A 72089-nucleotide genomic window follows, 5' to 3' on the forward strand; every position below is an offset into this window, starting at 1 on the left:
ATACATGTATGTTTCGCTCTTTCAAGTGTGGTAGTTAAAAATAAAGAATAAAATTATTATGTTATGCATACTACATACACTCAAAGTTACATTCGTTGATAAAGTGAGTTGGGTGATGCACACACGGCATCGACAGTCATCTTGTTAAGTCGCAGTTTTACAAGGTGCAGTTTTCAAGTGGCAGGTTGGAGTTTTCAAATTGCAGTCGCTGTCCTCACCGGTCTTCCATACATCACTGACCAGTTGTTAGCATTATTGTTTTGGTGAAATCTACGTAAATATTTCGAAATTCTCGCCTTTATTTGCCACAGAGCTTTGATAAGATTATAGATAACTTTTGAAAGCACATTCATAATCAGGCCGTATGTATTACGTATGTATTATGTACGTGTAATACTCATGAAGTTAGGGACCGGTCAGGTTCTTCATCCTAGGGAGGCGGTGGATTCTTAAATTAGGCCGACAAAATGTCACTGACCCCCCCCCCCATCTGTAAAACCAAAAACAGGCTGACCCCCTATCACTTAATTCTAAAACATGATGACCCCCCCATATATATATATATATATATATATATATATATATATATATATATATATATATATATATATATATATATATATATATATATATATATGTATAATATTCACATGACAGGTATTTTTATAAGATCCCGAGTTAGTACTATCATAATTATAATTATTGACTACACAGGGTAAATATATTCCAAAAGGAGTTTAATAGCATCTTGACAGTGAAAGGTATGGGAAAGCTTGAGCAGGGAATATGTATATCTCTTATGGAGGGTCCTAGGGGGGTCTCCCCCTAGAAGCCCTGGAGGTTTTTTACTCTGAAAAGTCAATTTTGAGACTATTCAGACCCTTTCAGACAATAATTTCCAAGCTTTATAAGACAGCACCAACATGTAAAAAGCAACTACACAGGGTTGAAATACTTTTGAAATATACTTTGATAGCATATTGACAGTAAGAGGGGAAGAGCTGAGACTGGGATATGTCCACCTCATGTGGGGGAGGGGTCCAAGGGGGTCTCCCTCTAGAAGCCCTGGAGGATTTTTACTCTTAAAACCAATTTTTAGGCTATTCAGACCCTTTAAAGCAATAACTCAATCCATGCTTTACAAGACAGCACCGTCAAGTATCAGAAACTATTCTTTATAACTTACATAGGGTTGAAATATGTTCTTAAACAGTTAGTTAAATGGCATCATTATATACATGTAGTAAAGATCAGCACATCTACTGGTAGTATCATTGGGTTTTCCCTTGGCAGATCTGCATTTTTTTGCTTCTATTAAGGCAATGTTTAGGTTATTCATAGCCTTTGAGGTAATATTTCCAAGCTTCGAATAGCTGACGTAAATGTAAGTTTTAAATGAATTTCCCGTGTCACATAAAAATGGCCCCGTAACAATGGTATAGTGGCATTAATAGTGCATGTATAGTAAAGTCACCGGTATGTTAGAGAACTTTAGGTGGTTATACCTAGTGTATAATAGAAACTGGAATCTGATGAGATGTGGTGATTTGTAGTGTCAATAACATGTAGTGTCCAAAATAGAAAGTGTATTAATCCCTTCTGACAAGTTCATAGTGACTAGTAGGGAACATTTTAGATTAACTTCTTTTATAAACTATCTATGAAGATTACCATTACGAAACTTTCAAGTTCACACCTCCCAATCCAGCCCCAGGCAAATAATCAAAAATTGAAAAAACTAAAACCAACAGATTTTTTAAGTACAAAACCCCTTTGATCTCTATTTACGATCGTTGCACTGTCGATTGTAACACTGTCGTTGTACTGTCAAAAATCTAAAATTGTATGTCTAGGATTTACTATGCCGAACTGACCCAGAGCGATTTTTTTCACTCACTCAGTGTTCATTAATATTCATAAACCTACAAAAACGTTGACACAAACACACAGGGTACCTCTTGGACAGCAGTGAGATGTATAATGGTACCATTGTCCAGTCAAGTAATTGGCAACTGGCCCAAATCATATCACTAGCTTTAGTGAAATAGAGCAGAGATTACATTATATCGTTTGCAACAAATGTTGAAGGACACGAACTGTACAAACAAGGACCGGTAGACAAACATAGCACCTCCAGGTACCCCTAAATCTTTATCACTTTAATATGTTGAAATACCCTCTACTCTGTGTAATAGAATGATAGCAGTCATAGACATATTACTGTATCCCTTGTTTACGGCGTACTTGTGATGCAACCATGACAAAGAAATACAACACAGTGTAAACAATACGCTGCCGTACATCCAATGAATACTAACAAACTCGCTATGATACAATTAACTGCATGTCACTGCACCTAATACAAATTTGCTACCTTTGACTCAACGTGATTACTATTTTTGTACTAGATTTGTATCAAGCCATGCGACAGAAATTAGCAATAATATTCAGATTTTTGCATGATGGCATTCTGCTTCTGCAGATTTGGATTTAATGGTAACAATAACCACACTTCAACAAGTTAGCAGTTTGAAGTACATTCCTCCAACTTTGCCCTCCTTTAGCTCCAATTCAATCTGATACGTATAGTGAGCACGTTTTTCCCGCGAACTGCTCTACAGCTTGTTTATATGCTGGTCTATGTTTGCCATCTCCTTAAAAACATACCATTCTTTGAATTTACGATCAGCAATTGATAAGGTTTGTTCCCTTTGCAACATCTAAGTTACGTCGAAAACAAAGTTGCTAGCATACATGTGATAATATAGGGTGTCTCGTGGGAATGACTAAACTTCAACAAGTTAGTAGTTTGAACTACATTCATTCAACTTTGCCCTCCTTTTGTCCAATTCAATCTGATAAGTATAGTGAGCACGTTTTTCCCGCGAACTGGTCTACAACTTGTTTATGCACTGGTCTATGTTTGCCATCTCCTTAAAAACATACCATTCTTTGAATTTACGATCAGCAATTGATAAGGTTTGTTCCCTTTGCAACATATAAGTTACGTCGAAAACAAAGTTGCTAGCATACATGTGATAATATAGGGGTGTCTCGTGTGGCGCGAGTTGTGACTTGTGTCTTTTAAAGCATCAACACCAGAATATGAAGTGTACTGGTAACATCATGGTTTTTAGGAATGTGACGGAGCCAGAATAAATCAATTTTGCCAGAACGTTGATGAACAGCGTTCCGGTAGTAAATGTTTCGTGACCGATCATAGTCAAGCTATTTTATTTGCAATTTTGCCTTTTAAAATTAATGATAATGGGGGGGGGGGGGGGGTGTGTTACTTGACAAAACTCCTTTTTAACAGCATTGTAACACATCAAGTATACTTTTACTTTTTATGATTGTATAGTATTGTGAGGGTTTGACTGGTGACCTGTTTTGACATATCAGAATGTGTACACTTGAACATGCATTACCGGAAATAAGAATTAGGTTTATTTCCTTTTGTTCAGTTTTCATAAACAAAAGAGGAAATAATTAGTTGTGAATGGTCAACGACCATATTGTGAGGGATTGACTGACGAAATATTTTGAAATGCATTATTGCAAGAATTTGCATTATCGAAAATATGAATTAGCAGGACTAGAGTTTCCGACACATGTATTCATTCCCAATAGAACCCCAGACATTATACACCCCTGTATCAGTATAATAACGACCTGCCAATGAATTTTAATGAATATAGTTTGTTTTTCAGATGTATTCAACCAAAAATATATTTATTTTTTATGTCTCGCCAACTACACTGGTAGTCACACTGACTCGCGTGAGTTGAGTGATTATAGTAAAGCATACAGTCCAAATTGCAACAAATTATACAAGTTGTACTATAAAAACTATTTACATTGTCTCCCCATAAAAGAAGTATCCATGGTAACATTACTATAAAATTTCAATGAGGGGTTCTACATGTATTTTTGTACCCAAAATCAATAAATACATTTAGTAGCATACATTGTAGCTTTTGGTTTCTCACAGTGCAGTGCCACATATGCTGAGCTAGAGGTACATATACTGGATGCCGAGTTCAGTGGATCAACAGCTAATGATAGTATCGTTTATAGTTCAATTGATGAGTTATTTCCTATTTTTCATAGTGACCACACTCTGTAATAAACACTAGCAATTTCCTTACATGAAATCAACATTTAACTGTTTCAACAATGGAGATATAAGGTGCGAGATCAATATATATTTCAATGTAGGATGGAAATCTAAATTCTTTTACTTTTGGGATGTTTTTGATAGCTGTCTAGCTAGCTCTCATCCTACAGAAACGATTTTACTTTTAATGGGTCTGTTTTTATCCCTAAACATGCAATTATTTCTTTAAAAAAATTCCCCAAATTGAAAATGAACACTGTAGAACAGCACTAAAATAAGGTGTCAACAAAAGAAGTTTTTCCTAACTACATACTGTCTTTGTATTCATAGCATTGCTACATACTGATTTGATTGGATGGACATTTTCAATTTTGGCCAATTAAGTTAGAGGGGGTGGGGTGGGGAGGGGGTTAACTAAAAGTTTTTAGCTGTTTATCCTACATTGAACTATTGACCTAGCCCCTAATGTGTTGATTCATCATACATAATTATGTACTGACAAACATCCCTTGGTGCCTATGTGTCCCAATATTATGCATTTTAATGTGAATTTTGTCCCAAAATGTTGAAATTTGGATGGTGGGGGGTGGGGGTTATAATTTTGAATGTTATGACCACTTTGGCTTTTGGAGAAATAAATAAACTCTGCACATGAATAGTTCAGTTGATTTATCATACATATGTACTGATAGAAATATACCTTGCTGCCTGTGTGTTACAATATTGTATAATTTCATGTGATTTTTGTCCAAAATTTTGAAATTTTGATGGGGTGGGGGTCACAATTGTGAATATTATGAGCACTTTGGCATTTAGAGAAAGAAATAAACTCCAGATATGATTAGTTCAGTTGATTTAGCATACATATGTACTGATAGATATATCCTGTGGTCCCTGTGTGTTCCAATTTTGTACAATTTCATGTGATTTTTAGCCAAAATGTTGAAATTTTGAAGGGGGGGGGGGGTTACAATTGTGAATATTATGAGCACTTTGGCGTTTGGAGAAAGAAATAAACTCCATATATGATTGGTTCAGTTCATTTAGCATACATATGAACTGATAGATATATCCCTTGGTACCCGTGTGTTGCAATATTGTACAATTTCATGTGATTTTTGTTCCAAAATGTTGAATTTTTGATGGGGTTTGGGGGTCAATATTTGTTACTGGCATTTTCAAGTTAGCATACACATAATGGTTTTTGTTGCCTATTTATGAAGGGGCATTGGTACATTATACATAGGTGCAAAGATAAACAAGCTCATTTTAATTTTTGTCAAAATTCAACAAAATTTCATGATATTTTTGTCGAAAATGTCAAAATTTAGATGGGGTGTGGGGTGACAATTTCAGTTCTAGAATTTAAATGGACGTGGTGACCCCATATGTTCTTGCCATTGATAAGTAGCAGGAATAATACAATGTACACATACAGCGTATAAAAAAATCTATCACAGACTTTTATCTTTTTTTGCTATTTTCTTATGTTTTTCTTTAAAAATAGTAAACAAGCTGGGGATAAAATAACATAATATTTTATGAAATAATGAATATAAATTCAAAAAAATATGTCTGGACCTACTATACATTGCACTTAAATACATAGGTTCGTTTGGTGTTCTGAAGATAATCTTTAACTGTCAAAAATCATGTTGTAGTTAATTGTTGTAAATCTACTTATTTTGACCCAAAAATATATATGTACATACAAGAAACGGTCATTATCCTGAAAACAAAGGTGGTGACATAGTATTTTCTCTGCATTTTTTACATATTCAGATATCAATGTTTAAGTATGCAAAGTATAAGAAAAACCTATTGACTTTTTTGAATTTGACACCTCCCCTTAATCAGCTGTGTAACAATAAACACCAATTTAATAAGTGTCTTGTACATTCAGTAAGACCAAAAAAGGGCGTCACTGAGGATGCCTATTAAGCCTGGCACGAATCATTCTTGTCCCTTTGAAAAGACAAATTATTCTCAAAATATTAATACATTATAATAAGAAGAATACAGCACAATTAACTTTATATTTTCAGCCATTTTAAGTGTATGTGGTAAATTACTTACCAAAATCAAACTATATAGTCATGTATTAATCTTGTGGATATTAACCCTTGTGGATATTAACCCTGCTAGGAAGAAGATCATAGCTATCAAAGCCCTGTTACAGAGTATATGTTTTCCACAACCCTGGTACATGGTTGTCAACAATATGCCTGTTGCATGGATGTGGAATGCCACCTCTGTTCCACGATTGTTTCGCATATACAAATACCGTAGCTGTGTACTACATACCAAGCACACAGTTGTGCAATATATGTAACAGTTATGGTGGAATAATACCCTGTAGCAACCCTTAGGGACTGGATACTGGACAGATATTACAGGGGTGGTGGCGATGTTTTTCAAAAGACCGAGGCATGACACTTGCATGAAAAAAGTGCCCCCCCCCCCCGGTCATACGTCCCGGGTCGATACTTCGTTTACCCTTGTTTTAATACGTTTCAGACAGGCTGTTGGGTCCTTCATCAGTCGCAGTTTTGCCTACAAAGACAGTGTTCCCACATATGTTTGGCTTAAATTTCAATTTTGTTCATCAAACAGAGATGCTATCGACCATAATATGATCCGAAAGGCTTTTCTCAGCCTTGCTTTTAGTGGCAGAGGACAACCAACGTACATTAAAGACTCGACAGATTTCATAAGAAAACCTGAATCGGTTGAGATCAATGAAAACGTAACACTTGTTACTATGGATGTGGTATCAATGTACACCAATACATTGAACAGTGACACAATGCAGTCAATAGCAGAAACATTGAACTCTGTAGAATGTCAACAAGCCAATTTTACGACCCCTAATTCGCCAACAGCATATCTCCTTAAACTATTAAATGTGATCCTAACACACAACACGTTTGAATTTGATGGAGATTTCTACAAACAAACCTGCGGTTGTAGCATGGGCTCGCCAGCATCATATCCCCAGAGATAGCTGACATTGTCATATTATTGAAACATACATGTATAAAATATCACTTTGGACACGTTTCAGAGCTGATATATTCATGCTATTGCAGTCCCTTGATTACTTTAAATTATTTTTTGTAAGTGTCCTATCGTTCAAATGCTTCCAGTTTGTTGTTCATTTTAGTTTTGTAAAGGAAAATGTCTCCAACATTTTTTCCTGTTTTTCCCAATTGGTGCGCTCACTCGGTCGCGTACCATTTCACATAATAAAGAAACACAATTGTGTTTTAAAAAATAAGTTATTCAGTGACTCTTTAAAAAAAAACCGAAGCCCTGAACAAATGTACCGTGATATGCTAACCAATGTACAGCCGCCTTATCTATGTACGTATTTATAATTATCATCTACTTTAATCATTAGCATTTTCTGAAGTGTAGATAAACAAAGAGCAAACCATGTTCTCGTTGATGCAATCCAATGGGCAATGTGTTGAATGCAAGTCGCGAATGTATATGTATGTAAGTGAGGTATCGAGACTTAAATGGGACTATAAATAGGGTGTCCTTCGTTGTCAATGACACCATTGACAGCATTTAGACTTGACAAGAGATACATCAAAACAAATCCTGACCAATTCAGAGACGATGGAACTTAACGTGAAACTTTGTCATGTTTGGTATAAAACAGTTTGCCATTTTAAGTGGTTGTTGTTCTATAGAACACCGTAAGGTCCACTCACGAGCGTCTGCAGAATCACGACTATCGCCATTTACAACAGCCATGGATTTGGCAATATTTGTGTTTCACGTTCATCTACACGCAAAGGTTAGTTATTTCAATGGATGTAGGACACTGTTCCTGTAATAATCACTAGAGACAATTTAATTTAATTTCCCTTTCAACACCGTTAAACTTGGCTATTAATGTGTGCAAATTAGATATCCATAAACATATTTTACAAAGCAAGACGCCCTTGATGTTGATATGCTAATAAACAAAACAAAGTTCTGACGAATGGTACAAATGAAATTTCCCTGTTGTGTGGAAAACAATATTTACTTCTTGACAGTGTGACACGTCAGTGTGATTACGAATACATTGGCTTCGCTTCCCCATTGACCTAAACCATTTGTACTTGTTAAAAACAATAAAACAAATAAACTGTAGATAAATTCGTAATCTATGTTTTTTTATCAACCATTTGAACAGTCGCATTCTTCAAACCAGAAGTATTATTTTCAACAAAAAATACATGCGGTGTATAATAATACAGGACGGATACTTCACTGCAATACAAACATAGTCATGGAAAATCATAATCAGGTGTTGTTTTCAGTAAATAAAATTGTGTAGATGTGTTTTTTACCAGGTGATTAAAACCATTAAAAATAAAGGAGATACATTATATCAAATGTATCTTACGAATATCATTTCATAAGTAATGTCTAGAAGAGTAATATACACGATGTAGTGCTAATCCCAATTTTTCAAATGTTAAAGAGGGGAAATTGCTTACATGCCAAGGTCCAGGATCAGTCTTGTTTACCAAAATATGGTTAATATCCTCAATGACAAATGAGTAATTACTACTCGAAATATCTCATATTTATACATCAACATAACTTCAACACAAGAGGACCAAATGTGCTTTATCTTTTATCGTTATCTCAGTTGTGCTTTACGGTAAACTGGACAAAGCCGATATTGTCTCAGTTTGCCATGTCTTAACTTTACCCTCACAAACTGATTTACGAAGGCCACCACTGAGCAAATTTGCCCGCTCACATCCAGTTGGACGTTTTGCAAAAAATCTCATGATGGCTTTTGACCACTCCTTTGCAGCCTCTTTCAACTTTTCACCAGGGGGCGTGTCAACGGTAATACATGTGTCAAACACATCAAAGTACGACGGGTGTTCTTCTCGTGTATAATCAGCTACCCCCGAATAGTAATGAAACAGTACAGGGACACGTGCAGCAAGTGCATGGAGAACTGTTAGAGAGATTGATGGCCCTGGATCAGCGTCAATAACCAGGGCACATTTGACGAAAAATCTCTTAATTATTTCAACTTCGTGACAATTATACACTTTGAACTGTAGGTAAGTTAGGCCATGTTGATGGCAGAATGATATTAACTTCTGGGTTATCTCCTCCTTGTTTCCGCTAGTGATGATATTTAATGTTAGAGGCCGACAATGGTGGCCATGGATAACTTCGGTCACTTCATTTATAGCCACTGCAACAGTTTTGATGTGTTCAGTCAATGAGCCATCGCGTTTTAAGAAAGTGCCCACGGTCAGAACGATATTGGCAGAATCAGCAATCGGTTGGTTCACCTCCAGAGTAAAGAAGGGTTTACCTGGTATAGGTAGATAGCAATGTGCATGTGTCACTTGACAATGGGATCGAATTGCTGGTCCAACGGCGATTATGAAGTTTACATCATCGTCATTGACATACTCATCGAATTCCGCCTCCCCGATATCTGTATTGTAAAGCCCGCATCTACTATCAGGAATAAAATGAACAAACATAACCAAATAGGCATGCGCATCACTTAAAAGATCTTTTTTCATGAACATGGCACCATCGAATGTATGTAAGTCTTTCTGGTTTACATGACCAACTATATACATAACAGTATTAGGTTTTTCTTGTAACTGCAGAATGTCAGCTTCGTAGAAATCCATAAAGTGAAGAGGCAAATCAGTTTCTTCATACAATCCTTTACCTTTGCCAATTTTGTCAAGTTTTTTGGTGGGATAGATTAGAGTAACATCATGTATTTTAGCATCTTCCTTATCTCTATCACAAACCTTCGTAACCACTACATATACTGTGTGCCCTTTTTTCCGTAGCTGAATGGCAAACTGTCTATTAACGAACGCCGTCGATTCATCCCACTCTCTCGGCAGCCATGTTGTTGCAATTAGGATGAAAATTTCCGACACTGAATAGAATAAAACATAACACAAAACATAATCACCTTTAGGATTATATGTGAACAGACTGGTATAAATACAAATTATGCGTTGTGTAAACTAAACACAAGGCTTCGAGCAGAGTGATGTAAAATTATTCTTACTTTTACTGCCTACAAGGTAGAGTGAACGCGAATTCGACGATCTAAAGGATGACGCTCAGTTTTACAGTACATTGGAACACTTGTCTCTGAAGTCCTTTGAAGGTATTATATTGGATGATTGGAGTCACATTAGTAGACGTTCCTATTGGCGCAACGATCATTTTCGACTGGCCTGTTGAGGGTGTTACCAGAATTGACTTGGGTGAGTCATTTGTATAGGCTTGTAAAACACCGACAATCCAGCTTGGATAAAACATTACCATTTGCTGATTCCAACTTAGATAACTCTCCTAGTTGGTTATTTATGATTTCAAAGGTCGGAGGATATCAGGTGACCATCAAACACGCGTGCAAAAATGAAGGCACTCCATTCGACATCCCAAGGAACGGTCACTACACGACTAATGTATATTCATCACGGTAACGATGCAAAAAGATTGTATACATGTTTAATAATATTAAACACACTATGGCCACTTTTTTGACATGAACATTTCAGCACGATGCCATGATATGAAATAATCAAGCAGCCACACCTAAGGAAGTCATAATATAAGCTAAGCAGATACTGTTATAGTATGCGGTAATGACCGAATTTAACTGATTTGTCCCAGTTACATTAATTTGGTGCCTACGTGTTTATAAGATATAATCTAAGTCATTGGCTCCACAGTAAAATGTACACAAAAGAATGTATAAATGACCCCAACAACATGCATGATGTGTCTCTTATATGAAATGGAATGCAATAGTATAATAAGGTGTACGTTATAACTTCTGTGGTGTCAAAACATCCAGGTGTAAGTCTAAAAACTTGATTACACAGTGGAAGACCAGTAATTGCCACTGCCTCACTAGATATCATGCTGTGATTAACAACTGCATAAAATGTATCCAGCTATAAAATATATTTACAGCACTGATAGTGAACAAACATAATCTGTGTTAGATGTATTCACCATGAGTATAGTTCGAAACAATTGTAATTTTATCACTTTATTCGGAACAAACAACATAAACCTGCGCCTGCAAGTAAAAAATTGCAAAGTCATGTGAAAGCCCATTCTCATCATTTAATTATATAAATGTCCTCAAAGCCAGTTACAACCCTGACTATGTTATCTGTCGAACTACTACTCCATTGCGGATGATGCATGTAAATTGGCGACTTAAGGCTGAATATCAATGATGCTATGAAAGTATATAAAACGTATTTGCCTCAGATGAAAAACTGCCAGTAGTTTATATAAACTCCACATTTTTAAGTTTATCACGTTTTGGATTGTCATTGACTGATAAACAAAACGGGAATAAGTAGAGATCTAGTCAGTGATATTTCTTTTGACTTCCTTTCCGAAATTTTCCAGGATACTCGATACAGCTAGCAATAATCATTAAGGGAGTTGCACAGGCTAGGACGTCAGTAAAAATATGTAAATTCCATTCAATAGATGTATTTATAAACATTTGAATAAGAATTAGCAAGGGGCAAACAGGAAATGTACAGGTAAATCGACCCCAAACTGTGACTGGAATTGACATGTTTGTATTTTGCTGGGGAGTCTGACGCGCCCTCAACGATGACTCCTGTATCCAAGGCCCACGTCACGCAATGGCGGCATTTTGTAGAAGGCTCAGATGCCGTCAGCATGAACCTACGAAAGCCTATTAGGATTTCCCACTTCCCACTTCCCACTTCACAGTTCACACTTCCCACTTCACAGTTCACACTTCCCACTTCATACTCCCCACTTCCCACTTCCCACTTCCCACTTCACAGTTCACACTTCCCACTTCCCACTTCATACTTCCCACTTCCCACTTCCCACTTCCCACTTCAAAGTTCACACTTCCCACTTCACAGTTCACACTTCCTACTTCCCACTTCATACTTCACACTTCCCACTTCCCACTTCACAGTTCACACTTCCCACTTCCCACTTCATACTTCACACTTCACACTTCATACTTCACACTTCCCACTTCACACTTCCCACTTCACATTAGCATTTAAAGGCAATGATGACCTGATTACATATTTACTTGTTAGGTAAAAAAGTGTTGATCATTCAATTGCAATTCAAAATTTGTCTCTTGCATACTTGTGGCTCAAAATAATTTTGTTGAACATTTATCTGACTGCTATTCTTTGTATGTGTTGTAGATTCGATTTTTCTAACAATTTAGTTTCCAATACCGTCCTTGTCATTGTTTGAGCCTGGGCCCTTTCAACTGACTTATATCCCATAAACAGACTGGGCCTTTGCCTGAGCACCCGCTGTGACTTCAGAACCGTTGGAATCGTTCAGTGGACCATTCCATACGGCTTTAGGGGGGCACTGAGTTTGTGCCTAATAAATTCTATTAACATCACCCTCTTCAAACAAAAGGGTGGGCCCTTAGCTGAGCATGGGCTCTAACGCACACAAGTATGGTATGTACAATATTTACTTAATTGTACCAACCATTTTTATAATGATTTCTTTCTCAATAATCATTGATGATGGAACTTGTACAAAAATATGTATTTAGTGACTAAATAAGAGAGTTGGAATAAAAATTAAACCAAGTGACTAAGATATATTTCATTATTTGTGTAATGAAGGATCCGAAAATTGAATTTTTGAATGACAAAAAAACTAACATCCAAGTTGGGAAGTTGTCAATGGCAATGCACATATACCACATGTTCATCACATACTAAGAAATAGCACACAGTCTTTGAATTTCAAAAGTTTATTTAAAAACTAAAAAATTGCAGTGTATTTCACAATACAGTGTAAAAATTAGCTTTTTGAATGACAATACAACAGAGTGTGAAAATTGATAAACAAGCTGGCCCTTCGCTATAACAGTGTGTGCGCATGCATGCATGTGTGTGTGCGTGTGTGTGTGTGTGTGTGTGTGTGTGTGTGTGTGTGTGTATGTGTGTGTGTTTTGGGCATGTATTTCATCATATTTTTGCTCCTTGAGGATTTGGGTACAGTCAAGATATTGAAGTGGCTGTCACGTTTATCTTGTATACATCAATGCTAAAATATCTACGATAAAACCTGTCATTACAAGTGTCAGCTTCTATCAAAATGCATTCTCTTGTTGATATACTAAGTATATAACAGTAAATGTTTACTACATTGATGAACTTTCATGGATACAATCTGCACATTATGACTTTACACTATGGTTTGGTCAAAGATTAGCTGACTACCTTCGCATCTTGTCATTTGAACAGCCCTCTCTCAATATGGTTACAAATTCCTTCCACCTAGAATTCATGATCTCAATGCCTTCATAATGCTTTTAAACTAACAATTACTGATTAAGTAAAATGCATCACTCTAAGATAACTCAAAGATATATCTATGCAGGCATAACATTATTAACTTACTTCTGGTTCAGCATGACAAGTTTTTGACAACTGTCCATATTCTTTATTCTGTTACACACTACATGCATCAGTTATCATGTATGTGCCTTCAAGGATTGTAGGTTTTCGGTAATTTGGAACAAATTACAATTATTCAAACTATTCAAATATAACTATTCAACATACAAAATATAATGAATATCAATGGGTTGGATCTCATTATCTGTAATTTACCAGGTACCGGTTAACAACCTTTCAAAACTTATTCATGATTATGACAGCTAGAGCCAGCACTTCAAAACTATTGGTTCCTTGTACAAATTGCTTCCCATTGCACTGATTACAGCAAAGATCAAAAATAAATAAAAAAGTGTTTTAATACCTATCAAGAAGTCACACTGAAAGTTGGAGAGTGGAACTTGATATAATACAAGGTTTATGAACAAAGACTAAATTAAACATTTTTAACTCTGTCTGCATGATTCAAGACTTCTGAGTTCTGTTAACTGTCAGTCTGAGTGTTACTAGGCTCTGGTGATTTTTTTGTCATGGCTACCACTGCAAAATGGTTGACTCTCACCATGTGTTGCCATTTCACTATCCATCACTTCACTAACATTCACTGAATGGTTACTATTGTCATCCTTTGGTGCCATTTCACTATCCATCACTTCACTAACATTCACTGAATGGTTACTTTTGTCATCCTTTGGTGCCATTTCACTATCCATCACTTCACTAATTTTCACTGAATGGTTACTATTGTCATCCTTTGGAACAGTTTCATCCATTTCATCCTCATTTTTCTGATAATTGGTCATTAGGTATAGTTTACACTTACTCGGAAACAAACCGTGACATCTTAAATACTCTTGATAATCACATGCTTCACCTTTTAAGTTTGTAAACTGTTCTATTACTTCTCTTGCAAAGTTGCCAATTTGCATTTTCATTTCTTCTATTTTCCCATACTTCTCAATCCCTCTACAAAATAGTTTCAGTGACTCTGCTTTAATTTGTTCCACGGTTATAGACTCCATTGGATTTAACTGAATACATCTCGTGCCACCTCCATCTTTCATGCGCACTTGTTTATATCCTTGGCCACTTTCAGCAAGCAACCATCCTTCTTGGATTTTGGTACATGGAACTTTCTTTCATGCACCAGTTGATTGAGTCAAGGACTGTTGAATAAGCACACCAACAAAAAACAGATGAGAATTCAATATGCATAATTCTTGTGGTATTATTTATAGTATGAAGATGACTAAGGTTGAACTGAGTTTGACTACAAGTGTGAACAGGAGAATTAAATTGCATAAATCTATTGAGTAAGACAGGCAATAAATAGGGGACAAGTTAGTATATCTGAACATGTGATGGATACAACCTATGTGAAATCTGAAGTATGAAGTGTGAAGTGGGAAGTGGGAAGTATGAAGTGGGAAGTGGGAAGTGGGAAGTGTGAAGTATGAAGTGGGAAGTGTGAAGTGTGGAGTGGGAAGTGGGAAGTATGAAGTGGGAAGTTTGAAGTATGAAGTGGGAAGTGGGAAGTATGAAGTGTGAAGTGGGAAGTGTGAAGTATGAAGAATGAACTGTGAATTGTAAAGTTCAAATTTTGAAGTATCAGGTGTAAATCCATCCTGATTTAATGCAAACTTTTCAAAACTACTCTGTTATCATTACATAGCATACATTAGATAGTATATATCCTAAGCAGAGTCAAACTATCTCACACATCATAATTACCAAACAAACTGTGCCGTTCCCGAGTCAAACATTAAATACTCTGCTTTGACGAGTGGCAAAATATTCTGATACACAAATCACATCACCAGCAATACTATAAAAAAGTGTTATATCGCGTAAATGTGACGCAACGAATGCTACAACTCATGTACGTCATACGTCAAGGCAGACACAAGATGAGATAATCAATTGCAATGGTCTTAAAATCTGTGCATCCTCCATTTCAAGATGATAATGTTTTCTCTTTGCAAAATGATATCAAAGTAGGACAACCACGAAGTAGAATACTGTTCAAAGTTCAGCACAGAACAGTACAGTACACCTAGTATTACTCTGATAACTATCAAATCACTTCCATTCGTCTGACTCTTGATCACTGGTCACACCAAAAATGTCCGCGTGGTGTGGAACTATGATTAAAGTTACTCGATTTCTCATCTGGGGACATGCAAACAGCTAGACACGCTATTCTGGTTTAAGTATCTGTAAATCGTTTACATATTACGATAACATGGTTTTCTAATGAAGTAAGAACTGAACTTACCTGTTGAAGCTCGAGCTCTGGCTCTGTGGCCATGGATGATGACGCCATTTTGACACTAATGCAATGCCCATGATGCATTGCGTGCAAATAAAGTTAGAAGTAAGAAGTGTGAAGTGTGAAGTGTGAAGTTCTAATAGGCTTTCGTATGAACCAGTATTCAGACGCCTGCTGCCAATTTCACCTCAAAATCTCAGACGGAGGGTGAGTAAATATATATAACGTTCAACCTTTGATTTAGATGTGTTTCTAACTTTCCTATGATATCCATGCGTACATGTGTATCACTGTCATTGGCGTCACGTATTGTCGCCAAGTACTTGTACTAGTAGCTACGTAGTCAGTGCATTTTTCCGGGATAGTGCACTTCACGGTTCACATATGTTGAGTAACTTGTTGATTTCATCATATATGGACGAGAAAGTGACCTAAACATTCTTTTCTTTCTTTTGACAGGATCAATCCGAAATGAAATAGACAGGCTAAGACAAGAAGAGGTACAGAAGTGGTCGACGGGGGCGGACAGTGCATTGAGTAGCTAGATACTGACGCCGTCCGGTACACGAGTAAACGATTCCCAACTTATCTGAATTACTATGTTTTCACAGGGACTTCATAAATATAAATAAAAAATAAAATATTGTTTTGTGTATTTATAAGATAGTTTTGACTTTTGTTAATGAATAATCGATCATGTATAATACAACCAGACAATTGAGTTGATAAAATATTTGGATCCCATCCCATGTTGCATTCAGTTATGTGCTTTCTACTCTGTTGTAGTAGAAATGTCATGTTTGTTATTTCATTTTGAATTCCATACATTATTGGTGCAGCATACTTTTTCAACACTACAGTAAACTTACTCATGATCTCATTCGCTTGCTTGCCCGATGACTGGGAGAAGACCAAGAGTGTTATCAAATTTACTGAAATTTATTATTGTACATAATTATTCTGCATATGGCTTCTTCTAGTGATGGTTTTACAAAAAAAAATATAAATGGACATCTAATAATAACTGATACATGACAAGAGTCTGTACGGAAAATCTACTGTAGACATAAATATTTCAATACATTGAAACATTCACAGAAGTACAATTTCTGACTTGTCATACACGCTCATTTTTTGGACATTCGACGAGAAAATTCGACACTACTGCCGCAACTGTTGACACATTGCAGGACGATTGAATATTAGAATGACAGGTCAAGTCAAATGAAAGTTGAGTTTTCTCTGTAGTCCGTAGGGGTATCTTCGTTGAATGGTTGTGTACCCGCTGTTGCTTCTATTTCTTGTATAAACCGTCTGTAGGCGTCGCAGTATCCACACTTGGAGACCGGAGACCGGAGACCGTAGACGCGTAGTCGACTGGCTGCGCCGTGTTAGTTACTGGGCAATGTCTAACCTCGATCGCTCGAGGCCTCGCTCTAACCTAGTCGCCGTAACTCTGTCTTGCGACTCCATGTACTCTTCCCTGGCCTTTATACCAGCGTCTGACATGGCCTTGTAACGAAGCTTGGCCTTTCTTTTTCCTATTTTTGGTTTCGGCATCTTCAAATTAGCCGTATTTCAGGCGATATGCGGCGATGACTGCATGGCTGATCAGCTGAGCAACCGAGGCGCCACACAGCTAGAGCGTTGCACAACACATGGTTTGTTGTTGTCTCCCTAGCTTTGTAATAATAAGTTAGCTTTACGGTACGACGGCGACACGTATTACTTGTATAGAGCGTCTCTACAGTAGTCTAAAGGAAGATATGAACCATATGACGGTTACCATATATACTAGAGGGTCCAAAGAAAATAATTCACAGCTATGCTTCGAACTAGCGTTGATACATAAGGCGCGAAGGGTTTGTGAAATGCTGACAAAACAGCATTTCTTCTGTTTTTCACTGTTTTGAGCTCATTTTCTTAATCATTGTATTTGCTTATTATGCAAGCTAGAGAATTCTGGTTTCTTTTATCGGATAAATTAGGTCAAGGACAAGAAACTAGTGGTATGGAATTTTCCAACAGTTGAACGGCCAGTGAACGGCGCTTCATTGTAAATGGGATACAAGTTTACAAAAATTGCAATTTTGACAGATGATAGCAACCAAATGGAATTAAATTTCAGCAAAGTAGGACCATACGAATTTGACATTTTTATTTCTGATGACTGGTGAAAAAACCCGAAACAAACAACAATTGCCTTGTAAAAATTGAAAAATATGAAAAATATGATATATTAATATACACATGTATCAAATTTCATCATAACATAAACAAACAATATTTTAATGTTTTTGCTGATATCTTGAATATATAAAGAACAAACTGTGAAAATATGGAGTCAATACCTTCATTTTTAACAAAGTTATGACATTTTTACTAAGTAAAGAATGGGGATGAAAAATAGCCTGTGCAACAACCTTAACTGCACCACACCAGAAATCAAATGACTTATTGATTGAAATGAAATGAATATGAAACATTTCGCACTTTGAAAAGTAAGATTTATAGTGTAACATAATAGACATATAGTGCTTATTATAGTAATGTTGTGAATGTATTTAGGTAAGGAGAGCAGGCGAAAGAGGGGAACAGAAGTACTCGAAGTTAGGCAAGAGGAAGCCATACTGATAGACAGACAATAAATACAGACAGACAGACAGACAGACAGACAGACAGACAGACAGACAGACGGGGGATGATGAGAGACAAGTGGACGGACCGAACTATATGTTTTAGCCTTCTGTTGGCCTTGATAACAAGGTTAATATACTAATGCATATTTCTAATCATGTATGTCAAAAAATAATGTTCATAATAAAACAACATTGCCAGACAGAACTAGTTCGCCTGTTAGAGCAGCATTGGCAAAATGTCAATGATATAACCTCTGGCATGCCCTGACTAGACCTAGAACAGAGGTTATCATATATTGACTCCTGGAAACAAGATGTCAACATGCAGTGGGATAACACAGATTGATCCAACAAAAGATAAGTAAATAAATACATAACAATACATCAATAGTTTATTTGTTGCATATAGTAATTCTCGCTTGTATACGTACAATAGGGAACTTGCAAACCCGCCATGTTGAATGTTGCATCATGGGAAATGTGATAATAAATACTAATCAATTAGCATTGTAAACAATATTGTTACATTGTTTATAACCAGGAATGATCAATTCATAGTCACCCTGATCTTTGTGGGAGGTTAATTTTATCAGTAGCTCATGTTGAAACATGATTACATGCGGCAGCATTTTAATTTCAAATCTTCGAAAATTTTACATGACAGGAGAATATTTGTTCCGTAGAGCTCGCTGCCTACTGATTTATTAGACACTTGTGACAAGCGTATACACAAACAAGCGACCTATCGGTCAGAATAGCTCCGCTGTTTTTTTTTAAATTTTATTTTTTATTTTGGTGACATGTAGAAGTGGTTCAGTTCTTCAGCTCTTCACTATGCAGTTTTGTTTTAGCGATGCAATAAAGTGGTTAGTGGTTTCATATGATGTCTCACTATAAAACACATTTTACACAGAAGTTGGTAATGTATTGTACTTTTATACCATAGTCACCATTTTATAACAAAAATCTACTGTTATGAAAAATTGCACAAAATCTCAGAAAAAAAATGACTGGGAAATGCACACAAGAAAAAGAAAAAAAAGAGAAGATTTTGAGGTTGGCTATAAATAATTCCAGTGTCTTACAGCTTTAACCCTGGAAAATTTTAATGATGAATGAAATAAACTAGGGATCTAAAATAATTTTGAGGCAATTTGAATTTCAATTTTCTAACAAATTTACCAAGTCAACAACATTCAACTTGTACTAGTTGTAGTAGATATATATATATAGGGAAGAAATGTATTAATCGCCATCTTAGTTTCCGTACGGCGACAATCCCCAAGTACCCGAAAGAGAGTCATTCTCAGCCAACAGGGTTCGACACTGGAGTAAAAAAGTCACTATCCCACAGGACTAGTAAAATTGATAACGTAGTAGTCCTGCAAAAAATTTGGTGGTCCTATCTTTAAGTGCTTTCGCTTGTTTACTTAGGCTCTTCATCTCTCTTAATTTTTGCTCTACTTCTAATTCACTTTTCCAAACCCCATATTTATTTCAAACCGTGTGTTGTAATTGAACTGTCTATTTCTTTGTAGTTGTTTGTGCATCATCAACTCCTTACTGTAATTTTATTCTTTTTTTTTATGTTTTGGAGCTTCTTCTCTTTTTTTGTTGCTTTCTGTGAGTAGTTTGTCTTAATTGGGGGGGGGGGAGTAATAAGATGTTATGTGGTCTTATTTCTAGCTTAAATACTACATAACATTTCTGGTACACATTGATCTAACTATTGCATTTTTAAAAGACAAAAAATTACCTTCCCATGGAGCAAGTCTTTATAGTGTTGTCCTTAGTGCATATTAGAATGTATTTACAACATAAAAATAAATAAATTTGAAGGTTACCAGCAGTTACAGCAAAATTTTGTTACTAATTACATGTACAAGTCACTTCGTCTATTTTCGTGTCTATGTACTTCCGGGTTGACATAAACGTTAAACGTGATACAGTCGGCCCTATAATTACTAAGAAATGACACATTCAATAACTGGTTTCGCGTATTTAGAAATGTGCCCCAAAACATGAACACGGAACACGGAATCATGTCAGTGTTAGTACACTGTTACTAAGTTAGCAGTTTCATTGTAGGCTGTAAGTTGTACCGGTAAAAAAAACGATCATCACATCATGTAGGAAGTACAAAAACATAGAACACGTTGTTTTCTTGCTGAATAAACTCACTGAAATAACAACACGGTCAAATTGCGTCTTCGATTTTGACAGCCACCATTGTTATGATTGAGCTTCACTTACATCCAATTTGTACAGCGTTTTTACAAAGGGAGCTCGTCAATAACCTACCGAATAATTAACTCAGAAACGTAGTTTAAATACTAATGTTACGAGTCACAAATCTAAAATATATCCATTTAGGACATTTTGGTAAATTTTCATTATGTACTCTAAATTGAAGTCAAAAAGCATTTAAACTTTGTACATACAGTGACATTCCGTTACGTAACAACATAGGTCTTTGACATCTCTACATGGGGTGTTTCTGAATTGTTTGTACCAGGTACGATTGAACTGTCAATAAGTTTTATTATGACATGACTATTTTATGGTCTTTGAGATATGAACTTGTATTACTAATCTAGGGAAGGTGATTGGATATTAGATCTCAGATGATGTCTTTCATAAGACTTAAGAATACGTCATACTCTAAGAATAGAGAATTTGAGTAAACTTGGAAATGTATTTAAGTTGGGTTTTTAGCCCATCTCGAGGGGAGAGGCGGAGACGGAGATTGGTCATGTAATAAAATCAACCAAGTGGTTAGCTTGGTGTTCGTTGAACCAGATACGTACATGTATGTTTCGTTGTGAGTTCTACTCAACACAATCCAAGTCGGTACGGTACCTCGTAGAAGAGATGGTTTGAGAAGAAACTAGTTGGTCGGCTAATTCAACGTTATAGTCTTAAATGGAACAGACTGACGATTGGAACAGCAGTGCGAGTGAGTACTTCCCCGTTTGAACATTAAATATCGATAAACTGCACAGTAAGCCGATCAACAGCGTTTCAATGGTGGAGAATCCGGGGCATTGGCCATGTATCTGGTTCTAGAACTGACATTGTATTCTCCGACACTAATGAACTCCGTAATGGACGATTGACACTTAAGTAATACACTGTAACAGTTGTATGATTGAACTTGATGGACGGCACCCAGTATGTTCATTTGCCGTAACTATATGAACACTGATGTATTAATGATTAACGCTTTTTCAACTTACAACACATAATGGGACTTGACCTATTGCCGCCCAAATTTACAGGCGATGAAATAGTGAAGAAATGGCTTTGTAAATTCGATGCTTTTATTAGTTTGAAAGGATACAACGATGACCAAAGTTTGCATACCTTCACTCTATTGCTAACTGGAGAGGCCGAACGATGGTTTGTATCATTAACCAGAAAACGTTGCAGTCAACTGGGCTTACGTGCGACAGGCTTTCATAGGGCGTTTTCAAGATGGGGGTCCAAGATGGAAGGTGGACCAAGACTTGCAGAGAATCAAACAAAGTGACGATGAGAATATTGAAGAATATGCATCTCGTGTAAGGGACATATTGTGTCGTTATGGTAGAGATATTAATGGCGAGGAAATCTTGAGTATTTTTTTGCAGGGGATGAGACGTTCGTTATTTGGACCTGTTGTTCTGAAAGAGCCAACGAGCTTCAGAGAAGCAGTGCATTTTGCACGTTTAGCAGAAATGGTACAGGATTTGGATGGTCAAGGGAAAATGGGAGTGGAAAAGTCAACATCGGATCCAGGGGCCAGCGACCGTGACATCCTTCAGCAAACATGTGACTCTCTTACTGACGCACTCAACTTGAATACCCGTCTACATGAACAGCTTATTTCGAAGATGACATCACAAGACAAGCCAAACAGGGACGATCACCATTTCACAACTCATGCGGTAAGACAGAACACTTTCAAATCTGATCCATACTCTCGAGAACTTAAGACTAATAGAAATGGACCAACTTATGGAGGTCAACAGATCAGATCAGGTGAACCAGTATGTCGATTATGTAACAAGCCAGGACACACTAGCCCTTCATGTGTAATGCACAGTGATCGTCGATTAAATAGTAATACATGTAATGCTAACTTGTCTATTAATTCACCTACGCTTAGCAGTATTAGTACAGATAAGATGCATAATAGCAATCTGATTAATGTTAGGATTTATGGTAAGAATGTTAATGCTTTGGTCGATACAGGTTCTTCAGTTACAGTAGTTACGAGTAAATTATTGAAGGAAATACCAGAACTTAGACGTGTACAAATAGTAAAGTCTTCTCATGATTATATAACAGTAGCTTCAGGTGGTAGGTTACCAGTTCGAGGTTTAATTAATATTCCAGCTATTATAAATAATCGTAGTGTCCTTATGCCAGCTCACCTTGTAGACAATCTTAATAAGCCGCTTATCATAGGTGTCGATTTCATGAAAATGCATAGAGCGATAATAGATATGGCCAAGAATAAATTGCGTCTTCGTTCGAAGTTATTCATGCGATCAGCTGACAAATATTTAATTCCCGCGAAATCAGAATGTATTATATCTGCGCGGCTTCCATCTCACGTTGGTGATGGAATACTTGGCACCACGCCTAATATTAAATCTTTGTGTCACCTCGGCTTAGTAACAGCGCGTGTACTGGCTAAAACTGAGAATGATTTAGTTCCAATTAGAATTGCAAATGCAAGCGACAATGATGTTACTTTGAGGAGGAATACAAGGCTAGGTGTTTTTAAACCACTATCTGATGGTGATCAACTGTATAATATTGACTTGGGCGCTAGTCAGACGTATCCCCCTATTGCTAATCCTTTGACACGAGAACAGAGAGAATTCTTTTCTGACTTTGACTGGACTGACCATGACTTATCTGACCAACAACTTGAACAATTACAGTCAGTTCTATGGCAGAATAGGGATGCTTTCGTTGATAAATCAGGGACGTTGGGTTATTGTGATGTAATTAAGCATAGGATTGAATTAAATGAGAATGCAAAACCTGTCTCTCGGCCACCATATCGTGTCTCCCCAGACAAACGCAAAGAAATAAGGTCTCAGTTAGATAATTTACTTGACCAGGGTGTTATTACACCTTCAACTTCACAGTATAGTAGTCCACTGTTATTGGTCAAGAAACCGTCAGGTGCGTATAGACTAGTTATTGATTATAGGGAATTAAATAAACAAACAGTGCCAATCGTATTTCCCTTGCCTGGTTTGCAGGATTGTCTAGACATGATAGGAGATAAGTCTCCTAAATATTTCACTACCCTTGATATGACGTCTGGGTTTTGGCAATTGGCAATAGATGAGAGGGATTCTCACAAAACGGCATTTGTTAGTTTAGATGGGAAATATGAATGGAATACTTTACCTCAGGGTTTACGTAATTCTAGTGCTTTGTTTCAACAGACAATGCAGCATTTATTTCGAGAATTAATTTGGAGCCACCTCGTCGTCTATCTCGATGATCTTGTTGTGTACAGTAATACTTTTGATAATCATCTGCTTCATATAAATAATGTTTTGACACGATTGCGAGAAGCAGGTTTGAAACTAGGTCCAAAGAAGTGTCACTTTGGTAGGAAGAAAATTAAGTTCTTGGGTCATATTCTGACTAAGGATGGTATCTCTGCGGATCCAGCTAAGATTTCAGCTGTTGAGAGTTTTCCAGTCCCTACAAATGTTTCTAAGGTCAAGAGCTTTCTAGGTCTGGCAGGTTTCTATCGCCGTTTTATCAGAGATTTTTCTAAGATTGCCCATCCACTTCATAATTTATTGCATAAGAACAAAGTGTTCAAATGGACAGATGATTGTCAACAGGCATTCGATACCTTGAAACAAAAACTAGTGACAGCTCCATTGTTAGGATTTCCTCAATACAATGATCCGTTCATACTGTATACAGACGCATCTGCATTTAGTGTAGGGTACGTTTTAGCACAAAAACAGGATAAACTAGAACGACCGATTGCTTATGGTGGTCGTTCTCTAAGTTCGCGCGAACGGAAATATTCGACGACAGAACGAGAAGCTATTGCTTTACTACATGGGTTATCGCAGTGCGACCCTTATCTAAGAGGTAATCGTTTTACGGTGATTACTGATCATGCTAATTTACCATATTTGTTCAAAATGAAATCACCTAGTGGTAGAATAGCACGATGGATTATGCGAGTTCAAGAGTATGATTTCGATATTCAACACAGACCGGGCAAAAAGATTCCCCATGCTGACGGGTTATCGCGTAGAGAATATGAACAGGTAGGGAGCCAAAATTCTGACTTCAGTAACCCAGATACACCTGCATTTCAGCCTACAATGAGCAATGACATAAAGGTCGACGACGATAACACTAGAGGGTCAAGTACACATATAGCAAATGTTAATATGGTGAATTTGGATAAGTCAAACAAATCAGATGACTCTGATATTGACATCAGTGAATTATATAACACCTTAGCAACGGTTGCCAGTACAAATAGTGTTGAGACTAGTACTAATTGTCAATCCCAGGGGTCAGTCACAATAAATGATGATTGCGTACTCAATGATGACTTACATTCTAATACGACAGCTGATAGAATTTCGCGCTTACAGAATAGTGACAGTCATTTAGTTCCGATGATTAAGTTCTTAACAAGTGGGGATTTACCAAATGATAAAAAGTTGGCTAAACGTATCGCAAACACGCAGGCAAATTATTTGTTGCTCAATGGAATTTTGTATCATTTATGGTCACCGTCGGGAAAGTCTGCTCTAGCTAAGGATTGTATTAGACAATTAGTTATTCCACGGTCACTTCAATTGTATGTCATAAAGCGGATTCACGATGACGTAACAGGAGGTCATCTCGGGACGTCGCGATGTTTATATGCAATTCGATCACGATATTATTGGGATGGGATGAATAAGGATATCACAGATTATGTAGCATCGTGTGCACGTTGTCATACTAGAAAGAGAGGTCGTCGGTTCAAAGGTCACTTAATTCCACTGAAAGTCACGGGAGTTATGCATAGACTTGGCATGGATTTTTTAGGACCACTGAAAAAGACAAAAGGTGGGAATGTGCATATTTTAGTTGTGACGGAATATTTGACTAAGTTTGCGTGGGCATTCGCAGTACCTAATACGAAAGCAGAAACTGTTGCTAAAGTATTATTTCGAGAGATATTTTGCACTTTTGGTTTTCCAAATTCTATTCTCTCAGATCAAGGTTCGTCATTTATGTCACATGTTATGAAAGAAGTTTGTCGCTATTTCGATATTACAAAGAAGCGTTCATCTCCGTATATGCCATCGGTAAATGGGCTGACAGAGCGTTTTAACAGAACTCTGATAGATATGATTTCTATTTACACGAATCGACTGGGTGATGATTGGGACATTTTTCTACCGTCAGTTTTATTCGCATACAGGTCTACGCCACATGACACGACAAAAATGTCACCATTCAGGGCATTGTTTGGGGTCGAGCCAAGACTACCGGTTGATACTGAATTAATACCACAACTTGGTGCGTCACACAACGCGAATTTATTCTTAGAGGAAATGGCACGGTGTCGCAATTTGGCTGTATCATTAGCGAAAGAGAATATCGAAAAGGCACAAGCAAAGATGAAAAAGAGATATGATAAATCCGCACATGTTGAGAATACATTTAAAGTAGGTGACATAGTGTATCTTCATCATCCGGCTGTGAAGCCCGGTTACGCCAAGAAGTTTCACAAATTCTTCCGCGGACCATATCGCATCAAGGAACAAATTTCACCGGTAAATTTCAAACTGCAACATGTTGAAGGCACAAGACCTTATGGGAAAGTTATTCATGCTAACCGACTCAAGCATGCAAAGTTGAGACCACGACGTCTATTAAGTAATGATGATCAGGAATCAATTGATGAATCAGACAGTGCAACTCAAATACAGAGCGATAATCACTTATCACACCCAGTGAATGATGATAACGGTCGTGACTATCATATGTATTCGGATACAGAAATTTATGATTTATCAGACACGTCCAGTGAAAGTGTGTCTGAATCAACTGATCACTCTATACAGCCAAGAAAAATAGATAAGAAAGTAGCTGTTAGAAAGAGAGCAGAAAGACGTATCGCTCGTAAAATAGCACATAGCACACGTGAAACTCGTAGTAGTTCAGGGAATCGCGACGAAGTCTCAACCCATGAAAGTGTTGATACTTCCGATTCAAACGATACAGTACGTTCAAATCGGTCCCCTGCGCCACATCCCATTGATTATGATAGTGACAGTTTGGCTGGAGAAAATGAATATGTCGGTGATGACACATATTATCGTATAGAAAAGATTTTACGCGGACGATACAAAAATGGCATTTTAGAATATCTGATAAAATGGGAGGGATACCCAAATTCAGACAATTCATGGATTCCAAGGGATTACTTGAATGAAGTTGCCCTTCAATCTTTACGCGACAATCCAGTTGTCATTACGGGTAAGTCACGCCCAGCTTAATAGCACACCAAAGGTTGTTGCTAGGAACCGCCGAGTTTAAAGATATGGCTCATAATGTCTTCTTTGTCTTAACATTGTACTGTTACGATATTTATTGTTTCAATATTGCAGCCCAAGTTGTATCTGTACTTTATGGCAATGCTTCAGGTGTGCACTGTTTACATAACGTTACATTTGTCTTCATATATTAAACTAAAGTGTGTTCACCGATTGTTATGCACAAAATTGTTGTCATAACTCATAATTGTAAACCTTGTATTCAACCACATCGTGTACTTACTTTTACCTTTCCTGTCATCCTTGGAGTTGCTTTGATGAATATTCTGTTTGATAGAAATTACTTAGTATATTTTGTTAGGGTTCTTTACTATAGTATGTTTGACTGCACAGTCTGATTGATTGAGTGAGTGTTTGTATAGTCAGGCCTGACGCTGTATAATTGTGATGTTATGATCGGGAAATATTCGTTTATTGGCAACTCATCAGACATAAAACTCTTTAAAGGTAATTTGTTTATTTTCATCTGCGTGTGTATTATTTCATAATATTTCAATACATTAGTTCCAACGTCTTAATGATCAGAGGCGCATGTGTTCCTTTTCATGATTCTAGCTTCCATTTCATTTATGTGTTTGTTCATTTCATGCTTTCATATATCTGCTGAACTTCAAGTGAAATAGAGTTGTTCATTTGTTGTTTTTTTTCATTTGTGGCAATACTGTTTATTTGTTGAGCTCAATATCTTGAGTATGTTTACCACCTCTATGTGAAGAAGGTTCCCTTTGTTTGATAGTTTGATTTGGATTATTTGGTTATATCTGTCGACAAAGTTTCAAGTTCAAATAATTATTATTCTTTGTTAGATAGCGGATGTGTTTCAATTAGGTGCTGACAGGTATATAATAGTTTAGAGTTACGTTAAAGTTGGCATTTTCGACTGTTTTAGAGTACTACCGACTTACATGAACAGTCAGAAGGTTCCTTGGCAAACCATTTCAGTCCTGGACGCAGGACAATGTTATATTGTTTACCTAGGGACAAGCATGCATTCTTTCTGTAGATTGGTTAGTTTACGTTTGTTTACTCTTCTCAAGAATAATACGTATATGTGACACACAGTGAAGTGGGTTAAATAATATTACGAAATACATATTGCGATAGGGCCCTCTGACACTCCATAGGTTATTTACAGAGTGTTTATGGGTTGACACAGTCCATTGACATTTGCACATTACTTAGTGTGATATAGATATGTATTTAATGACGTAGCTATTGACGTTGACTGTGACTATTTTAATGATAAGAATCCTCTATGGTTTATAATAGGGTGCGTTTGATGTCGTCCTTGAACATATATGCAATAAGACGGCATCATCTCCCCGCTACTTGCGACATTACGTAACCTTTATGGCTTGCGAATATTACAAATTTATACTATGCTTTGATGCGATAAAACTTAGTGATAATGCGTGAGATATATTGTCTTAGACTGGCATACTGACTTCCGATTATCATTTAGATACTCTTTATTATATGATAGCTTACTAGGTATGATATGTTTACATTTTATTATTTTAGTCAACTCCTTTTACATACTAGTATATTATTACACAGCAACAATTACTCATTTCGAATTTGATCTGAGATTTATTCAAATCATTAAATTTGGCTGTTTTTCATTAGTTCAACGTAGTTATTAGAATGTTTTGTCAAAGTTGGAGTTATTTTTGATTATGATACTTTTTTTACTTATCTGGTGATTTGCAGTAAGGCACTTTACAACTTTCTGATTTATTTGTATCACACGCAATTTATTTTAACTTTATTTAGTTAAGTCACATGATAACTGATTCACTTTAATTTACAACAATGTTGCATTAATAATTTCAACTATTGCGTATGAATTTTTAGTTTCATTTTTTTAACAATTCACTTTCTTTACTTTATATTTCTTAGTTAGGCAAGATGGTACGATAATTTTCGCGAGGAGAGATGTCAATCATTTATGTTGAAGCGAGGGCGCTTCACAGTGAAGGTGGGCGCTGTGTTACGAGTCACAAATCTAAAATATATCCATTTAGGACATTTTGGTAAATTTTCATTATGTACTCTAAATTGAAGTCAAAAAGCATTTAAACTTTGTACATACAGTGACATTCCGTTACGTAACAACATAGGTCTTTGACATCTCTACATGGGGTGTTTCTGAATTGTTTGTACCAGGTACGATTGAACTGTCAATAAGTTTTATTATGACATGACTATTTTATGGTCTTTGAGATATGAACTTGTATTACTAATCTAGGGAAGGTGATTGGATATTAGATCTCAGATGATGTCTTTCATAAGACTTAAGAATACGTCATACTCTAAGAATAGAGAATTTGAGTAAACTTGGAAATGTATTTAAGTTGGGTTTTTAGCCCATCTCGAGGGGAGAGGCGGAGACGGAGATTGGTCATGTAATAAAATCAACCAAGTGGTTAGCTTGGTGTTCGTTGAACCAGATACGTACATGTATGTTTCGTTGTGAGTTCTACTCAACACAATCCAAGTCGGTACGGTACCTCGTAGAAGAGATGGTTTGAGAAGAAACTAGTTGGTCGGCTAATTCAACGTTATAGTCTTAAATGGAACAGACTGACGATTGGAACAGCAGTGCGAGTGAGTACTTCCCCGTTTGAACATTAAATATCGATAAACTGCACAGTAAGCCGATCAACAGCGTTTCACTAACTGATCTAAAAATTACTGTTCAGAAAGACTACGCATCCGTAAATAAATACGAATTCATGCGACAAAGATTTCAACTTTACTATTTACTTGTTACAGTGTAGAGGCCAGCCTTACCCTTATTATACACATATCATCGTACAACTAAAGGTCTCACTTGATTGGCTCATCCTTCGCTATTCCCGTTTTCAAGAGACACCCCGCCAGAATAAAGTGCCACGTAGTACAGCAATGGCGCGAGATCGCCTGTTGGGCGACTTTCCCACCGGGTGTGCTTTTCGAAAACTACACAACACATGCTTTTATGACACGGAATCATAGAAAATCTACCCCGTTTCCAAACTAATCGTAATTTTATCGCGAATAGACAACCAGAGTTGGTCAAAATAGCAAATTAAAAATCAAATGAATTTTACTATGACCGTGAATTCATCATATAGCCGGTGGTTTGAATTCTGAGCTCCCTAATATACCTATCGAAAAGTCACTATCCCGTCGGATGCATTTTAGTAACCTTTACTGGTCCTTACAGAAAGCATGGAAGTATAACCCACTTATACTTCCATGGTCGAACCCTTGCCATACGTTACAGCATAGACCCTCCTGGTTACAGTGGTAACACTTGTTCATGTTCGATTACCTTTCATAAAGAAAACACAACGAAATGGTCTTTTCATCACAACAACAAAATCTGCGGATCAAAAGTGTTGTAAACTAAACCAGAAAGAATTATCGGGCTGGTTAAACTTCCCGATGAACTAGAGTAAGGTCCAAGTCCAAGTAAGCCCCGATAGTACGTGAGAAAATCGTCTCAAACTAGCGATACAACTTTCAAAATATAACTTGACATGTTAGAGTTATACAATTCAAGACGGGTTTTCACTCGAAAACAACAATTCTGTGAATAATGACACTGAACGCAGCGATTTCTCGGACGATGTTACCACTGCACTGTAACGTATGGCTGACAACGACTTGCTTCTGGGTTAGTCCCTCTTGCATCCGGGTACTTGGGATTGTCCTGCATTACCACATCGGCAATTTTGACGCTGTAATTTTGCCACCAATATTATCGTACAAAAACAAAACTCCATAAATGAACCACAAAGTACTTTCCCTTTCAAAATGTGGTAATTTTAGAAAGAGTATTATCGTTTTTATTGACGACTGACTCTGTCAAAAATCGTTCGATACACTTCAGTTCAGGCATGGAAGACTTCTCACAATGATAATGAGGTGCATATACTGGAATGAACCATTCTGTAGGAGGGGTGGGTGGAGAATTGGATTTGAAGTTTACAACCCTTTTTCGAACAAATATTTGTCATTTGGGCGCACAATGCGTAGAATTAAGACTATAGCACATATTACATTGCTTGTTTGATGTCAATAGTGTCTTTTGAAAAGTTACACTTTACCTAAAGTCTCGCGGACTGATTTCCAATATGGCGTCGGTCATAATACTCATTAACATATTCATTTTTTTTTCAAATTTCAAAAAAAAAATCATAAAAAATAGAAGAGAAGACGTGCTGACTTGAAATTAACAAATCTAAGTAAGCTACCCCCTGTGCATCAACACACCAGATATCAAAGCAATCTGATTTGAAGTTTATGAGGAGTTGATGAAAATGTCATTTTTGGAAAGAAAATCATAAAAAATTGAAAATGGCACAGATCAACTTGGCATGAACAAATCTGAATAGCCTCCCCCAGGGAACATGCACACCAAATATCGAAGAAGTCCGACTGTCACTTTCAGAGTAGATAGTGAAAATATAAAAGTTTGACGGACACATATGATTCACTCTACTCTCTATACCTCAATACCCACCTATACCTAAAGCTACGCTTTCAGCTTTCGCTGACAGCGCAGCTAATAAAAGATGATAGTTTGATTATTTACTGTCAGTGATTTGCTACTATGAGTCGTTAGACGAGTAGTGACAAGACCCCTTCGGTCAATCGTAATTTCCTTGACTGAAGAAAGGAAAATATACGGGAATAATATGTAGCTATAGATTTCAAATTTTTAAACTAGGCGACAATTGTCAGATATTAATTTCTCTTTTAATCTATCTGTCAATTTTTCTGCTGGTAAATATCTATAAAGTATGTAAGATAACGATATTTCGGAAATTCGATTTGATCTCACACTAGCTGTCCCACACTCTCAGCTTTTAGGAACGTGAGAAGTTGTATTCCAGTCGAACAACAGGTACTCAGATGTTACACTGTCATAGCGCCCTCTGGAGATATTATTGCGCAAGTATGGTACACAATGATGGTATGTACACATTCTTCTCGCAGCCAGAGCGCATTTGATTGCGACTACAATACGTTTGTAAACTCATCATATCGCATCGCTCCAGTACCACGTGGTTACGCAGACACAAAGTGTAGTTTGGAGTAGATTCTCGAAATACATCTGACAGAATATAAACACAACATAAATATATAGTGCAGTTGTTATTCTAGTAGGATGTGTATATTTAAAAATGTAAGCACAATTTTACTTATATAAAGTTCACACATCACTTCTCATTATGTAGCTTTATATCGTTATATTTTGAACAAAACATAAGACACCGACAGAAATCGTAGTTAACTACTTGGGACGATAACCTACCTTAAATCAGATAAACATTAAATTTGAAATTTGAAAATTACATTTAATTAATCATATCTTATCCGGCATCCATCACTTTTCCATCCACCTCCACTCTCACTTCAATGGTTACACTTAGGTTGTATCAAATGGACATTGTTAAACTGTTTGAAAATACAGTTAATTAAAAGAAAGGTTGTCCAATTTCTTTTCACAAGGCCGTGACAAGGGTGTACATTATCGCCGTCAAAAACATTAACTAAAGAGTATTTGGCACACTAATGTTATATCACCATTGATCCGTTGACTACACACACTAGAGTAACAGTATAAAACTTGACAATCCCACTAATGTTATATCACCATTGATCCGTTGACTATACACACTAGAGTGACAGTATAAAACTTGACAATCCCACTAATGTTATATCACCATTGATCCGTTGACTATACACACTAGAGTGACAGTATAAAACTTGACAATCCCACTAATGTTATATCACCATTGATCCGTTGACTATACACACTAGAGTGACAGTATAAAACTTGATAATCCCACTAATGTTATATCACCATTGATCCGTTGACTATACACACTAGAGTGACAGTATAAAACTTGACATTCCCACTATTGTTATATCACCATTGATCCGTTGACTATACACACTAGAGTGACAGTATAAAACTTGACAATCCCACTAATGTTATATCACCATTGATCCGTTGACTATACACACTAGAGTGACAGTATAAAACTTGACAATCCCACTAATGTTATATCACCATTGATCCGTTGACTATACACACTAGAGTGACAATATAAAACTTGACATTCCCACTATTGTTATATCACCATTGATCCGTTGACTATACACACTAGAGTGACAGTATAAAACTTGACAATCACACTAATGTTATATCACCATTGATCCGTTGACTATACACACTAGAGTGACAGTATAAAACTTGACAATCCCACTAATGTTATATCACCATTGATCCGTTGACTATACACACTATACTGACAGTATAAAACTTAACAATCCCACTAATGTTATATCACCATTGATCCGTTGACTATACACACTAGAGTGACAGTATAAAACTTTACAATCCCACTAATGACGCGGATCAATGGTGATATAACATTAGTGGGATTGTCAAGTTTTATATTGTCACTCTAGTGTGTATAGTCAACGGATCAATGGTGATATAACATTAGTGGGATTGTAAAGTTTTATACTGTCACTCACATATATGTATGTATGTACATACTACACACACGGGCACATACTTTTGCAACCAGTAAATCATGCAGAAGAAGAATTAAATGAAAACAAGAAGCAACTTTATTGCTTTTTTCCAAAATAACTAAAAGGCTTGAGACATGTCTGTAGTGAAATGACAGTACCAACATACCTGAGTTTAACAATAGTACCTGTATTCATCCATTGATTAGAAGACAAAAAATATATGTCCCTTAATGATGGGGTTCTTCAAATCAAATCTAAAGAATTACCTACATCATACATGTGAAAGAGCTCTGGCAATTTGAGTTTGGCTTTCAACAGTTGCTGGAGTTTCAGAGTCTGACATTATTTCACTTTCAGTCATTATATAAGCTAAAGCCATTGTGTTCATCATTAGCATCATCACTTCGGCAGTTTACATCATCACTTTGGCAGTTTACATCATCAGTTTGGCAGAATCAGGATCAGAATCAGATCAATCAATATCCATTGGTTCCTGAAAGTCACTGCAAAGAAAGAACCAAGAGCAATCAATTAACAAAAGAAATGTTTGTTATGAATGTGAAGGGAGAGGTACACAGTTCATTTTATCTTTTGTTTCTAATAAACAGTTACATGCTACAAACAAAGAATCTATTGTTTGTCCCTATAGAAATGCCAACTGTCTTGTGTCTTTTTACTATTTGCTCCTCTTGGGCAATTATATTGCTCTGTTTTGTTTTTATACACTAACAGATTAAAAAAGTTACTAGTACCTTTGAAAGTAGGCCCGTTCCTTCATCCTTTTTAAAGTTGCCATACAACTTTGCTAGGCGTTTGGCTTGCTTCTCTTCAGCAATTTCTCTATCTTTGTCAGTCTTTGCTTTATTGCTTTGCTGTGCTGCATGTGTTCCATTTTTTGTCCTGCTGGAGTTTGCTTTCTTTGTCCACTTTCTGTTTTTTGTATTTTTATGTTGACACTGCTTTTTCTAAAGTCATCTTGAGTTTCTACTCTAAGATGCAACAAATAAAAACATGCATGTAAGTAACACTAATTTTGGCAAAACAAAAATTATCAACTGGTAAATAGAATCTACAAAATGTATATTCTTGTAGTGTGTTAACAGTAGTACACCCTTGGTGAATACATTTTATCAGACTTCCCAAAAGTACATCAGAGCAGCCATAATTAAGGAACAGCTTTATAAAAACTTTATAAAAAAATAATGAACTCGCAGTCTTCCCACATTGTCTCACTTAACACTTAACATTTCTACTTAGAATAAGACAAGGATAATTAATATTGCTTGTCTGATGGCCACAATGCCTCAACAAGAGTTCCATATTCTTACTCTCTCCTTACAACTAAATAGGTGTTGTGTTCTATAATTTGCACTATAACGTAATGAATACACAAATACATCAATATGAAGCATTTTAAACATGACAATCTTTGATTAAAATGAAAGTCCATACCCTTATTAAATAAATACATACATACATGTACATATATACATACATACATACATACATACATACATACATACATACATACATACATACATACGGACAGACCTCAATGACATACATCAAGTTGGTGAAAAGTGTTCTGCATGTACATGACAGAGCACTGTGTAAATGTGGCCGTGACCATGGGGTGTACTAGTACTACTACTAAATGATTTGTGACACACTGGTTTCTACAAAACACTCCAACATTGTTCCATTCCATATCTTAATTGAATAAATTAATTTGCCACTGTTTTCTAACAAGACTCAGTGCGGTACATAGGAACTCTTTCGACGAGAAACTAATAATTTTTACACGATAAATCATGGGGGGGGGGGGGTGTAATCCAGTTTACACACGGCACCAGGCAAGCAGTGCATTCTTTCCTACTTTCAATCGACAAAGTGGACACTCCAACTTGAATATTACATGTATATCAGATGTACTTTAAAAACAACTTTCGGAAGTTTCAAACAGTTGTAGAAGTCTATGTATGCAACCGTGGACCGAGGTCTAGGTCTATGTCTGAAAAGGCTCCGATCGTACAGCCACAAGTACTATAATATAAATAAGATATAACGTCTACACATAGACGACCAGGATTCTATCGTTTAAAAAAAATACCAGAGCCTATAATGTGCTCTGAAAGCGTCAGTTAAATTAACATACCTTCATCACCAAAATGAGTAGGTCTTGATGTATACCTCTTCTCATGATCAGTTGTCGAAAACGATTTTCTTTGCCTTTGTGAATCATGGCCGCCATCTTCCGTTTCATACAACATTTGAAGTACTGGAGAGATTGCGTGCGTTGATTTGATTGGCTGATACGTCATAGCCTCGTTCACAATAATTTCAAAACTTCAATGCGTTGTAAACTTTACAGCAGTCGTTGATTCAATTTTGAAAAAATATATTTTTGTTTATTATTTTGTTTCTTTCATATTATCCATGTTTGCGCTGTTATTAGCCATAAACAAAATGTTTGTTCCTAGCAGTTTTTCCACGAGCTTTGAAAGAGCCTGTGACGCCATATTGTGGATATAACCTTAGCCAGCGATCGACGATCGAGGGGTTTGTTTACACCGTACGTTCACGTTACGTATCGACTCAAAACAGAGCAGTATACTTGTAATCTCCAAAAGTTGAAGCAAAATGGCAATCTATGAGAGATGGAAGCGAAAAGTGGCCATTCCAGTTCTAAGGACAACTTTGCGATCATTGGCCCACAAACGATGGACTCCCATCACTTCCGGGTGATGTCCCTCGACATCAACAACACACGAACACGTACACAGACAATACCGATACCGTTTCAAGCGAGTTTGGTAGACTAATGAGATGATCGACAGGAAGGAGATGGCGAGCATCATATTTATTCATGTTATAACATAACGGAGGAAATGAAGACAACTGTGAGTTATTTGACAATGAAGAGGGGAGTCAAAATCCCTTGTTGACATCCGACTGTCGAGATTTATCAGACGGCGCGGCGTTGATGATGGGTATGACAACCCTGAATATGACTGACTATAGTGAAACTGAAAACTCAGATATTGGCGAGGCCGATCATATGCGGCCCAAAATGAACCACTCTTTTCAATGCATATACGCTACACGACCGGCCCAAGTCAAGAAATATACTGCAGGGGACATTTCCTGTAGTACCCTTGAAAATGGGCCGTGTTTCTGCATATGTAACCAGTAATTGCTAGTCCCAAGTTGAAGCATAGTAAACAAATTCCACACTAATATACGTGCATGGCTATCACAAGCCCAGAATACTAAATCTGGCAAATGATTTTAAAATGGATGTTTGTTATGTAGGTGACATATTACAAATAATTTGAGAAAACAGTTACATTAAATCTCGGTCAGTTGTGAGGGTGAACGATGCAAATAATAAATGCATACAACAATACATGTACATTTTATATTAGAGGTATTCTGTAAGGATTGATTTTGTTGTTCATGCAGCTGGTTTACGTTTTAACAAGAACAGATTCCGGTGTTTATACTTAACAATGAAACTTAATAAATATATTTTAACATGTAAATGTACTGTAGTTATTGGTCATTTGATGGTGTTGCAGGCATTCTTATAAATATTACCTACATTCACCTGCATACATTTGATGTATGTTTTAGTGAATAAGTATTTAGGCAAGTTTAATTCCAAGCAATATTTATTATGACACAGAAGCATATTAACAGAGGACCCTTGGATTGGTATGCCCTTCCACATTGCCACTGTCCAGGTAACTTTAAAATATTCTGGAAACTACCACAAAAGCTGCTAAAAGTCTGCTGCTAGTCGTTTTGCCCATGACAGAGCAAAGTGTAAACACTCCTGACAGACATTATTTAGAAATTAACTCCTGTGGCTGAAGACAGCTGCCAGTAAACTGCAAGTAGCTGTTGGTGAACTGCAGACAGCTGTCAGTGAGATGCAGACAGCTGTCAGTAAGCTTAAGAATTTTTTTCCTAACAGACATAAACCCTAGAAGTCTGTTGCAGACATTCAGCAGCTCAACACATTTTTGAATGTGTGCAATAGAGCTGTTGGTAGTGTGCCACAGAGCTGAAAAGCTCTGAAAAAGCTCTTTGCCAGCTTGGGTCTGAGCTTTCAGTTTGGTAAGGGCGTTGACTATACACACTAGAGTAACAGTATAAAACTTAACAATCCCACTAATGTTATATCACCATTGATCAGTTGACTATACACACTAGAGTGACAGTATAAAACTTGACAATCCCACTAATGTTATAATCACCATTGATCCGTTGACTATACACACTAGAGTGACAGTATAAAACTTGACAATTCCACTAATGTTATATCACCATTAATCCGTTGACTATACACACTAGAGTGACAGTATAAAACTTGACAATTCCACTATTGTTATATCACCATTGATCCGTTGACTATACACACTATACTGATAGTATAAAACTTGACAATCCCACTAATGTTATATCACCATTGATCCGTTGACTATACACACTAGAGTGACAGTATAAAACTTGACAATCCCACTAATGTTATATCACCATTGATCCGTTGACTATACACACTAGAGTGACAGTATAAAACTTGACAATTCCACTAATGTTATATCACCATTGATCCGTTGACTATACACACTAGAGTGACAGTATAAAACTTGACAATTCCACTAATGTTATATCACCATTGATCCGTTGACTATACACACTATACTGACAGTATAAAACTTGACAATCCCACTAATGTTATATCACCATTGATCCGTTGACTATACACACTAGAGTGACAATATAAAACTTGACAATTCCACTAATGTTATATCACCATTGATCCGTTGACTATACACACTATACTGACAGTATAAAACTTGACAAGCCCACTAATGTTATATCACCATTGATCCGTTGACTATACACACTATAGTGACAGTATAAAACTTGACAATCCCACTAATGTTATATCACCATTGATCCGTTGACTATACACACTAGAGTGACAGTATAAAACTTGACAATTCCACTAATGTTATATCACCATTGATCCGTTGACTATACACACTAGAGTGACAGTATAAAACTTGACAATTCCACTAATGTTATATCACCATTGATCCGTTGACTATACACACTATACTGACAGTATAAAACTTGACAATCCCACTAATGTTATATCACCATTGATCCGTTGACTATACACACTAGAGTGACAATATAAAACTTGACAATTCCACTAATGTTATATCACCATTGATCCGTTGACTATACACACTATACTGACAGTATAAAACTTGACAAGCCCACTAATGTTATATCACCATTGATCCGTTGACTATACACACTATAGTGACAGTATAAAACTTGACAATCCCACTAATGTTATATCACCATTGATCCGTTGACTATACACACTATACTGACAGTATAAAACTTGACAGTCCCACTAATGTTATATCACCATTGATCCGTTGACTATACACACTAGAGTGACAGTATAAAACTTGACAATTCCACTAATGTTATATCACCATTGATCCGTTGACTATACACACTAGAGTGACAGTATAAAACTTGACAATCCCACTAATGTTATATCACCATTGATCCGTTGACTATACACACTATAGTGACAGTATAAAACTTGACAATCCCACTAATGTTATATCACCATTGATCCGTTGACTATACACACTAGAGTGACAGTATAAAACTTGACAATCCCACTAATGTTATATCACCATTGATCCGTTGACTATACACACTAGAGTGACAGTATGAAACTTGACAATTCCACTAATGTTATATCACCATTGATCCGTTGACTATACACACTAGAGTGACAGTATAAAACTTGACAATCCCACTAATGTTATATCACCATTGATCCGTTGACTATACACACTAGAGTGGCAGTATAAAACTTGACAATCCCACTAATGTTATATCACCATTGATCCGTTGACTATAACACTAGAGTGACAATATAAAACTTGACAATCCCACTAATGTTATATCACTATTGATCCGTTGACTATACACACTATAGTAACAGTATAAAACTTGACAATCCCACTAATGTTATATCACCATTGATCCGTTGACTATACACACTAGAGTAACAGTATAAAACTTGACAATCCCACTAATGTTATATCACCATTGATCCGTTGACTATACACACTATACTGACAGTATAAAACTTGATAATCCCACTAATGTTATATCACCATTGATCCGTTGACTATACACACTAGAGTGACAGTATAAAACTTGACAATCCCACTAATGTTATATCATCATTGATCCGATGACTATACACACTAGAGTGACAGTATAAAACTTGACAATCCCACTAATGTTATATCACCATTGATCCGTTGTGTATACACACTAGAGTGACAAAAAACTTGACAATCCCACTAATGTTATATCACCATTGATCCGTTGACTATACACACTAGAGTGACAGTATAAAACTTGACATTTCCACTAATGTTATATCACCATTGATCCGTTGACTATACACACTAGAGTGACAGTATAAAACTTGACAATCCCACTGATGTTATATCACCATTGATCCGTTGACTATACACACTATACTGACAGTATAAAACTTGACAATCCCACTAATGTTATATCACCATTGATCCGTTGACTATACACACTAGAGTGACAATATAAAACTTGACAATTCCACTAATGTTATATCACCATTGATCCGTTGACTATACACACTATACTGACAGTATAAAACTTGACAAGCCCACTAATGTTATATCACCATTGATCCGTTGACTATACACACTATAGTGACAGTTTAAAACTTGACAATCCCACTAATGTTATATCACCATTGATCCGTTGACTATACACACTAACTGACAGTATAAAACTTGACAGTCCCACTAATGTTATATCACCATTGATCCGTTGACTATACACACTAGAGTGACAGTATAAAACTTGACAATTCCACTAATGTTATATCACCATTGATCCGTTGACTATACACACTAGAGTGACAGTATAAAACTTGACAATCCCACTAATGTTATATCACCATTGATCCGTTGACTATACACACTATAGTGACAGTATAAAACTTGACAATCCCACTAATGTTATATCACCATTGATCCGTTGACTATACACACTAGAGTGACAGTATAAAACTTGACAATCCCACTAATGTTATATCACCATTGATCCGTTGACTATACACACTAGAGTGACAGTATAAAACTTGACAATTCCACAAATGTTATATCACCATTGATCCGTTGACTATACACACTAGAGTGACAGTATAAAACTTGACAATCCCACTAATGTTATATCACCATTGATCCGTTGACTATACACACTAGAGTGGCAGTATAAAACTTGACAATCCCACTAATGTTATATCACCATTGATCCGTTGACTATAACACTAGAGTGACAATATAAAACTTGACAATCCCACTAATGTTATATCACTATTGATCCGTTGACTATACACACTATAGTAACAGTATAAAACTTGACAATCCCACTAATGTTATATCACCATTGATCCGTTGACTATACACACTAGAGTAACAGTATAAAACTTGACAATCCCACTAATGTTATATCACCATTGATCCGTTGACTATACACACTATACTGACAGTATAAAACTTGATAATCCCACTAATGTTATATCACCATTGATCCGTTGACTATACACACTAGAGTGACAGTATAAAACTTGACATTTCCACTAATGTTATATCACCATTGATCCGATGACTATACACACTAGAGTGACAGTATAAAACTTGACAATCCCACTAATGTTATATCACCATTGATCCGTTGACTATACACACTAGAGTGACAAAAAACTTGACAATCCCACTAATGTTATATCACCATTGATCCGTTGACTATACACACTAGAGTGACAGTATAAAACTTGACAATCCCACTGATGTTATATCACCATTGATCCGTTGACTATACACACTATACTGACAGTATAAAACTTGACAATCCCACTAATGTTATATCATTATTGATCAGTTGACTATACACACTATACTGACAGTATAAAACTTGACAATTCCCCCAACTTCATAAAACTATAACCTTATATATTCATTTTTTGTACAAATAATACATGTAATATCCATACCTTGTGGAATTTGTTTGTTTTCATTCACAGTTACATTAAGTCCGATGATATTATTTGTATAATTATACAATATCTCCATGGTTTCATTAGCCAACATGAAAATAAAACGCCATATAGCTTAATACATCTGTTCACTATTTTCATCTTAATTCTAATTTGATATCAAATAAATGAAATTTAGACGATTTATACTCATGGATCATCCATTTGCAATATAGTTCTTAATCTATAATGCGCCAACCAACCGATATTAATAATTATTTGTGATAAAAATATATGTTTTATTTTCTTCTTCAGTAAAGTTTAAAATATGTAATTGCGTAACATTGTATTTGGAAATATAAACATATCTTTACTGCAACTCATACAATAAACCAATCAAGATGCTTGTTTCATACCTTCACTCCAGAAACAGGTAATGTAGAATTCCCAATAGATATCACTAACACGTCTAATTGTGACATTCAACTTAGATAGCACTAACACGTCTAATTGTGACATTCAACTTAGATAGCACTAACATGTCTAATTGTGGCATTCAACTTAGATAGAACTAACACGTCTAATTGTGGCATTCAACTTAGATAGCACTAACATGTCTAATTGTGACACTCAGCTTAGATAGCACTAACACATCTAATTGTGACACTCAACTTATATTTAGATATCACTAACACATCCAATTGTGACACTCAACTTAGATAGCACTAACACGTCTAATTGTGACATTCAACTTAGATAGCACTAACATGTCTAATTGTGACATTCAACTTAGATAGCACTAACATGTCTAATTGTGACACTCAACTTAGATAGCACTAACATGTCTAATTGTGGCATTCAACTTAGATAGAACTAACACGTCTAATTGTGGCATTCAACTTAGATAGCACTAACATGTCTAATTGTGACACTCAGCTTAGATAGCACTAACACATCTAATTGTGACACTCAACTTATATTTAGATATCACTAACACATCCAATTGTGACACTCAACTTAGATAGCACTAACACGTCTAATTGTGACATTCAACTTAGATAGCACTAACATGTCTAATTGTGGCATTCAACTTAGATAGAACTAACACGTCTAATTGTGGCATTCAACTTAGATAGCACTAACATGTCTAATTGTGACACTCAGCTTAGATAGCACTAACACATCTAATTGTGACACTCAACTTATATTTAGATATCACTAACACATCCAATTGTGACACTCAACTTAGATAGCACTAACACGTCTAATTGTGACATTCAACTTAGATAGCACTAACATGTCTAATTGTGACATTCAACTTAGATAGCACTAACATGTCTAATTGTGACACTCAACTTAGATAGCACTAACATGTCTAATTGTGCATTCAACTTAGATAGCACTAACATGTCTAATTGTGACACTCAACTTAGATAGCACTAACACGTCTAATTGTGACATTCAACTTAGATAGCACTAACACATCTAATTATTACATCCAACTTTGAAATGCTGTCGTTTAAGTAGAATGTATATAGTAGTTACTAGATATGTTTATTTGGAATAAATAGCTTTAAAAAGAGAGCCCTGGACGATTTGAATTACTGATTAAAATACCCAACTGCTTGCAACTAGTTGTTCTGATGGCATGGCTACTTTTTTACATTCATTTTGAACATTTCAACACCTTGAATATTCAGTTTAATTTTCTCATTATACATTGTATAGAAGTATACATTCATGTGGGCAATGGACACATTACTATAGAAGAGGGGGCTGTCAATAACAGAACAAAGTGTAATTGCAGAGGGAAAATAAACGAAAGCCCCTTAAGTCGGTGTAAATATTCGTATTCATATAAATGTTTCAATAGATGCAAGTTATGTGTGTGCACGCGCTGTACCATACAGGATATATCACTTAATTAGCAAGAGTGTCAAGGTCTGAAAAATGGCTAAAAACAAGAGTTACCTCACATGGTTTGAATACATCATATGTTCGGTTAGAGAAACATCTGGGTCATTATAAAACAGGTGTTGGCTCTTTTAATTCTCTTGTGCAATCTCACAGGAGGCAGTTTCCATGGTGACAGTGACATTAAATTGAAGGATGCTAAAGATTACAAAAACGTCATATCCCGGACTCCAGAAGTGATATAATCATAACCAAAGAATGTCTATAAATATTTGTTGGGACAGGCAACTCATTGATCACATGACCTTTCCGATCAAAGGTCAATATCAAGGTCGAAATTCAACGTCATCTTATTTTGTCTATATTTCTATTATAAGAATACGAGATGTACAGAAAAATGTCCCGAGGGATTGGTGCCAGACTTTAACCTATTGTCAACTTAGTTTAGAAATGTCATTTTTTGAAAAAGACATAAAGAAATGTGGGCATTTGGGGAGATCAGTAATCAGACGTGAAGAAAATTACAATTCTTAAATGGGAAGAATCACATAAAATGGCGTTAGTAGTATATAGTCAAAGTTGTAAATGTGAGTGTGAAGAACTGGTGAACAACGTACTTTTAAATACCAATAATCATTTATTGTCATGTTTCATATATACATTTCACACAAATTTTATTTTACACGTATCGTACGTACAAAACTCCAATGGCGATTGGTTATTGAATATTTGAGCATGTTTGGACATCTTTACATATCTTAACACGATTAAAGATGCCCACCAAAGACGCAAGAACTGGCGTCAACGAACTGTCATCTTACGAGTCTATACTGTAATCTGAGGGTGAATTTAAATCAAATTTCCCCGACGATATTCCATGTTCTACAATGTATTCTTTTGTTAAATTAATTTTATTAGATTAAGAATTAAACAATCTACCTATGATAGATACAGCAATTGTGAAGATTTTCCCTCTATTAATAATCAAACTCGATGTTACCGATTTCCAGAAAAAACTCTTTATTTTCCAAAACTGGCGAGTTTTCTCATGTCCGTCTAGCTAAATATTATGAATAACAATTCAAAATAAATGCGAAATGTTTTAAATTTCACGATTTTAGTTGACTTTGTATGCGAAATGCGAAGTCCTAAAACATGAGGTTTTTGTTACATATATGATGACGTCATCACTAAAATATATCATTAATAAAACTGATGAATAGTATATAATAAATGTCTCCTGTAATGTTCAGGGTGTTACAAGTACTATACTAACCACACGTCTTCGTGTGTGTGAGATAGATAGATGGAGAGAGAGAGAGAGAGAGAGAGAGAGAGAGAGAGAGAGAGAGAGAGAGAGAGAGAGAGTGTGTGTGTGTGTGTGTGTGAGAGAGAGAGAGGGGGAGGGAGAGAGAGTGGGAGAGAGAGGAAGAGAGGGAGGGAGGGAGGGAGAGAGGGGGAGGGAGAGAGAGGGAGGAGAGAGAGAGAGAGAGAGAGAGAGAGAGAGAGAGAGAGAGAGAGAGAGAGAGAGAGAGAGAGAGAGAGAGAGAGAGAGAGAGAGAGAGAGTTAAAAGTTAATCTACACTGCATGTAAAAAGACATGAATGTGCAGAGGGGCTTTTGTACGAGAATTCAAAATGTAACGTTTTACCAAGGTATTATTTGGATACTTATTTAGTGTAGATCCAATAGGCTTCGTGATGAATTAATTTCTATTCTCTTTCACAGGTGACTTGAAAGCAGTAGGAGTAATCAATACAAGTGTATTAAAGGCAGGAATAATAAGTCTGACTGGACTTTTGATTTACGTTGATAGCAGTAACCAGTGGTGCTATTAATACTTGAACCCAGTGACTTGGAAAAGAGCCAGTGTGCAAGATTGTATTGAATAATACAAGGAGCAATTGTTTGAACTTAAGATGGGTATGCTGAAGATTTTCAGGTGAAATATCACCAATACCAGGTGCCTCATTATCTTTAAAATGAAACAATGAATGTTCAAGTTCATCGAATCCATAGTAATATCTTGATCTAAACGAAAAGTCATATTTGACCATGTCTTTCCACCAGGGTAAATCTTGGGCAGAGGATGTGTAAGTGTGGTGCGTATGTGACAAAGTTCCACCTTTGACTTAATTTATCCCCCCCCCGGTTATCTCTCACCCGGGGGTTGTAGACAGTCAAAAGCGGTACTGCGTCTCGTATTACCATTGGATAGAGATGGTGGTTAGATGGGTAACAGGTAGGGTAAAGGTTGGGTAAATGTGGGTCACAGGTAGGGTAAAGGTTGGGTAAATGTGGGTCACATGTAGGGTAAAGGTTGGGTACATGTGGGTAAATTAGACTTCGTATAGTCACTCAAATCAACATCACATCAGAATGAGACGAGTCTAAATTATCCAAAAAGTTGTTTGCTTCATTGTAAAAATCTGTATATTTGTCATCAATATTAACTACAGGTGTGAAAACAAATTTGAAAAAAAGGTCTACTCATTCACGAGCTTGAATATCAGTCGAGGGGCCCGATTTCCCACCTTTGAAGAAAGCCCTTAAATCCTTACTATTTTCCTGTGTTGCAGCATACAAAAGTTTATCTTTTTTATGGTCTCTGACTCTATCATCGTTCTTTTTTCTGCTTGATCACTGAATGATAGGCCTTCCTACACATTTCATAATAAGTTAGTGAAATTTGAAATGAGTAGCGAAATTTATTTAAAGATTTAAAAAGTTTAATTTTTGCATTTTGAAAATCTGTGTCAAACCAGGTGTTTCGATTTTGATTGATATTTCTATTATTTAAATTACACTTCATAAAAGATGTAGCTTGCTGTAACAGTTCAAGTACAACATTAGCAGTGTCATTGATATGGTCTTAATAGATACATGTATAAAAAGAATCAGTAAGAGCACGAAACTGGTCCCCTTCCCAATACATATCAAAAGTTTCTTTTAAAATTTTCTTTCCGAACATTAAATAAAAAAAACAACAATTGGTAAATGATCAGATTCATGTCTATCACCAACATAGAAATCACTAATAAAGTATGTGAACAACAATTGCAATAAAAATTGCTGATGTTTGTAATAAAGTTCATAAACATATGTGTAATAAATAAACCTGCCGAAATTTATTTAAAATAAAGCAAATTGAGGTGGTTCGACCCAATATTTAGATAAACAGAGTTACCTATCCCAAACTTGAACATGAGATAAGATTTCATCATTACAGATTTCTTAAAATCAATTTATAGCAATTATTTTATTCTAAAGTCACTTGGATCTTCGAGTCCTCGATCGATTTTCAATAGATCTGCCTGCCTGCCTGCCTGCATGCCTGCCTGTCTGCCTGCTTGCTTGCTTGCTTGCTTAGATATCTCGTTGGCCCTCCATTTACCAATGTATCCGACCAAATCACCTGTTAACGAATCCATCACTCGATCCAAACCTCGTGAATGAATGGATGAAAGTATTTTATGATCTCACAATAAATATTACAATACTTCAAATACTGTAAACTTATTGTTTAGCAAAAAAATAGGGAAAGTGGTAGGTGGCATATGTCTCATAGTATCATATATTAAATTATTTTATAAGTACATCTCACCCCTTCCAGAAAACAACACTCTTTTAGCATTAAATTTTGACAAACAAGAATTAGAGCAAAATAGCAAGAACAAAATGCAGAGAAATCTACCACATACCCTCACTTTCGAGATATGTTTCGCTATATAAGCTTCTGCAGTATTTCTGACAACCTCTCCCTTAAGACTTAACTATCAAATCAGTGCTGTGATCATTGCCTGATTCATGAATCTGTAGAACTGTCACTTTATGAACCTGGTCCTCGCCTAAATCATGGTTGTTTTTAGTTTCTTCACAATGAATGTGACCTTCTTTCCTCAACATTTCATCATGTGACATTTCACTCTGTGGATTCATTTCTGACTTCCTCGGTTCCTCTTTGTATATCTTGCTAGCTTCATCTTTATTTACCATCTCCTTCTCGACAACACTTTTCTTCTTGGCCTCTATTTTTGTTTTCCCAACAGACTCTGACAAATCATTCAGTTTATCCACCGCCAAGATCGTTCCCCAACAGTCTTGCTAAAGTGAAAAAGAATGAATAAGAGATACGGTTTTTTGTTAAATGCACCATTTCAGGAAGTCTATTTAGCGGAAAGCAGCATGACTCAGTTCCCATTAATTGCATTCTATGAGATCTCACAACAATTGTATATGTCAATTTACTGCTAGAATTATTGTTTGTTGTGATTTTTCTTTTTTGTATGTTATTAATTGTGATGGTTCCTATGGTAACGTGTAATGTTCTGTGTATACACTTACCGGTATATTTGTTAGTCCTTAGGGATACAAGCTTGATTAGCTTTGCTATATGTCTTCACCCCTTTTTGCAATGTACATTCTGTATGTGTATCTATTTTAAGCTTGATTTTACTATTTTGATTTTACTATTTTGGTGAATAAATGTTATTATTAGTATTAATATCCCAATGCCCGTTCATGCTTCTGACAGCCATGTAATTACCTCAGATTCATTCACTGTGTTTATGAATTTACTTGATAGACATAATAATGGCATTTGCTATTGACATAGCTGTGCCATGCATAGTTAGAAATTATTTGGAAGTTGCTGTAATATGCAAGGATTGTCATATAAAACATATCCCAACCCAAATGTGTCTACTTTACTGAGAGATACAAATGTTAACTCTTTGTACAGTCTAATGTATAGAACACGTGTGTGACATATCGCTAACGTTAAACAAAACATAATATATACAATAATGATGTTAGGGGTTAAACATCAGAAGGTTTGATGAAAATAAGCAGTAATCATAATATAATTACACTAAGCTGGTACTTACATTATTTATAGCTGGTACTTACATTACTCAAAACGTGCATTTTTTAGGTTATTTATATCTGGTACTTACATTACTCATGTCAGTTAATACATGGTTAACATCTATATCGCCATGATAACATTTACATTTATGCAGAGCATTGATAGCTGTAGCCAAGTCATCAATCATTTGTTTTTTATCATTGGTGAATACGATGTCCCAATCTGTGAACTCATTTAATTTAACTAGATTATCTGGGTGGTTGCTAAAGATGGGTGACCAACACAATCTCCTTTTCCGTATCATCATCTCCTGTTCATCTTTGAAATAATGTAATTTCACTGGAAATTTGGAAAACAAAATGAAAATTATTTAACCTCACGCTAGGAGGTCAAACTATAGAAGAAGGTGAATATTAAAGTATTCTCACGTAGGCATATGTACTATAACTCATTAAACGTTAGTTACCTAGTTACTTACCTAGGGAGTACAATATCATTACTAACTAATTTGTTTATAATTTTGATAAATTAACTTACAAAGGTGGAATAATAGTATAAACAGTTATCATTGCCTATAAATAATCAATTAAATAACAATTTGACATACAATTGACCTTTTTCAATTCAGTCATCTTGTCCAGATTTAAACTGAATGCCCCCCGAAAGGGCAAACCATAGGCTTCTGCTCATACACACATTGTTGGAATGTATTCTTAGAAAGATATTGCCTAATTATCGAAAATAGTTGATTATGCACATTACTCATTAAAAAATAAAATCTACGCCAACAGGCTTTATAGGATGCGACTACTACATTGATTATGTATTTATCACATAATTAAGTTCTTCCACCTTTTCCTCCATTTTGAATCGACTTTTGCGAATACTGCATCTTTTCATCGCACATTATTCTTCATCGCGTATTAAAAATGGCGACGGTGGCTATGCAAATTACGTAATCGCGTGACCTGTTGCGAGGTCACCTTCCATGCAGGCTACACTGTGCCGTGGTTTCTAGACCAAATTATCGGTTATAACCTAGCGATGTAAATGTTATATCAAATTTATTTAATTATATCAAATTTAAAACGTAAGTAAACTTTGTCTGAATGCGAATTTTGTTCCGACATTTTGATTATATAAGCTCAAAATTACGTTCTGAGCTTTGAGCTCGACGGAAAATCGTACCGGGCGCGAGCCTACATACAAATTGTTATTGATAATCCACATGATTTTTAGATAGAATAAAATATGTTCAATAAAAATAAAAGTACCTCTACGTATCGGAGTCATGCCACCCAATGGTGTATGTAAAGTAATGTGTGCATTTACTGTTTGAAAGTACATATTAATTATTACGACAACTTGATCGTAGCGTAGCAGGAACACTTGAACAATTAAGAAAAAATGTTTGGTAGATAAGGGGTGATATGCGATTTTGATCTGCCCTGTTTGACGTAGCAGATATGCACATGCTTATGTGATAAATGTATGGATTGGATTTGAGGTGTGCATTCCTTAGATATGGCTTAAATACCAAAACTCAGTATTTATGCAAATTACTCAATAAAACTAAAAACTATGCCTACATACTTTTTAGGACATGTATGCTCATTATGCTTGATATGTGTTGATTTCCAGCTTGTTAGATTCAGGCGTTCATCAAATATGAGCAATCAAAGTATCACTTGCCGTATGCTGAAAATCCATCTACTTTTGTCGCTTGATCATCAAGCACTCAGTCTCATTTGACAGTGCTTTTCTCGACGTATATTTAGTAAGGTTGTAGTGCGGAAAGGAAGCTTTCAATTGATGTATAATACATGGGGATTGGACAATTGGGAAAAATTGGTGAAAACGTCTTAGTGTCACCATGTGTATACGTACATGGACGATAGCACAAAGCATCAACTGCGACTGTGCAGTTGATCAAATTGTAACCTCCGGTTTTGGAGTTATGTTTGACTGATTAGATGTTTTCCAAAATCCAAATTCAGTTTTTGCCCTTACCATATGAATGATGTGTAGCAATTTTCGTTAAAATCGATGAATTAGTGTTGGAGATATCGTGTCCACAGACAGACAGACACGCACGCACGCACGCACGCACGCAAACACACCCATGAACAAACACACACACACACACACACACACACACACACACAAACAAACAAACAAACAAACAAAAACATGACATAACCTCCCCTTATGAGAGGTAAAGTAAATGAATCTCTTTTGTAGTTATTGTTGTAATATATGTCATCTCCTAATTCTTGATCTCTGATATGCAAAGATTAAGGACCTCAATGGTGTATCTATTGTTGCGTTCATTGTGATTATATTGTATTAGTGCATGTACATTACAATATGTTACATTGGTGAATGGACTGACCTATTCCTAAGTTTCGAATCAACTTAGCAATTCTTGATATGAAACGCTCCAGACCGATAATTCTGAATTCACTTGATATGTAGGAGTAATGAAGTGGGTGACAAACACTGTTCATAGGTAGAAGAACGATAGCAATCCAAGGGAAAGCTGCACTGGGAGTTTTAGTGCCTGCAAGACCAACTAGGGTAAAAATGATGATTGGGACATTGCTTAATAAATTACTTCCGACGATCAGCAATACTTTGATGATTAACTTCTTGGTTTCTCTTGATTTACGTGTTCTCGTTAGTTCCTTTCCTGTTGATAGCTTGTCATTAACGATGATGGCATAGCAAACGGTGATGATGATTATTTTTATAGCGATGAGGATAGTGTTGATGGCAACAGAGAATTCCCATCCACGTGGTCGGTCATGCCGTAAATGCAGGGGTAAACAAATGCGGTTCTGTCCATAGAAGTGTTTTCCGAAATATCGAAGATTACAAGCAGGCAATATTGATAAAATGAAATGAACAAATAATCCTGTGAAAATAAGATAGCTGGTTTTCTTTGGGCTTAGTTTTAGTTGCTTCAGTGGATTTGTCAATACAATACATCGTGTCAAAGCCATGAGAGCTTCCAAAAACATGGACATCTGGCTGGAAAAAGTAACAACAACACCCATGATTATACAAAGTATACCATTTCGCCATAATACGTCGTTTTGTAGGTAATCATCTTTGTAGTAGATGTCAGCAATTGCCAAAAAGATCAAGTAGAGACTTCTCAGGGCATCAGCTATTGCTAATACAAATATCAAGAGTGCATCACTTGACTTAGTCAACAACTGTCTGTTTTCTTTTAATAATCTCCAAATAATGATGTACAGGTTTAAACAGAATGAAGATATTCCCATCACCCAGGTAAGTACACGCATGAGCGTGTTTGGCAGAATATCATCACATGATGAAAATACGTCAGCTTCTGGTAGGCACTCGGTAAGATTGCCTTCTTCGACGCCAGCGATACAGCAAAGGGTATACAGATCAGAATGGCTTTTAATTGGTGGAAAAGAAAAATGTAACATTAAACGTTTCTCTAAACTAGAACAGTTCACACATCGTGACTAGTACTTGTATTAACAGGTGGTGTTCTTGCCGTTAGTTATATTTTCAAAATATATTGATACATTTTTTATAGTCATGAGCAGAGCCAATGAGTAGAGTTTGACATGTTAGTCAATAATCAATAATCCAATTCTTGTCTCAGGTAATTTAGTACTACTTGTCTACACTAAATAGTCCATTAACATGTTCACTGGATGTGCTGTAAACTAATAATACTGAATAAACGTTTGTAGTTTCGCTTTAAAACAACAAAAAAGAAAGGTAACAAATTGAGGTCCAATATATTGAACTAACATATAGAATGGTTTTTAATTTATGATCTATAAAATAGAGAAAGAGGAAGTCAAATTCACTTTTTGATTATATCGACAAAAATGTGACAATATAGAACTTACAGTCTGACACAATATAGAATTTACAGTCTGACACAATATAGAACTTACAGTCTGACAATATATAACTTTCAATCGGTCACAATATAGAACTTACAGTCTGACAATATAGAACTTTCAGTCTGACACAATATAGAACTTAGTCTGACACAAAATAGAACTTACAGTCTGACACAATATAGAACTTACAGTCTGACATAAAAATAGAACTTACAGTTTGACAAATATAGAACTTACAATCTGTCACAATATAGAACTTACAGTCTGACAATATAGAACTTTCAATCTGACACAATATAGAACTTTCAGTCTGACACAATATAGAACTTACAGTCTGACACAATATAGAACTTACAGTCTGGCACAATATAGAACTTACAGTCTGTCACAATATAGAACTTACAGTCTGACAATATAGAACTTACAGTCTGACACAATATAGAACTTACAGTCTGACATAAAAATAGAACTTACAGTCTGACAATATAGAACTTACAATCTGTCATAAAAATAGAACTTACAGTCTGACAATATAGAACTTACAGTCTGGCACAATATAGAACTTACAGTCTGACAATATAGAACTTACAGTCTGACATAAAAATAGAACTTACAGTCTGACAATATAGAACTTACAATCTGTCACAATATAGAACTTACAGTCTGACACAATATAGAACTTACAGTCTGACACAATATAGAACTTACAGTCTGACATAAAAATAGAACTTACAGTCTGACAATATAGAACTTACAATTTGTCACAATATAGAACTTACAGTCTGACAATATAGAACTTACAGTCTGTCAAGATCGTGTAATTCATCGAAGATAGTGGCTTTAAAATACACAATCCTATTATTTCGGAGATCTCTAAAAGAAGTCAATAACATTGTTATCCAATGAAAAACAAATACAGGTATAAGTTGTACATTGTACAATTACTGATTAATAATTATTTGTTAGCAATAAATATGGAAATTAATTAAATGAAAAAAATTATTCCACAGAGAGAGTTTTATTTATAAAAGTAATTGACAACAAATGATTAACGAATCGCTATCTTGAAAAAAGAACCAACCGTCAAAAAAATGACAGATGTCAAGAAATTACACAAATTATATGTTTTAATAGTTAATTAGGCCTAAAAAATTGTGTGGTTCTGATCATGCTTAATTTTAGAATAGTTGGGTAGGTAGATATTTTATTCCATTTTTTACATATACTTCATTTTCATGTGTGTCTATTTCAGGTAGTTATATTTTACATTTGTTTCCATATAGTCTTTGTGTTATTGGTTTCTTACCATCAGATATACAGCAATTACAGATTGGAAGAACAGTTTTATTTTCCCTTTTTAAGTTGATGTCAATTTACACACATCCGCTATTTCTCGAGAGACTTCACAATTTTCGTGGTTTTATTTTATATTTCCAAAAAAAACGTTTTCAAAAGGTTTAGGTTTGGGAGGTGGGGTCGGGTAACCGGAACCAAACAATTTTCTTTCAGGCCTCACCTAACACATTGCGTAGCACCGGTACATCATGTACACATGTAATAATAACTTACATAAATTTCAACTTCTGTAAATCTTTGAATGCCATCTCAGCTACACCATACAAACGATTATTTGAAATGTTCCTGTAAAAAACATGGAATATAGTGGATAAACATTTACGAGTTTCTTTTTTATTCTTATAGGTAAATTCTAGTATTATATACAATTGAAATGTAAAAGTGGCAAAACTTAAGTATGCAATCATACGTGAAAATTACTTTTTGCGATTTTATTTCATACTAAAAAACTTCTGTATTGTAATGTTTGCTCAGGTATCACATAATATGTATAGCATTCTATATCATTGCTTGGTATTTCATTGCTCACATAATATGTATAGCATTCTATACCATAGCTTGGTATTTCATTACTTACATAATATGTATAGCATTCTATATCATTGCTTGGTATTTCATTACTTACATAATATGTATAGCATTCTATATCATTACTTGGTATTTCATTACTTACATAATATGTATAGCATTCTATATCATTACTTGGTATTTCATTACTTACATAATATGTATAGCATTCTATATCATTGCTTGGTATTTCATTACTTACATAATATGTATAGCATTCTATATCATTACTTGGTATTTCATTATCACATAATGTGTATAGCATTCTATATCATTACTTGGTATTTCATTACTTACATAATATGTATAGCATTCTATATCATTGCTTTGTATTTCATTACTTACATAATATGTATAGCATTCTATATCCTTGCTTGGTATTTCATTACTTACATAATATGTATAGCATTCTATATCATTGCTTGGTATTTCATTACTTACATAATATGTATAGCATTCTATATCATTACTTGGTATTTCATTACTTACATAATATGTATAGCATTCTATATCATTACTTGGTATTTCATTACTTACATAATATGTATAGCATTCTATATCATTACTTGGTATTTCATTACTCACATAATATGTATAGCATTCTATATCATTACTTGGTATTTCATTACTTACATAATATGTATAGCATTCTATATCATTGCTTGGTATTTCATTACTTACATAATATGTATAGCATTCTATATCATTACTTGGTATTTCATTACTTACATAATATGTATAGCATTCTATATCATTGCTTGGTATTTCATTACTTACATAATATGTATAGCATTCTATATCATTACTTGGTATTTCATTACTTACATAATATGTATAGCGTTCTATATCATTACTTGGTATTTCATTACTCACATAATATGTATAGCATTCTATATCATTGCTTGGTATTTCATTACTTACATAAAATGTATAGCATTCTATATCATTGCTTGGTATTTCATTACTTACATAATATGTATAGCATTCTATATCATTGCTTTGTATTTCATTACTTACATAATATGTATAGCATTCTATATCATTGCTTTGTATTTCATTACTTACATAATATGTATAGCATTCTATATCCTTGCTTGGTATTTCATTACTTACATAATATGCATAGCATTCTGTATCATTGCTTGGTATTTCATTACTTACATAATATGTACAGCATTCTATATCATTGTTTGGTATTTCATTACTTACATAATATGTATAGCATTCTATATCATTGCTTGGTATTTCATTACTCACATAATATGTATAGCATTCTATATCATTGCTTGGTATTTCATTGCTTACATAATATGTATAGCATTCTATATCATTGCTTGGTATTTCATTACTTACATAATAAGTACAGCATTCTATATCATTGCTTGGTATTTAATTATTCACATAATATACATAGCATTATATATCATTGCTTGGTATTTCATTACTCACATAAAGGTCAATCGCTTTAGACCTAGTAAAGTCGAACCGTCAAGATATGGCACCAAATTATTTCCCAAATTTCTAGAAAACAAACGTGAAGAAATGATTATGAGAGAGAGAGAGAGAGAGAGAGAGAGAGAGAGAGAGAGAGAGAGAGAGAGAGAGAGAGAGAGAGAGAGAGAGAGAGAGAGAGAGAGAGAGAGAGAGAGAGAGAGAGGGAGGGAGGGAGGGAGGGAGGGAGGGAGAGAGAGAGAGAGAATTGGATGGTGTCAACAGAACTCGACTCAATTGGTTTCCAAACGTTCTGACAAGTTTTCGCTTGACGAAAAGTGCATCAACAGGTCCTTTACGACGATATTATGGATATAATCCCTAAAACGGAGTAATTGCATATTTTAAAGAAAGGTAGAACACTCACAAGTGTAATAAATTCCGTAACCCATTAAACATTCCTTGATACAGTTGTCTAATGGTGTTATTGGAGATATCCCTAATGAAGAAATAAACCATCAACAGATCACATTTTGTACTGTTTCAAACATATTTACTTACAAAATCACATTATTCATATTGCTTGTGAATGTTAACCATGACAGACCGCCACATCACATTTGTGACATTAAGCACATAGTTACATTCATTCTACATTGTATATCTTGTAATCCAACAACAAACATACTTTGTTGACGTCATTTCAGTAGTTTGTAACGAATTCCCAATCTCAACAATCCATGTTTTAGAATATTATCATCTTATTTTTGACAAATTAACTAGTAACTAAAAATAATTGAAACTTACAGTTCTCCCATAAAACTAAATTTTTTAAACGTTTCATTAATATTGAAGTACTTAGTGGTAAGGTTCATCCCGGTTGCTATTCTGTAATAAATGAAATCATACAATTATAAGATCAATGCATGTAAAATTAGGTAATTATGATAAACATAAATATCACAGAATTGTGTATTTGGAACAATTCGTAACACATTATTTAATATTACATTATTAAAAGTGTGTTTTCAACAACATAAGGATGACTTAAGCAATATACGTTTGTTTAATTACCATTTGAGGTAAATTCTGTATTTTTCTAAAGATGTATTTCTACATATTTCAACATATTTCATATTTCATTTATTATGCTTTTGATTCAAAAAACTTCAATACATTAATTAATTAATACTAGCTAATTATAGCCTGTATACGTACAGACGCCTGGTTCTTGCAGATAAATCGTCAAGTAGAGATACATGTATTCCTGTACACATTACGTCATAGGCTTCACACGAACAACTGTCAGGACATACTGCATCTGAAAATTAAAAAACATTGTGTAACCGTTTTTACACACGTATATACATTTCTTTTAACTATTCAATCTACTACTGACTGTCGGTTTGGCACCTATAAAATCTGTACGGTTGACTGTTATTTGGTTAGCATATATCTATGACTATCGGTGTCTAGTATTACGGCATTTATGTGAAATAACTGCTCTCTCTCTCTCTCTCTCTCTCTCTCTCTCTCTCTCTCTCTCTCTCTCTCTCTCTCTCTCTCTCTCTCTCTCTCTCTCTCTCTCTCTCTCTCTCTCTCTCTCTCTCTCTCTCTCTCTCTCTCTCTCTCTCTCTCTCTTTTAAATGTTATGATGTCATTTTGGTGATACCAATATAAAGAGTAGAGTTACCGAAATGTTTATAGGTTGATAAATTGTGTTCTAACATCGATATATGATGCTGGGTTTCCGGTAGTATTTTAATGTGTTACAATCATAGTTTTACATAACATCGATCATAGTGGCGTGACCGCTCAAATTTTCATCATACTTTACGTCATATAGAAATGATTGACGTCGCACAAGTCGGCGTTCGTTTAGGGGGAGGGATTTGACCTAAACGAACGTTTTGTTGAGCTTGTAAGACATTGTGTGATTGTCCCTAATGTACTTGTTGAAAATATCATACCACAATACAGTTCATCATATCCATTGTCACAGTGTTTTATACCATCACATACGTTAGACAACCCAACACACTTGTCTTCACCATTGCACCTGATAACTCTTGACGGGCACTTAAAATTATCTGCCAAGAAACATAGAAAGAAACAAATTCAGATATGAAAATAAAAAGCTACACAGATGAAGTAGTGGATATATAGGTATAGTGACAATGTATGTTCGTCACGTGACATTAATCATGAATGAAACACACAAACGTGCCGACTTAGGAAAAATTAAAAATACATTTGACAATAAATATTTATGTACTTCCTTAAATTGTATAATCAGCAATATAAATAATTCAAATAAAACATTGACAGACCATAATAATAATTCCATGTTTTGTAACAATTGGCTTATAATCACGTTACTTACTGCACATTGTATCTTGTTCATCTTCACCTCCAATGCAGTCTACCATACCATTACACATTTTGTGCAATGGGATACAGTAACTGTCTGGACATTTATACATCTGTGCTGGACAGGTTGTGTAATCTGTAATGGACGCAATTTTCATGTGATCTAATTGAGGCTAGGCTAGAAAAGATTAACGGCGATCAGACAGGCAGACAGGCAGACAGACAGATGGCAGACAGGCAGGCAGATTGGCAGTCAAACAGACAGGCGGGCAGGCTGGCAGTCAGGCAGGCACACATACATACATACATACATACATACATACATACATACATACATACATACATACACACATACATACATGTGTGTGTGTGTGTGACTGTGTGTGACTGTGTGTATAAGCATTTCCCACTACAAGTGTAAACCCACTACACACCTTAAGTTACATGTAATATCATTGTGTCATACTTACTACATTCTCTCAGATGTGACAGATCTCTACAACCAAGTGGATAGCCTTGAGAATCGACGTCATATACACAGCGCCATCTATTATCAACACAAATACCATTTTTACACCTGAATTGCTTCAAGGTGCATCCTTCACCTGGCAATGACAATTTAAAGACATTATTATGTATGTGACGTAATACACATGTTATTAAAATCTACAAATGGTAGATAAATTCACCAACGACAAATCATTTTATGAACTCACTATAACGTGCTGGTTCATCAGGAATCGTGTCTTCCTCACAGAATGCACAGTCAGGTATACCATCATGATTCAATGATCTTGGTAGACAGGAACTATCAGAACATTCCAGACCATTACACAGTCCTGTGAAATGAAAAATCATAATAATTTTACGTTTAGTCATGTTTTTAATTATTCGTCCTGGATGGTTATGTAAATTAAATTTACTTCAGCTATCGTTACTAATGTTCATGACAATTACAGACAATATAAATAATTTAAGGTTTGACAGTTAACAACGACTTAGACAATAAACTGTAACATCAATACTACTTTACTTTCTCGAGAGGTATAGTTAACATGACTAGCAGTTTTGTTAAAGGGACACATCATTTATTATCAGTTTGGTTTTTCGACCCTTACAGATACATGCACCTATGACAAATGTTCCCACGTAATATCTAGTTGTTTTGGTACCTACATCTCATTCTCCAAATTTTGTAAGAACCTATTATTGAGCCTACACTACAATATTTGGTAATGAATTTGGAATCACTCCTATTTAAACCAGTTTTGATCAAACCACTTGATATTTTATGATGTACATTTCCGAGACTTCCTATTACAATAACTATTATTTCTGAACGAAAGTCTGTAGTGTTTATTTGTAATGAGAGCGGGGAACATTTGTCGAACATTTTCTGAAAACACAATGAAATATGTGCGTCTAAAGGGTATGTGAACTTAAAGTAATATTGCATGTTTGTTCTGTTTATCAATTATATTAATGTTTAGTCATTTAGTCATGCTAATTTTCGAAAGTTCTCATATATGGGCATCACACATTTTAGGTTTTAAAACAGTGTCTTCAAATTTTAAATGTCTCCTTATCACGATTACTATTCGCGATTTTACCGAAAGTTAAATCGACTATGCTATTGTGTCTTTGATGGTGTAGTGTCTGAAATTTCGTACATCCGTTCAAAAGGTGAGATACTGTTTCAATGGGATGATTGCATATTTAACATGATTCAATGTAAGACTCTGGATAGTATAGGGTCATGAGACTTTCGCACTGTAGGAGCTGTAAAAGACCTCTCGCGACAAATGATCTCAGAATATTGTCAATCTTGTGATTGTTGAGGTAAGTGAAAATATACCATGGTCTACTTTCCCTGCCTCTCGAACCACTCTTTCATGTGAGGATTTCGCTTTAAACTCGGATTCATATTGCTGCAGCAAACAGCTGTTTAAATGCTGCATAGAATTTGACAGGCGAATCGAAGGTTATTGATACTTCCTCGTCTACATACATACATACATACATACATACATACATACATACATACATACATACATACATACATACCAGTGCACTTACCATCACATTCAATTTCATCACTCTCATCTAGACAGTTAACTGTAACATCACAACGTTGTTCTGCTGTAATACATTGACCATTCTTACATTGGAAATAACCATCTTCGGCCATACACACTATTTAATTGATAAAAAGATCTTCAATTTGAATTCGTTATTCCTTTAAGCAGATAAGTAAACATATTGCCATTTATACAACACCTGGAATTGTGTACAGCAATCACCAAAAAAGGGCAAGAAAGAATGTTATGTTTTTAAAGATGCAATAAATACTTGTAATATAAAGAGTTAAACAAGATGCAATGACAAATACATCAAATGAATAATACTAACAGTAGTTATTCTCCTCTCCGTCCCGTCCCCATTGTTGCAACTCATCTCGCAATTATATTTAATTGGTCACTTTTTACTATGAATGAAACTGTCCTCGTTATTGTTACCCATTTCAAATGCACTGTCCCCATTTTGTTAATTGTCACCTGTACACATGTCCTGACAAGCCAAAGACTGCACCTATTATACAGTAAAGTTAAACCTCTAGTTATTTACCTATCGATATAAAGAAGTGCGATGTGACCAGTTCTGTACTACAAAACAATTTGTTCTGAATTGGGTCTTTATAAAGAATGTGTTCATTAACACAATGACCCATAAGTGCATGGGGCTACAGGAGAAAATGCCGACATTCTCAGTGGGTAAAAATGGATTGAGACTGTAACTTTCTTACAGTATGAGTCCTTGCGAAGTTAATGGATTTAACTCTGAACTTTTGGGGTAAACATAAGATCGTGTGTAGGATAGTATTTCTAATGTGAATATTTGATCATTTACATGAAAAAGGGGTAGGTGTAGTCGGTTACATAACATGTAGATAATAAAGTTGCCATTCTGGGGGAACATCTAAAACTTGTCGAATTTAAAGACTAACTTCATTACAGTAAAAACCTATTATTTTGTCACAGGCAAACTTTGGAACAGAATTACAAAGCCACCTCCATAACGCATATCATGATCATATCCAGGTACAATCTTACTATCTTTGTCACATATGCAAGATAGTTAGAAATTGAAATTACCACAGTCAAGTTCATCTGTAGCATCATAACAATCTTTCTGATAATCACAATATTTTGAGTATGATATACAGGAGCCATCCATACATTGGAATCCAGTGCAATTGATACCATTTTTAACTGAAAAAATATATAATATTGTAACCAGAAATAGTATAACTAATATGTACATTATCAATCATAACAATAATGTAGATAGAATGATATATCTTAACTATCATATTACTTTGCCATATAGCACCACATTCGTACTGTAGAAAATATTACATATACTAATAATACTTTAACTAAGGAACGTTACCAATTTCATCACATAAGTCTTCGTCACTTCCATCTCTACAGTCTGATAAACCATTACAAACATCAGGCTAAAGCAAACATGCTCCACTGTCACATAGCACCACATTCCTTACCTTTAATTTCATCACATAAGTCTTCGTCACTTCCATCTCTACAGTCTAATAAACCATTACAAACATCAGGCCAATGCAGGCATTCTCCACTGCCACATTCAAAGAACACCGGAAAACACTCTAAAATTAGATTATGCAAAATAAACAAATGAATGATGATGACATAGATAATGAACCAGCATTTTCGTTTGCTGTCGAAGAATTAAAACAAGATACAAATATTTCTAATAAATGTACTGTGTGCAGCAAATTGAGTATATATGCAAATTAGTAAGGATTAATCATCACCTTTGTCGTCACTATGTCATAATAATATTTTGCAAACAACATTAAAGTAATAATGACAATATAGCATGATTATGATCTTTAAATAAAGCAATAGATGATTTTGTTAACATGTCATTTAAAACAGATAGTGGTGTAGTATATACATAGTCTGTGTATAATACTTACAACAGAAGTAGTGGTGTAGTATATACATAGTCTGTGTATAATACTTACAACAGAAATAGTGGTATAGTATATACATAGTCTGTGTATAATACTTACAACAGAAATAGTGGTATAGTATATACATAGTCTGTGTATAATACTTAATACAGAAATAGTGGTGTAGTATATACATAGTCTGTGTATAATACTTACAACAGAAATAGTGGTATAGTATATACATAGTCTGTGTATAATACTTAATACAGAAATAGTGGTGTAGTATATACATAGTCTGTGTATAATACTTACAACAGAAATAGTGGTATAGTATATACATAGTCTGTGTATAATACTTAATACAGAAATAGTGGCATAGTATATAAATAGTCTGTGTATAATACTTAATACAGAAATAGTGGTGTAGTATATACATAGTCTGTGTATAATACTTACAACAGAAATAGTGGTATAGTATATACATAGACTGTGTATAATACTTAATACAGAAATAGTGGCATAGTATATACATAGTCTGTGTATAATACTTAATACAGAAATAGTGGTGTAGTATATACATAGTCTGTGTATAATACTTACAACAGAAATAGTGATATAGTATATACATAGACTGTGTATAATACTTAATACAGAAATAGTGGCATAGTATATACATAGTCTGTGTATAATACTTAATACAGAAATAGTGGTGTAGTACATACATAGTCTGTGTATAATACTTACAACAGAAAAAGTGGTGTAGTATATACATAGTCTGTGTATAATACTTACAACAGAAATAGTGGTGTAGTATATACATAGTCTGTGTATAATACTTACAACAGAAGTAGTGGTGTAGTATATACATAGTCTGTGTATAATACTTAATACAGAAATAGTGGTGTAGTATATACATAGTCTGTGTATAATACTTACAACAGAAGTAGTGGTGTAGTATATAAATAGTCTGTGTATGATACTTAATACAGAAATAGTGGTGTAGTATATACATAGTCTGTGTATAATACTTACAACAGAAATAGTGGTATAGTATATACATAGTCTGTGTATAATACTTAATACAGAAAAAGTGGTGTAGTATATACATAGTCTGTGTATAATACTTAATACAGAAATAGTGGTGTAGTATATACATAGTCTGTGTATACTACTTAATACAGAAATAGTGGTGTAGTATATACATAGTCTGTGTATAATACTTACAACAGAAATAGTGGTATAGTATATACATAGACTGTGTATAATACTTAATACAGAAATAGTGGCATAGTATATACATAGTCTGTGTATAATACTTAATACAGAAATAGTGGTGTAGTATATACATAGTCTGTGTATAATACTTACAACAGAAATAGTGATATAGTATATACATAGACTGTGTATAATACTTAATACAGAAATAGTGGCATAGTATATACATAGTCTGTGTATAATACTTAATACAGAAATAGTGGTGTAGTACATACATAGTCTGTGTATAATACTTACAACAGAAAAAGTGGTGTAGTATATACATAGTCTGTGTATAATACTTACAACAGAAATAGTGGTGTAGTATATACATAGTCTGTGTATAATACTTACAACAGAAGTAGTGGTGTAGTATATACATAGTCTGTGTATAATACTTAATACAGAAATAGTGGTGTAGTATATACATAGTCTGTGTATAATACTTACAACAGAAGTAGTGGTGTAGTATATAAATAGTCTGTGTATGATACTTAATACAGAAATAGTGGTGTAGTATATACATAGTCTGTGTATAATACTTACAACAGAAATAGTGGTATAGTATATACATAGTCTGTGTATAATACTTAATACAGAAAAAGTGGTGTAGTATATACATAGTCTGTGTATAATACTTAATACAGAAATAGTGGTGTAGTATATACATAGTCTGTGTATACTACTTAATACAGAAATAGTGGTGTAGTATATACATAGTCTGTGTATAATACTTACAACACAAATAGTGGTGTAGTATATACATAGTCTGTGTATAATACTTAATACAGAAATAGTGGTGTAGTATATACATAGTCTGTGTATAATACTTAATACAGAAATAGTGGTGTAGTATATACATAGTCTGTGTATAATACTTACAACAGAAATAGTGGTGTAGTATATACATAGTCTGTGTATAATACTTAATACATAAATAGTGGTGTAGTATATACATAGTCAGTTTGTATATAAAAAGATCCTGAGGAATTGCGCTCTTTGTGTACAATATATGATCTGGTCATTATTTGCATACAGGTACACAATGACGTTTTCGGTATTGCACTGCAGTGTAATCACTATAAGAGGCAAGAGCCTACTACCGGATGATATCCAGGTTACTAAGACGTTAAATGACAGATAACATCATCTTGTCATAAAATGTTTTTAAAAAAATGATACTTAAAAGAAAAACATAAAGTTTAAGAAATTCCTTCTGGATTAAAATGGCCTAACAAAATGTTTGAATTGTTAAAACAATTGTGTATGGTAGCTAGAGTTTACATAATCATGCAATGTGAAAACAAAACAATACACTTTCCTTTACTATCGTCCTCTGACATATCCAATGGTTTGTTCAGTAATCCTGAGGAAGAAGACGCAAAACTTTATTAAATATCTGGAGGAAGACTTTCCATAACACATTCTCTCATAAGCATAAACTTCTTTGTTGTTTTACCTACGAATTGTTGATTACATAAAGGGTTGTCGGTGGTCGAGTGGTTATACCACTAACCTCTTACCACTGTACACGTGGTCGGGGATCGAACCATTCATGGTTTGATTAAATTTACCACAAGAAACCGGAGTACCTGGGGAAACAATGCAGGTACTCCAGTTTGCTCCTACATTAACACTGAACCCATGATAGATGGCCATCACTGCACTTCTAGGAAGATAAGTATAGCAAAATTGGCATGAGTAGGTTATAAATGGTAGTGTAAATAATTTTATAAATTATTGATTGAAATACCCATTTTGCTTTCAGCCAGTGCTTGTTTCTCACATATATATTTGTTTGTGGTATTTCTTGAACACAATACATCATGCCAATGGTTTGTAGAATAGAGGTTCTGAAGAAATATTGCCCCGCAATTTTCGTATTTTCCTCCATCTGGCTGTACACTATTAAAATAGAAGAATTGTAATGTGGTGAATTCCCAAGAATTCAATTTCACATAGAAATAAACATATCATATAAAACATGTTAGTTGAAGTTGAGCTTTCCCACCACAGATAGAATTGCATTCAACATTTAATATGTAAATGAGTACTAATTATTGGTACATTTATGCATCATTATTCAGACATTCAAAACATATAATGCAAATAATAATAATACCCAAATAATATATTGTGTACGCAAAGCAAGTACGTTGTGCACTTATATTGATATAACTACTATTTACAATAATAACACATAGCCTTTAATGATTGGATTAGATTTTGTCATGTGACGTGGACCTCAATTTGCATACAATGTCACTAGTCGAGTTCAATCCCGCCCCCCCCCCCATGTTAATGTTCATTCGACCTACCCCTATATTAATATTCATGTAGTAAGGATATTTTGTTTGAGCATTTGTATTGATTATAGAAAGGATGTGTGCCTGACAATGTGATGCTATTTAAAATACGTACTGGCGTTATTTGGACATTACTAAATGTCATATATGAAAACTGGTGAGGTAAAGTCATCTTCTAGAGCCCTAAATACTAGGCAATAATTGTAAAAAAAAATTATGGGTTAATGTATTAGTCCCTGATTTCTAAATCAGAATGAATGCCATGTAAGGATATATTTATACTTGTAATAAATGAAAAATGTAAAGCGAGGCGTGATATGTGAACATGAAGTGAATCATTAAAAAGATGATATTTATACCTGTCAGTACTCCAATCTGTGTAGGTAAGTAGACTCCCGTCTACCCATTCATATATACCTTGACCTTTAACCTCTTGGAGTCCTATTGAGTAAGTGCACAATGTCAAGTAACACGAGATGACATGCATAATATCATTGAACAATTCAAAGATCATTTAGTAAATGATTATAGCCTTTATTTAACACGTTATATGTGTACATGACTTATTTTGAAATGAGCTGTAGGATTATAGCAATTAATTTAACAAACCAAACCTCTAATAAATTCCTCAGAAAATAACAACTTTACATTTTGTTCAATTTTGTCAATCATTTGCATTTCTTTGCAAACAATTACGTCAAAGTATTATAATGTATATATGTGTGTCTGTCCGTCTGTCTGTCTGTCTGTCTGTCTGTCTGTGGACACGATATCTATAAAACTTCTGCATCGATTCTAATGAAACCTGCTACACATCTTTCATATGGTAACAGAAAATGCTGATTAAAGCTTGGTATATATCCAATTAATATTAGTTAGTCATTTGCATAATTAATAGTTTTTAGTAATCAGGCTATATCTCTGGAAGACATGCTTCAAATTCAATATAATTTAGTACATTTGTAAACCATGAGAAAATGCACATGTCCAATAAAGTTAGTTGATTTAGCTTAAAGCTTTTATGGATAATTTGCATAATTTATGATTTTCGGTCATTAAGCTATATATTTACCAGATTTAAACTGAATGCCTCCTGTAAGTGAATCACCAATTATGCAAATAATTCATTAAACTAAAAAAACTACGGTAACAGGCTTTTTTTGACAAGCGTGCTTTCTAAGGTTAATGTATGTGCTAAATTATACGGCATTTGAAAAGTGAATGATACTGCCCAATTAATGAATATTGTTCATTATTCAAAATACTCATTAAAGGTAAATGTTTTAGCAACAAACTTCATAGGACAGGTGTGTAATATTATGGTTGATATATGTACAATATCATACAATATTTGAAGTTAATGGTTGTAAGGTTAACTTATGTACTAAATTATATTGAATTTGAAGTATTCATTCTTAAGATATAGCCTAATTACCAAAAATAATCAATTATGCAAATTATTAATTAACGCTGTAAGATACATCAACAAATATCATAGGACAACTATATGTTGTTATGTTTAACGAATATCCTAAATTATATCGAAATTGAAGTATGCAGTCTCAAGATATTGCTTAATTAGTTGATTTCATTAATACGCAAATTTCTCTAATTATTTACACATTAACAGATCTGGCTCAAAACCTAATCAGGTCTAGCCATTACCCTAAAGATTATATATTCCAAATTGCATTGCAATTGAGCCAGCTGATTTTTAGAAAATGATAACATAGACAAACACACAGTCAGAGTCAGACAGACGGACGGACGGACGGACGGACGGACGGACGGACGGACGGACGGACGGACAGACAGTTTGTTGATGTAGCTTACAGTTTTAATGAATCATTTGCATAATTAATGATGTTTGGGAATTGTACCTTAAGAAAAGAAAACTTCAAGTGTCATATAGTGTGGTACATATATCAACCATAATAATACGCACCTGTGCTATGAAGTTTAATTTAACTTTTACTTTTGATGAGTAATTTGAATAATTAATGATTTCAGTAATTTAAATAAACAAGTAATCACCATACAAAATTAATATTATAGAAGGCACTCTTCAAATTCCATATAGTTTAGGACATACGTCAACCATAACAAAGCACACACATATCCTCAAAAGGCTATTGTATAGTGTTTAAATGTAATGAGTAATTTGAATAATTAATGGTATTCAGTAATTATGCTATATCTTAAGAATGCGATATTGAAATTCCTTTTAACTTGGTACACACATCAACCATATCAAATCATACACATTTGATGTAGTTTTTCATATGGTTTTTAATTATGATGTGCAATTTGCATAAACAATCTTTTTTTTTATAATTAGGTAATGTCTTTGGAATGTAAGCTTTAAATTTCTGATAATTTAGTACATGCATTGATGGTAAAAACCTGTATGGGATATTTAAAGCTTGATGTAACTTATATGTAAAATGGTTAATTTGCATAATTTAGTGTGTTTTTAATAATAAGCCAAAGTGTTAACTATGTAAGCTATTTCGTACAGTTTTGTAGATATAATTTTCCAATTAAGTGATACATTATGTATAATAGCATTAGTTCAGGATTTTGCATAATAATATGAATATTATCAAATTTACATTTACAGCAAATAAAGACCGAAACTTTAGAATGAGAAGTTGTTTTTAAATGTTGTTGTAAGCTAAAGCTCTTGGCTGGACAACGTATCAACGGCTTTTAAAACTAATTATGTGTGATGTATTAATTCTCTATTACATTTCCTGACAAGGACAAGTTAGACATATATAGGTAATAACATATACAAATGTAAGAAAGTATAGACTACATACCGATATACGTGAATGTTAGTGGCTCATTCGAAATCAATTTATGAACTATCCATGCCTCTGTCTCAGTTGAAATGCTAACTAAATGGGATTCCATTTCCTTGCAATTTTCTTCGGCCTCGTTCCATGTTATTTTTTCATGCCACATTTCGATGTTATAGCACGTACGTCCATGTAACTCCCAGTCCAAAGCTCCATCACATGAAAATACTGGAAGAGAGTTAGATACATTTTTATTCTAAGAAATCTTTTTTCCAAAAGTGCAAGAATATTTTCATGAATCTGCACAACCTTAGGAAGTTTTGACTTAGGGTTGCAAATACGCTGTTGTGTAACCTTCATTTCAAAACTACATTAATTGAAACTGATTGAACGAAAAGTTAGTTTACATACATGCATATTTCACTAGTAAATTTTGGATTTTTTTTCTTATTATAAGATTAATTTTGACAAAGCTTCATGACAGACAATGGCGCTGTAATTAGTTCCACTATCTAACCTTGTAAACTTTATAGCTAGCAACTCACAGTCAGGGCAATATATTCATAGCTAGCAACTCACAGTCAGGGCAATATATTCATAGCTAGCAACTCACAGTCAGGGCAATATATTCATAGCTAGCAACTCACAGTCAGGGCAATATATTCATAGCTAGCAACTCACAGTCAGGGCAATATATTCATAGCTAGCAACTCACAGTCAGGGCAATATATTCATAGCTAGCAACTCACAGTCAGGGCAATATATTTATAGCTAGCAACTCACAGTCAGGGCAATCTAGCAATATTTATGGCTACCAACTCACAGTCAGGGCAATCTAACAATATTTATCGTTACCAACTCACAGTCAGGGCAATCTAACGATATTTATGGTAAGCAACTCACAGTCAGGGCTATCTAACGATTTTTATGGCTAGCAACTCACAGTCAGTCTTAATTATCGATATTAGATAAACGGAAATGAATAATTGATTATCTTACGTGTCACATTCAGCATAAAACCAGATGAAATTATTATTACATATTTACCTTGTGACAACTTGTCACCTTCAGGAATAATGACATCCTGCATAACATATGATGCTTTGAATCCTAGACTTCCATCATCTTTACTATCTGATGTGAATACTATGTATAATTGATTCAGATTTGAAGTTATGACACCGTTTGGCGGATTACGATTACAAAATCGTCCATGCAGAAAATCTTCACTTGAATTACCTCCGTAAACTTGAACAAAGTCTGTGGTACACATAGGATATCGTCTATTTACATCAAATTCATCGAATACTAGAGTTATATATTGATTAACTTTGGCACTGATAATCCATGAACATCTACTTCCTTTGGGATAAGGATGAGGATAGTCTATTGATGAGATGATTCCCTTTGGTGATGAACATGACAATCCATGGAAACATACTCTGTTTATGTCACTACATGTTAGAAGGTCTACAACAAAAGTACAATTTGTATAATAATTTCACCGGTTAAAGACTTGGATTTTGTCAGTCCAATATAATATTCATTAACAGTATTGCATAAAGACATTTACAGCAACAATCAGTTATCGAAGGTCGACAAATCGCTTGTTTATCAATTGTACATTAAAAAAAATAAGGATAAGGCAAGACAAGACAAGACAAGACAAGACAAGATAAGACAATGTGTATTTTTATTAATTCCAGGTAGAAAATTGCCAATTCTATTTGGGAACATACGTATTAAAAAGATATTAAAGAGCACTGCAATGAAATATGTGTAGGCTGATATTAGAAGTATGTCATTCAAACATTTTTTCTGGATTAAATAATTTTGACATGAGTTTAGATAAATGTAGAGAACAATTATAATCTCTTTTTGTTTTAATTGCAATATTAGAAATCTTTACGGAAATGTTTGTATTTCCTGTCCAGGGTATAACTAGAAACATTTTTGGTTTGTTCTTTATCTCTAATAGCTAACAAACATAGAGGTTGACGTTAACAAGCTACACAGTTATTTAAACTGACCTGTCCAACTAAAAAAACGCGTCTTGTAAGTATATACAATGGTATTCAAAATTGTCTGTGCCTTGCTGGGTAATTGCGGGTTAAAATTAGGCCTGGACTAAGCTGTTATTACGGTTGCTAAATCTTTTGAAACCTATTTAGGAAGTAATTTTTGAAACATAATTAATAACAGAGGTTTCGAGCTATGGTTGAAGGTCAGTGTTATGGTTATATAATCATGAACAATATTAGGCGAATGAAACCGTGTGAAACTTATTTAGAACAGTCCCATTGTAGTTCCTGACATTAGTTGATATTAATTTTACAAAGTGTGATATTCCTTATATGAAATACTAATACAAGTACACCTTCATACCATCTGAAATCCTTATATAATAGTCAACTGTTAGTGATGGTTCAACATGATAGTCATACATCCAGTGTGTTTCATTGCCATATATACAGTAAGCTTCGGTTCTTGAATACATGAAATATCTGCACATAAACTCGTCTTCCTGCAGGCACGTGTGTATACATTCTTCAAAGGTAAACATCTGAAACACACGATGATTACGCAATACATACCACAAATGTATGTCATTGCTTCGGTAGTACACAAATCTATAATTTCTTCGGTAGTAGAAATCCTTGTCAATATTCCCTGCAAGTTAAATGAAACTCAAACGAATCAAAGACTGAATGCTCACGTAGTTGGCAGAATATATATATATATATATATATATATATATATATATATATATATATATATATATATATATATATATATATATATATATAAAAATGAAAGAAGACGAGTCTGATATTACATAGTGGAATTACACTACGGACCGTTTCACCCGAAGGATCGTCAGGTGTAATAGTGTGGTTTAATAGTATTCGTTAGCTATACATCCTGCATTATGTACATAACTTGTGTGTGTTCACTGATGGCTGTGTGTACACAAAAAGATTGACAACAAAGGTTACGTATTATTAAGTAAGAACTTGTTAGCGTGCCGGCATTTACTGATTAATTCAGTTCTGCTGTTCAAGTTCGTTGATTTGTCGGCAGTTATAATAAAATATTTTTCCCAGAGGCATAGTTGACATCGTTTGGTAACGTTAGAGTATGAGGAAGCCTGCTTGAGAACTGACCAGTGTACGTCGTAATTAATGTTGCTGTCTTTTAGGTGCCAAATGTATTTACTGAGTGCAGTGCTACCAAGATGCACTCAATGAAGCAGGATATAATCACACCCTCAAATTTGACCAAACAAGACACACTCAACGCAAGCGGAATCGCAGCCGTAATATAACTTGGTTCAACCCACCTTACAGTAAACAAGTGTCAACAAACGTCGTAATGTAATAGTTTTCTCTGTGTCGTTTTTCATTTTTTTTGAAATACAGGTTTGTGTTTTACATACATTAAAAGAAACCATATTGACTACAAGCTGTACATACCGATAGAGAGTTCTGGACACCCGTAAAACTCAAATTTGACCCAAAACGACACACTCAACGCAAGCGGAATCGCAGCCGTAATATAACTTGGTTCAACCCACCTTACAGTAAACAAGTGTCAACAAAC

General features: G+C 34.9%; 1 long non-coding RNA gene across 1 annotated transcript; it reads right to left on the bottom strand.

Moving 5' to 3' along the window:
• Window positions 1–33737: 33737 nt before the first annotated feature.
• On the bottom strand, window positions 33738–36142 carry LOC144440227 (uncharacterized). Its single transcript, XR_013481177.1, has 3 exons — window positions 35764–36142; window positions 34361–34597; window positions 33738–34111 (listed from the first exon to the last, which is right to left on the bottom strand). It is a non-coding gene; the product is annotated as an uncharacterized LOC144440227 (long non-coding RNA).
• Window positions 36143–72089: the final 35947 nt, after the last annotated feature.

Source organism: Glandiceps talaboti, chromosome 9 (genome assembly GCF_964340395.1).
Source record: "Glandiceps talaboti chromosome 9, keGlaTala1.1, whole genome shotgun sequence".
NCBI classification, from domain to species: Eukaryota; Metazoa; Hemichordata; class Enteropneusta; family Spengelidae; genus Glandiceps; species Glandiceps talaboti.